Genomic DNA, 60,252 nt, shown 5'->3' on the forward strand with positions numbered 1-60,252 from the left:
CCCAGGGTTTTCAGCTCACTGACTCAGGGGAAGAGAGAGTGTAGGCTCATACACCCTCTCTTAAGTGCTTAAAAGTACAGAAGTGATGCTTATAATCTTGGCCCACGGTTCAGAACCTGTCACATAACCCTACCCAAATCCAAGGGGCTGGGAAAATGAGTGTCATAGAGGTATTCACTGAGCAGTAAATGTCTTGTCACACAATAGATTTCAAAGATATTTTAAGTTTGATGTTGTTGAGGAAGGAGTGGGTCTAACCAGGAATTTCAACCCCACTTATACCACTATCCATGAGAAAATGCAATCTTAACCAGTTATAAACTGCTGTATAACTTTAATAAATACAAAAATAAATACAAAAAGATAAGGAGAAAGCAGCTTCCTTCAAAATAAACTCCTGGAGGAATAACATTAGCGAGGTACCACTGCTGAGATAAAGAGATCGGTTCAGACATCTGAAGCAAGGTATGACGAAGAAGAAAAATAACAGGCAGTAATAAGCCACCAGGCAAGCATTGCAATAATTCCTCGTGGAGCATAAACAATGTAGCACATTTATGAACAGAGAGAAGAAAAATTAACTAGAACTAAGAGGCTGGTGGCTGGGCCACACTTAGCCCTGGTGGAGAAATAGCACCTCCCAGTGATGCCTCCTCGTATATCTCCAATTCCCTCCCAGGCTTCATTGCCTTGGTTGAACTCTCATATGTTTCTGGGCATTTTATGTTGCTTCCAAAAGAACTGGGGAGCCACGATCTTACGTAACCATCTATCACAGATGATTTTTAAGTCACATTTGGAGCTAATCAGTGCCACAAAAAAAGATGCATTGAAACCACATAACATTCCTTCCTGTTGACATAGTCCACGAGGGAGGCAGCAAAACAGGACAGAAGAGGGTAAACAGGTGATGAGGGAGTAAGAAAACATGATTTGTGGAGAACACACACAAGAAAACTGCATATGTCCAAAGCTGATGGCATAAAAGAGTGATCACATGTCCGTGGAATGGGGAGAGGTGTGAAGTTTTGTCTCCTGGTAGTTTACATGAGACATGTAACAAGTCCTTCTTTTTGCAGCCCCTGTACTAGTAGACATTCATGTACACACACACACACACACACACACACACACACACACACACACATACATGCACACACATGGAGTCAGGGCTATGACTAACCAATGGGTTCAGTGAGGAGGTAGGCAGGTGAAAAAACACACAAAAACTAACAGCATCCCCTGACATCAAAGTATGTCATTTTCCTTTCGGACGTAATCTCTCAGAATAGTAACTCAGACGAGGTTACTCTGAGAGCAAGAAAGTGAAACCAAGCAAGCCCCCTGCATAATTTTGTATAGGCGCAGACAAGAGGTCCGTGTGACACCCACAGAATACCTTACTCTCAGTCAAAATGAGTAATGACTCTTGTTTCAATTACAACTTTGTCCTCACTCCAGTCTGCCTTGCCCATAGATAACATGTACGAGACCCCAATCATAGAACTTAGCTGCTTTGTGACACTATCCAATCCAGGGCAAACACCTGCTTCCTTACATCCTCCCCCAAATCACCAGCCAAAGCCCAAATGCTACACCAAGTTCTTTTGAGCATCCTCACACTGAGCTGCCCATTGTTCCTTGTGGAGAGAGTCTCCTTCACCATCATGAATAATGAATCCAACTTGTTAACCAGTAGTGCACTCCTGGTGACCTTGGCTGAAAAGCACTGACACCGGAATGAAACCATTCTAGTTGGAGAGAGATGCTGCTGTATCCCCAGGAGAGAGACTTAAATAAAAAAGAATAACAGTACCAGTGTAAGCAAGGATGCGGAGAACTGGGAACCTCATCCCTGCGGGGAGGGGGGTTGGGAGTTCAGACAGGGAGTGCTGGGGGGTGTAAAATGGTGTGGCTACTTTGGAAAGCAGTTTAACAGTTTCTTTTAAAATTAAATTATACTCATCTACTTATACCCAGTCATTCTACTCCTAGGTACCTAACTGAAAACGCATGTCCTCACAAAGACTTTTGCACAAATGTTCACAGCAGCAGCATTCTTTATACCCCTGGACTGGAAACCATCTAAATGCCCATCAGTACGCAAATTAGCAAAAAGGGGTATATCGGTGCAATGAAATTATACTCAGCAGCCCAAAGAAACAGATGAAGATACAGGCAACAACCTGGGTTAATCTCAAGCCATTATGCAAAGTGAATAAAGCTAGACATGAGAGAGTACATAGTATATTACTTCACTTATGTGGAAATGTCTAGAAAAGACAAAAAACAAAAACAAAAACAGGGAAGCCAAAAGATCTGGAGCTGACTGTCGCTGGGAGTGGAGCAGGGGATCACTGCAAAAGCTCAGGAGGAAATGCTTTAGAGCACATATGTCAAACACAAGGCCCGCGGGCCAAATCCAGCCCGCCAGGCCTTGCAATGTGGCCCGCACCGCGCTGTCATCACTGCACTCCGCTGTCAGTTTATGACATTGTCAGTTTATGACTGTTCAGTAAACCATTCAGCCCGCGATTTAGGCTGGATTTTAGATTTTGGCCCCTTCTCTGATTGAGTTCGACACCCCTACTTTAGAGTGATGAAAAGTGAACTGGTTGTGGTGATGGTTGCCAACTGTACATTACTAAAAACCACTGAACTTACATACTTACAGTGATGAAGTGTGTGTTACATAAACTCTACTTCAATAAAGCTGTAAAAAAAAAAAAAAAAAAAAAAAAAAAAAACCCTGCAAACAATGGTTATGCAGTCAAGAGTGCATTATAAAATCCTTTTAAGACTCATTAGTGACTTCCTCCTTTAACAAATGAACTCTCATTTGTTTGTATTACTGAATTCTGATGTCAGGAAAGGGAAGTGTCTATATACCCATTGGTAAGTGCACTCCTGAGACAGCCCAGCATCCCAGATGTGTGCCTCCAGAGGAGGTGTCAGCTCCATGTTATTTATCAGATAGCTTGTACCTGCATCGGCAGCTCAGCCACAGAATGAGATAGAAAGTTACATGCTCAAGGGAGCATACAGGGCTATATTTTCCTATTTCCTTTTCTCATCAGGTTCTAAAGCAGGTGCTTTCACACTGCCATTCGGGCTCTGAAAGGGGGCTGGGAAACATGAGATAACACACATATATGTTCCAAATGTCCCCGGCATTGGCACGGCAGTGCTGGGCCTGTGGGAAGGAGAGTTTATGCCAGCAGCCTCCTCTGGATCTCAGACAAGGTGTCCAATGCGTTAGAAGGGCCCCTTCGGCCACAGGTGCTCCTAATACCACTTGATGATCACCACCATTTCCCTCAATGAGATTTCCAGGTTTTACATAGAGAAGTCATAGCCTCCAGGCTGTAACAGTGTGAGAAGTGGTGGTGTGCTGGTAAATGTTTAACAAAGAGCTCTCCTGGGGTTGGGAAGGACCTGGTTTGTAGCTTTTGCTGATTGCTGTGGTGTAAATACTGCTGCCATATCAGAGTTCAAGCTACTGACTTGCTGTTACTGAGCATGGAGTTGGGAAGGCAGTCACCGTGGCTCTGGTGAACTACCTAACGGGAGCTGGCTCCAGCACACCTGAGCCTGGGTCAAAGCACAGAATTACAATTTTTTTATTAAACCTTTAATCAAGACCTAGAATGGCAGAGTAAAACATATAAATTTTTTTACTTAATAGTTGAAATAAATTTTAAACATTCAAAATTTAATAAATTGCTAATTTTATAATTTCTCTGCATTTAGGAGTTCTATCTGCAAATTTTCAATAGGGTCATTTACATATATGTGTGTATATATGTGTATATATATACATATATCACAAACATATATATACATATATACACATATTAGTATATATTCATTTATATACATAAATATATATAGAAAGTGTGTGTGTACATAGATACATACCTATATACCTAAATGAGCCCAATGTTTATCTCAGAAGTCCTGAGGCCTAACCCAAGGTTCTTTAGTTGACCCTGCTATCAGACAGAAACTCTGTTGGTAAGGTCCTCACTCAGTTACAATGGATCGACTAGCCAAGGAGTCATCATTTCTCCAAGGGTGGTGCCCAGTTCATGTCCTCAGGAGAAACCATCTGAAGTGGCTCAGAAAGACCTCATCTCAGCTCCTTGTGCCAGGGACACACGTGGGCATGGGCTTGGCCTGCAGCCAAGAGAGGAGTGAATGAGTTGGGACCAAATGGAGCTGTTGCTCATAGCGGCGTCGGGGATTCACACACTGCTCACCTGCTTAGTGGTGAGGGAAGGCTTCCAATATCCAAGACATGTTGAGGACTGGCAAGTCTAAGAGTATAGACAAGTTCTTTTTCAGGAGTGAGTTTCATAAGATGCCCATATCCACTGCCCAAGGTCAAGGATGGATCCCTTTCGTCTAGAATCCCTTTCTTCAGGAATCTTGGGTCTTTTCCTCCAATAGGCATGCATCGTCAATGCACTTTCCATTAGGTTCTGATAATTGGTCAGTGACCAGCAATGAGGGAGTCCATCATTGCAAAATGAAGACAAAAGTGTCAACAGTCGCAAAGTGGACATTTGATAACCTCATAGTTCTGGTTTCAATGTGTGAGCGAAACAACTTGCCATTTATAAAGACCCTTTTCAAATATAAAAACATTTGTAAGCTCGATTTCAATTTTGAGCTTTCCCTATGCTCCATGAAGAAAAGCTCCCATCTTAAAATTACTATTGCCAGAGAGAGTTCACAATGGGGGAAGGGCATATGCTAGTAATTACTAATTTAGCATTTAGATAACATCTGGCACCTGCAACGTGTTTGTCTTTGTCACTCTGCTTTGCTCATATGGCTCACACTCCCTGCAGGTAGGGGTCAATGTGGTTATTTTGGTTTTCTCAGAGAAGCAGGTAAAATACTAACTTGACACTCCTTAGAGAAAGATAGGATAGCAGCAAATAAAGCTAGCAATAAGTGACAACCCTTTCATCCTATAAGAATGCCACTTTTAAGAGTTGTTAATAGAAGTAAATTTCGTCAGCTGTGTTAATAAGAGGATGCTGGTGTTTGTTTTTCTTCTGACTATATAAAAGCCAGATAATCAAAACATGTATCTAAAAATACCACCAAGTGCAAAGATCAAGCCAAGCCACTTCTGTATTTAGTACCTTGGGACATAGCTTTGTTATTTGAAAACAGAGAAATGTACATTTATATGTGTGTTCTCCATTTTGAAGAGATAAGTCTGGAAGGCCACACACATCGTAAACATGAAGTATGTGTCAACTATTTAACACACAGAGCCAGCATCCAGCAAGTGCATCTTCTGCACTGTCGTAAATGTGAAACTAGCCAGTAGCAGGGAGACTTATCTTTGCTGTGCTGAGCCCCTGCCTGTGACATCGTGTGTGTACACTGCCCCCCGCCTGCGGTAGAGGGAAGTGTATGAGCTCTAAGAGAAGTGGCATGCTGGTGAGCACAGACCTTGACTTTGATGGAAAAGGGAAAAGTGTCCCAAGGAAGTGACCTTCGGCTGACACCTACACGGTGAGAAGGTATTAACTGGGAACAAAAGAAAGAGGCACTGGCATGAGGTGGCTACTGTGTGAGTCACTGGAGAAATTGCAATGTCCAGAGTGGAGAGAATGAAGATGCAGAGACAGGAGGTGAGGAAAACTCTGACCTCCAGAATCAGAGAGGCAGGCCTGGGAGCCCATGGCATCCACAGAGACCAGCACTTAGCAGCTTGGGCTCTGGAGCTGAGCCTGACCGCCACTTAGTGGCAGCCACCATTGATGAGCCCTGAGGGACTTCCGTGCCTTGGTTTCCTCACCTATAGTCTGGTATCTGGAGGAGCTGTTGCAAAGCTGATTCAATGTTCTGCTGTATATGACATGCAACTTGATCGTTTTCATTTAACAGCTGTACAGTCCCACTCCTGACATCTTCTTACCACCTGATCTATATTCTGTGGAGCACTGCCCTATAACAGTTGGGAAAGGGCACCCTGATTAAATGACTTTGGGAAACACTGCACATTGGCATAAGAAAGAATCTGAAAGTCCCACAGCTTAAAAGAAAAGTTAGTGTTCTTAACTTAGTGTGTAAGGATATTAATTGACTACCCACCCCAGTGCCACTCCCTTTTTGCCAGAGGCAATGCCATCACTTATTAATAATCTAGGTTCCTACGTCCCCAAGAGTTCCCGGGGAGGGTGTTAAGAAGCACCAGTCAAGACTGATTTTGGTCTCTGGCTTAGCATTTGGAAGGCTCCGCTGAGCAGTTTCAATGTTGTTAATTAAAAAATAAAATATCTCAAAGCTCCCATTTATTCCACACTTCCAAGTATTCCTCATTTCTCAGGACTTTTTCCTGGCCCATACCTATAATTTTCAATGTATCCAGACAGTGACTGTTGGGGGAACAAATCTGTGTCATCAGAACAATAAGACCTTGTTAGCATCGTTTCTTCTGAGCCTCTGTTTCCCCATGGGTAATCCTTGGTGTCAGACTAAGTAATCTGAAAGCCCTTCACACACTAAGATTGTACAATTTTATGTTAAGATCTTTTCACTTTGCCCTGGCTGGTGTGGCTCAGTTGGTTGGGGTGTTGCCCCATACACCAAAAAGGTTGCAGGTTTGATTTCTGAACAAGGCACACACCCAGGTTGGGGGTTCGAGCTGAGGTCAAAGTTTCTCACATCAATGTTTCTCTCTCTCTCTTCTCTCTCTCTCTCTCTCTCTCTCTCTCTCTCTCTCTCTCTCTCTCTCTCTCGCAAAATCAATAAAAATACCCTTAGGTGAGGATTAAATAAATAATGTTTTCAGGTTATCTGATGTGTGTTCTTAGATTGTTGTTGAGATCATCTGATCTCAGGATGAGTGGACATACAACCATCCACAAACGGACAGATCCCCAGCTCTTGTCCTTCCATTATGTTGTCTGTGCTAACCATGATTACTTTTGTAATGTTTTATGTCTCCATTTTTTAAAATCTCATTAAATGCAGCCCAGCTGGAGTTGCTTAGTGATTCAGCATTGACCTATGAACCAGGAGGTCACCGTTTGATTCCTGGTCAGGGCATATGCCTGGGTTGCGGACTTAATGACCAGTGTGGGGCAGGAGGCAGCCAATCAATGATTCTCTCTCATCATTGATGTTTTTTTCTCTCTATTTTTTAAAATTCAAATAGCCTTTTGCAAGCCCCCCTCCAAAAAAATATATAATTAAGTCACAATAATTAATCCTTTAGAATAATTCCAAAAATAGCCCTTCCTGGAATAAAAATTGTTAATAAATCCTTGCATATGAAAAGGCCCTGCATCTTATAAATATTTTATAAGCATTTGTAAGTTTATTTGTTTTTTAAGGATTTATTATTTATTTGTTTAAAAAGTCCTGACCCATAAGCCTATCATGTCCTGGGATTGCAAGACAAATGATGTCTTTCTCCTAATCACATTGTTCTCCATAACTTGGTTCATCTCACTGCGGAAACTCAATTGCTTGGCACCAGGACAGCTGTCCTGCGGCTGATGCTGCCTCCGGGCAGAGTGTCATGCTCACAGCCAGGCTCTGCCGTCTGGCCTGGCATTGCCACTACCCTCAGGTTTCTGCCTGAGACCACCCTCTACTGAGGGCAAGCAACAGGACAAGCTCATTTGGGTTTGCAGTAGTCAGCAAAGGGCCAACCCCTAGCAGCCTGAGATGCCCATTCATTTATCCAGCAGATACACTTTGAGCATCAGTGATGGGTCACATGGAAGGTGAAACCGGAAGCTCCGTTTCCTCTACTCACCAGCTTCAGAGGGCGGTTCAAGCACAGGGCATCGCATCAGTTGCATTGAGTTTCCAGTTTCCATCTGTGTCCCACTGTGACTCCCTATCCTCTCTCCCTTCCTTTCTCAAGGTCTCATTCCATGGGGGTCAGAGTCTTGCATTTCTTCCAGGAAACCCCAAATAGGCAGGCCTGTAGGTGAGCACACCCACCCCTGTAGACCCTCAGACCATGGGCTGTCTCAGCCTCAGATGGAGTCCCTTTCACTAAAAACGCTCTCAGCGACCTCCTAGCCAAGACGCAATCTCTATCACCAAGGAGCTGACAATCAAGTAAAAATAATAATAATAATAACATGTACTTAAAGGATAATATGTACTAAATGCTGCATTTTATTAATTCAATTAAACTAATAATAAAAGTAGCAGCTACCGTTATTGAGTACTTGGTGTGCTCTAAGTGCTTTGGTCATATTAATTAATTTACATGTAAGGACTTATACTTAAAAACTCAAAGTTGTTGCTAAGATCTGCCCTACTTTACAGATGGGAGCATTAACTTGCCCTCCATACAGTTACTGAGAGCAGATGCAGGGGTTTGCACGGAGGAAACCTGCCTCCAGCGCCCACTCTCATAACAACTAGAGCATACCGCCCTCCAGTGGCCACACCAGGAAGCAGAGAGAAGGCTGTCACCCCTGAGGACAGTAACTGGTGTGGTACAGGAATGATGGTCATGTGCTTTAGGAGTGAAAAAGTGGGGGAAATCACATCCAGCTGAGATGATCGGCAGGTTATAAAAGGCAGCGTCAGTTGTACCAAGCCAGGTGTGATAGATAGAAGTGGAGAAATAATTTCAATCCAATTGGGTCACATACAAAGGGCAGGAGACGGCAGAGTTGGCACACAAGGTACCCACAGCTGCCTACACCTGCCCCCCAGTGCAGAGAGCATGCCGTCCACCAGCATGATGCTGGGCTCCTTCCCTTCTCTCCGGGGAACAGGTGCACCAATGGCTGGTGACGAAGGCAGTGGGAAGTTAGGGGTGCATAGTAAGACAGCTCCTCTCTGGCATCTGACAAAGTTTTTACCTATTTCTTGTGTGAAGTAAGTGGTTGTGAATTGGAGTTAAGGCCAGTCCACTTTTCCCAGTGCAGCTATAAACCCAGAGAAACTTTAGAAAATGTAGTCATTGGCCTTAACTATAGTTTCCTAAAATCAGCTGTAAACACTCATGTCATTTTTTCCCCCCAGGGGGCAATATCAAGCTTGAGCAGGAAACACAATTCAGAGTGTGTATGGTTGCCCTCGGGTGCTGTGGGATGCACCTCCATGATGCTTTTAAGTTTTGGCAATGTATTGTAGCCTCTGCTTCCATCCCATCTGACCCATCCCTTTTGGCTCCATCCCAGGACAGGAGGATTGGGGACAAGCCACAGTGATGCCAGCTACTGCTGCCCAATACAACCCCCACCTGCCCATGTTTTAGGTAGCGCAGCAGTGGCCAAGCACATCTTTAAAACCAAATGACTCAATTAAAACCAAATGCAGTGATTATGACTCATTGTGCACATTGCATCAAAACAAAGCAGATTTCTTGTGGGCCCATTTCCCTTACAATCTTCCTCCTGAGTGTCCAGATCAGCATTTCAAAGGTTTGATGAAGCAAATCCAAGTTAAGAAGCTATTTGCTAAAAATTAGAGATAAATATGGAAATCTTCCCAGCAGATTTAAAATACCCCAAACTAGAAACAACTCAAGTGTACATCAGGAGAAAGGATAAATCTATTCTGGTATATTCAGACAACGAAATGTGACAGTGTCTTAGTTCAGGCTGCTATGATGGAATACCACAGCCTGGGTGGCTTACACACTTATTTTTCACAGTTCCTGAGGCTTGAAGTCCAAGATCAAGGCTCTAGCAGATCAGAGTCTGGTAAGGACTCACCTCCTGATTTGTGGATGGCCAACTTCTCTTTGTGTCCTGAAAAGGTGGAGAGAAGAGAGAGAACTTGGTCTCTCCATCCCCATTTCAGGGCACTGATCCCTTTCATGGGGACTCCACCCTTTTGAGTTAATCATCTCCCAAAGGCCCCACCTCCTGATGCCATCATATTGGAGATTAGGATTCAACGTATGAATATTGGGGGGATACAAGCATTCTGTCCGTAGCACACAATGATGAAAAAGAATGAACTGTTGATGTCTGTAACACTATGGATACATTTAAAAGTCCTGGCTAAGTGAAAGAAGCTTTATAGCAAAGAGAAGGACCTGTGGGTCGCCATCTATGTCAAGGTCAAGACCAGGCAAAGCCAGTCTAAAAAAATACAGCACGTCCTCAAATAACATCGTTTTGTTCAATGTCATTTTGTTCTAAATTGATAAAATGCCCTAGGAACTTCACTCTGGTTTCTGTCAATTAGCCTAGGGTAAAACTGGTTTCGTTATCCATCGTTTCCCTGCAGTTCCATGAACATCTATGGCTCTGGGGACTTACTGTACAAGGGGGAATTCCAGGGGATGGAAAGCTCTGTGTCTTGCTCTGGAAAGTGGTTAGTTACAGGGGTGTGTTCAGTATGTGAAAATTCATGGGGCTGTGTAATGACCAGGGAAATAAAAAACGATGATTAAATGAGCTCAGCAAAGATTCAGCAATGTCCCTGTAGGCTTATTGGTAGATGTAGGTATGACACAACCAAAATCATTGTGCCATTTGGGGCAGCTTTTGTGGCCTCGAGCACTGTTTGGAGTCCCACAACATTCAAACACCGAGATCTTGAGACACTGGGGTTAGCAGACCCAATGTTTGGGACTGGCGGGCACTGTGCATCCTGAGGAGAGAATGCAGGCTCAGCAGTGAAGGCTCCGAGGCTTCTGTGCATGCACAAATGTTGCCTGGGAAGTAATGCCTCCCATCAGTGGAGCTCAGCTCCGGCCCCACCTCAAAAAAGCCAAGAGAGCTTTAAAATATTGGCATCCAGGCTAGACTCCACCCAACCAAATCCTAATCTGTGGGCATGGGCCCAGCTGCGATGTGTTAGGAGTGTCCCAGGTGAGTGAAATGAGCAGCCAGGATGGAACTCTGACCACCTGGCTTTCTCATGTAGCTCACATCTTACCTGCAATTCATTTCCATCAACCTGCTCCCGGCCCCTGTGGAGCCCTGAAGCAATGACCCCAGAGGGGTAAGTTTTGTTTGGGTGGAGGGGATGTGGGAAGAAGAACAGCCCTTAGTGTAGGGCCTGCCTCAGAGAGAGGCTGGAAGTGGGGGAGGGCCCCCCACACCCCTACCCTGCCTGCAGCCAGACATCAGCTGCCTGGAGCAGGAAGAACGCCCTTCTGTCCGTGTGCGTGATTTCCGTCACTGCCTTCGGCTCACATCCGTGAGGTGCAGTTGCATAACCCAAGGAGCTGTTCTTAAAGTTCAAAGTCAAGATGGATCTGGCACAGCGGGAAAGTCAGGATAAATTTAGTCAGGATCACAGCTCTCCGGCAGAGGCACGACTCCGACTGGCGGGTGCTGTGCATCCTGACACACAGATTCCTGGGCTGGAGATTCACACCCAAATATCCGACCGCAGCCAAAAACAAGGTAGGCAGCGTCTGGGCCATTTCCACCGCTCCGGGAAGGGGGGCCAGGGCTGTCACTACACACTGTCTTGGGGTTTTCTCTGCTTCTAATGATTCCGGGGCTGGGTAGCTCCCTGGATGGGGCAGCAGGCTGGGCCAGAGTCAGCTCTTGGCAGACCCCCCTCTTGCAAAGCCTCCCTGCCTCTGGGGTCCAGAGAGCACCCCTACTGCTCCAGGGGACCCAGGCCTGGCAGGCCCGCCCAGCATCCTCACAAGGCTCCGATGTGGAGCAGGAGGGAGCACAGCCTGGAGGAGTGGCCAGCCCCCTCCTGCACATCCTCACTCCCTGGGAACCTGGGGTGGGCTGGGGTGGGGTGGGGTGATGTGATGGGTCAGCATGGCTTTGCTCTTCTCCCCCCCCCCCCCATCTCCCATCCCCACAAAGCTCTTTCCACAGGTAGACACATTTGCCCCTCACACTCCTCTTCTCTCAGTCACCCTGGGACCACTCTACTTGGTCGGGTGAGGTTGGGCAAATGATTAATAAAAACCTACTAGTCCTCTAACACTTGACCTAAGAAAAACGATGGGACAGTTAAAAAAATCACACAACTGCTTTACTAGTTGGTCCTTAACCAAATGGCATCCAAAATATTGGCATCCAGTTCTAGTTAATTTTAAATGGAGAGAAATGTTTTATTAAATTCTAAACTAAGATATTTTCTAAGCCTTTTTAAAAGTAAGCCTTTGCTACCTAAACTTTAAGATGCTTAATATATGCATCTCTTCAAACCAGCTGACATGCTAAAATACAAATTAGATAAAATTGGGTTGAAATTATTGATTTTAAAAATTATTCATATTATAATTCCTCTCCCCAGGATCTGTGATTCATTGTGGCAATTAAAAATATAGATTTTATTTATATGAACACTGAGGCAACATAACATTTATATAAATTAGTGAGTAATACCATGTTAAAATTTCTTATATATATATGGAGCAGTATCTTTATTCAAAAAAGAATTCTATAAATCACAGAAAATATTTTACTTGGACTTGTATTTAAATAATGGGGGAAAAAGAACTTTCCACTAACTAGTATTGCATATGTGTACAAAATTTTTAGGTCACTTTTTATTACAGGAAACACCTATTATCTTCCAGGACGTCTGTGTGCCCTCTCCCCACCCCTCTCTGGCCTCTGTTTCTCTGTAGCCTGTGGGATTACATGACTCACCAACCCCCTGCCAACTTTCCAATGGCCCCTTCACACTCCTTGGCTGCATCGCCTTCTCTGAAGTATTTGTCACTGCTGGAAACACTCTCCTCCGGGGACGTGGGACCCTTGTTTCCTTTCTCTCTAGTCCTCCCCATCCCACACAAGAACAGCACATCACACCACATTCCCCATCGCCAATCGCCGGTCTTTGCTTTCACTCATGCCCACAGCTTCCAAGGTTACCAAGACCCTCCTCCACACACACATACACACACACACTAAAAACTATCCAAAGCTGGGGTTGTCATGCAGTACCTGTCATGACTCAGCTCCACCACTGAGGCCGGAACATAACCCTAGACTAGAGTCTAGACTACAGATAAACAAATGAATGTGGACGCGTTCTAATATAACTTCACAGAACTTATAAAACTAGGCAGCGGGCTAGATTTGACCCAGGGGCCATCAATTACTGAGCCATGCCCGAAAATACACCAATGGGTCACAGCAGTTCTCTATGCCTGTTGGAATTCTAGGTGGTTCTGATACTCCTCATATTGTTCTATGTTTTCTAAGTGTGCTAATATGAACATGGACATCGTATTTATGATCAGAAAGAGGACTTAAGCTAATGGCAGCCATTAGTGGCTGGTGCCCTGATCAGCTCTATTGATTGAAGTTTACTCCCCTGTGGAAAGACAGATCCTTGTGGACTGAACGCTGTTTACAAGGAGCCTGGGATCAAGTGGGCCTCACTGGGCTTCTTTGAGGCTCTAACAGAGATTTTTATTCCCTTTCCTTCTTGTCCTTAATCCGTGCAGGCATGAGGTTGCCGGCTCACATACTCACACACACACACACACACACTGATCTTGGGGGAAGTGCATGGAATTCTCTTTTCCAGTACATTTCCCAAATGACCTTCTCACCTCATGGCAGTGTGGAAGTCAAAGAAAATGCTTTTATTTCTTACACTACACTACACACTCAATAGAGATGAAAAACTGAGGCACACTGGAATGCTTTCTCCTCACCACATCAGCTCCAGTCCCCACAGCACAGAATAAAGCACTGGTTTATTTAATGCCCCCGAGATCCCAGGAAAGGGGCCTTGGTGTCAGCAGCTGTGGGTGACACGAGGCAGGAGATGTGCAGGCACCTCCTCTCCCCTGCTGAGACCCCCATTAGCTGAGCAGCATGGGGCTCTAGCTCAGCGGCCCAGGTCCCTGCACCCTGCTCCCTGTGGCCATCAAAATGCCCTGTTCCTTCAGCACAGCACCACCTTGGAGGGGGGGCGGAGGGGGGGCTGCCCACCCAAGCTGGCACTGGATCAGCTTGAAGAAGGGCGAGTGAATGGCCCAGGTGAACAAGGCCATTCACAGCATCGTTCACTGAGGCTGTGCTAGTGTCCCAGGGTCACCTCACAAAACCCCACAAATGTGCCAAGTGCCCAGTGGGGGCCTGGAGCCCGCTGAGCTGGCATATAGATTGGCCCGGCTCTAACAGCGGCCAAGAGGAGGTCCAGCCCAGGTTGTGGAGTCTGTGTGGAGAGCTAAACTCTCCTAAATTCTCTCTAGCCACACCTCTCATCCCCTGAAACCGTAACAGTGAAGAGCCCGCATGTCTTCATTTGTGTCAGAAGGGAAAGGTTAAGTCGGGATGAAAAGGTTAAGTTGGAAGGATTAAAAGTGCTCCTGTCATTTTCTAGGTCAGATTGGCTTTCACTTGGTACCTTGCCAAACAGACATTTCACTGAGAATTGTCTCGGGGGGGGGGGGGGGGGGGGGGGGAGGGGGGGGGCGGTATGTAATTATAAGAAGATAACGTCAACAGCCCCACTGCAAGCCCCTAGGGGTTCTCTGCGGAGTCTAACTAGGTGTTTTCTTGTGTGTGTGCCTGGAAGTAAATGTACACGTGCTGGTGTGCAGCTCCCAGGAGGCCAGTGCCAAGGCGGTGGACAGGGAGGCCCAGGGAGGGGAGTGGTTAGAGGAGAAAGAGAAGGCGAGGAAGCCTGTACCGAGAAGGCCGAGGTCAGAGGAGAAGGTTGCTGTGGTGGTGCCTGCAGAGGGGCTGGCCGTTTACAAAGTGCTTTTGCTCCCCCAGTTCTGGGTGAGGCACTGAGAAAGGTGGCCGTGGCCTTACAGGAGATCCCCATGGCCAATGAGGGAGGGCGATGGGACAGGGCCCGGTCCTCAACCCACAGGCAGCTCCTGTTGCGGCTCCCAGTCTGAGTCCTTCTGTGGAAGAAGGGCGCCCTGGGGGCAGGTCCTGCAGGTCCCTCCCAGCCCGAGGGGATCCTGATGACAGTCTGCCTGCAGGTTCTGCAGGAAGGGTGGAGGTCTGGTTTCACCCATTTGGGTACCCGCCCCCCTCCACGGAGCTGATGGGCACCCCCTGGGGCAGCAGGAGTGGCCCAGACCCCCACCATGTTGTCACTGTTGGGATTTTACAGATAGTTCTTTTTTCCCCCATAGAAAAAAATGCAGCCTTATTTCTCTGTTATTTTTTAAACCTGAGCACAAGTTGTTTCAAATACTAACTTAATTTGCAGCCTACCCCAGAGCCCCCCCACCCCCTCTGGGGAAGGGAACCTTCTGCCCCTTGGTGATGTGCAGGCGTGCAACCCCTGCAGGAAAGCGGGACCTACCAGCCAGGAAGGTTCCCAGGATGAGAAAATCTGCTCGTGAGGCGAGAGCGCCCCCTGGCTTCTCTCGGTTGTACTCCGAGGAGCAGCCAGGACCTCCTGAAGGGGAGTCAAGGGCAGATTTCCAGAACAGTCAGCAGCAGGAAAGGATGGAGGCCTATGCACCTGCCAGGAAGGCAGACTGGGCAGCAGACACACCCACCCAGGAAGTTGAGGTGAAATGAAATGAAACAAAGCAGAACAACAAAACAAATTCTTGGCAATTATCTGGCTTCCTCCTGACTCCAACTTTTCTTCCTCCTATGCTGATTGATTGGCAGGCACTCTGTCAAGACAAACAAACAAACAAACACTCCTCTGGGGTGGGGACAATCAAATAGGCTATGCTTCAGCTAAAAGGACAAAACACCTTTTTTTAAAAGAAATGTTAGAACCATCTAGATTCCAATTTCTCCAAAAAATAAATCTGGAGTCTTGACGACTCTATTTCCTGCTGCTTTTTTCTACACATTTTTTTTTTTTTTAATTCACTGAAGCTTTGCAGTGTATTTGCTCCAGACTTTATCTGGCATGTGATTCCAGAGCTGGGGAAGCAGGTTTCCTCCCTTAAACCTTTGTCCAGCAAGGTCTGGGTGTCCAGCATGGTGCTGAGCCTGTGAGGAAGCCACACATGAACACCCCCCCACACACACATACACAACTCAGAAAGCTCACTGAAGAAATACTTTCTTACCATGATAGATATTATTTTAAAAAATTATTTGGCGTTGAAGAGTCTGGGCACACTAGATAAGAAAAAAACAACCATCTAGACCCCTCCATGTGGCTCTGAGGGGAGACGTAGACAAAGGAGCTAGCCCCAGAAAAGATGGACAGAAAAAAACACACCCCCACCCAAAACACACCCCCGCCAACACTCACCCTGTGCCCTGCGAGGGGTGGGTCACACAGGTGGAGACCTCCTACACTTAGGCAGACACCCTTGCCTGCACCAGACCTGGGCTTCTCAAACTTCACGATGAACTGGAAACTCAGGGCATAAAGAGCGGGAGACCAGCCCCAAACATGTCCCAGCTGCTCTTTGTGCTGCACCCGGGACAGAGTGCAGCAACACTTAGACCCTGACCACGCAGTCACCTCCAGCCAAAGGGCACGTGGATCCCACTCATCAGGGCCTCTGGAGAAGCAGCAGAGGGGGCTGGGAGACCTGGAGGAAGGCAGGCTCTGCCGGCTCTAACTCTAACGTCTCTCCAAGGCGACTTTCCCTGCCCTCATCAACGTTGTTTCATGAAATAGAAGAGAACTGACGAGGCACTGTATGTAAGAGTGGCACGGTTACATGCACATGGCAGCAAAGGAAAACATCCCTGTTTCTGAGTCAGCACAGAAATAGGAAAAATGGTGCATTCTGGCAGTGGCTCTCCGCAGGAGAATCATCAAGGCGTAGAGTTCCCTGGTGACAGTCTGCACCAATGAATTCACATATTCGGAGGAGGTGCCAGGGCAGCCATACCTCCTTGGAGACAAGCCCACAGGTCTTAGAATCACTTTATCAAGAACAATGGTGCAGTGTGGGTTCCCACTAGCCACCCACAGGAAGGAATCAGCACAGACAGTGTGGTGGCTAGGGGCTGTCCTGGGGCCTGAGATCCACGGGTCATTAGTTCCCAGGGCGCAGGAGGAATGCTCCCCAAGGGGAGGGCCTGGAGAGGGCTGAGCCTGTGGAAGCTGCTGGCCAGAGTGTGGGGCCAGGTGGGCTCCAGAACTCCAGCAGTGGCCGCTCAGGGACATGGGTGCTGATGGGAAGCAGACACCTGTAACCCACAGCACGGTTGGGGTCTGTCCAATCCAGTAATGATGAGAGCTGTTATCTCCAGGGTTTTCATTTCACTTTTCGAGTTAATTCATTTTATTGTATTTTACACGAGTATTGGTACATGCACGACTAATAGTATGTTACAAAATAAATAAGTCCTGCTGCCTCTCAATTGAGCATTTGAGAGGCAAGCATTCAGAGGGCAAGCATTCTCCATGGGAGGGACATGTGGCCCACCTACAGGTAGCCACTGCCATCTCCATAACGCGGCCACTGCTGTCTGGGGGTTGGAGGTACAGCCTGGGTTCTCCCCTGCAACCCCAGGCCAGTGCTATCCTGAGGTGAGGACTAAAGGCTGGCTGGATGGCAGTGTAGTGTCCTGGAGCGGCAAGGATGGGGTGCTGGGACAAGCCCAGGGCTGCACAGATGAGGAGGGGCGCACAGGCCTCATTCACGAGGGGAGTTCAAAGATTTCGGGCTGCCAGGAGGCAGCAGCACAGAGGAGCTTCCTTGCTGACAGGGGAGCCAAGGCCAATGGCCAAGAGGAAATGAGAACGGAGGGATGAGGGAGTGTGGACAAAGTGGGAGATAAAAGCAGTCACTGGCGCCGAAACCGGTTTGGCTCAGTGGATAGAGCGTTGGCCTGCGGACTGAAAGGTCCCAGAGTTCGATTCCGGTCAAGGGCATGGACCTTGGTTGCAGGCACATCCCCAGTAAAGGTTGTGCAAGAGGCAGCTGATCGATGATTCTCTCTCATCGATGTTTCTAACTATCCCTCACTCTTCCTCTCTGAAAAAAAAATCAATAAAATAAAAAATAAAATAAAGGCAGCCCCTGTAAAAGAGACAGAGGAAATGTGTCCTGTCTCTGCTCTGACCCTGACTGAATTACCTAGGCCAAGTTTCTTAACTTCCCTGTGTCTCAGTTTACTCACCTGGAGATGGGAACCATACCTGTGCCATGGGACTGGGCAGCCATTAAGCCCTTACCAACGTCGGCCTCATCTCAGTGGTGCCACCCACAAGGTCTTGGCTCAAGTCCCCAGTATTCCTTCCCCTGCCTTACCCTGCAAACAGGCTGTAGGGTAAGGGAGTAGCAGGGGCCAAAACCCAGGATTGGGGTCTTGCCAGGACCATCAATTTAGAGACAGCAAGTGCGAGTCTTTACCACGAGGGGCTGCAGGTTTGTGAAGCATGGGCCATGTAGCTGGAGGAGGCAGCCGGGGGACAGGGAGGACAGAACAGGAAGCCTAACAGTCTTATGTGGGTGAGGAATGAGGGAAAGCGACCAGATGCTGAGGTTAGTGCACTGGAAACAATCACAGCACACTTTTCAGGTCGACTTGATGAGGGCCAGCATCTTATAAACACTGACCATGAAACTCCAGTCCAACAGTAACTCGCCCATTTCCTGAGCCCAGTGGGGCTACCATCCATGCACACGCATCAGCACAGGTCACTGCCTCCAGCCCCCGCACTTTCTCGGGCACACTGACATTTCCTGCGACCTTGCGGAATGCAGTGCTGTGAGGAGGGGCCTCAGGGGTCTCCAGCAGCACCTGCTCAGAGCACCCCCAGAAACCTTCTCTGGAAGGACCGACTGAATGTGCTGTGCTCCCGGGACACCTGCCTTCACCACACGGTCAATCGCTCTGGACACACAAAGGGGCCGTGTAGCCTGAGACAAGTAGTTGTCACTCACTGGTTTGTTAGGATTTTGATAAACTTCCTTTTGAAGGCTACGCATTTTACGTTTCAAAATACATTGTCACTTGACAGCTTAAAATGTGTCATATGTTTAAGTAATATAAATGAAGAAACATTTCATTGGGGAGTCTAAGTACATAGTATCCCAGTATCAGCGTCAGAAATCGCAGACATAGTATCACTTGAATGGTTTGACTGAGCCTGCATCAGCACAGCATGAAAGCAGACTCTTCCAATTCCGATTTTTTCATCCATAATTTGGAACCTCAACTAAGTTCTGAATTTGCTGAACCAATGGATGAAATCATTTTCCATTGCCTAAATTTAGAAAAATCTCAAAATGTGAAACTGTAGAAAGCACCTTTCCCCTTGAAAGTTCACACTCAAACAAACACTACATGGTTTCCAAAGTTTATTAAAAATCAAAGAATAGAAAAACTTTACATAAAAATATGTCCATTTAGCTTCATATTGTTGTCTGCACACAAAAAAAATTGAAACATGATATCCTTTGTGACCACAGTGGTAGCCAGGCCAATTCATTTGTTCACCATGACGGGGTGGAGCATGGCACCTGTGTGTGAATCGAGCTTTAAAATGGGCACCCTCGGGACACTGGCCGTCGTCCCCGCAGTGGTGTCCTTAGTGTATAGGGTTACAGTCAATATTGCTAATATGTAGAGATTAGTACAGACCTACATATCAGTTTTATAAATATCTCTTTATCAATAGGTTTACAATTTAAATATCTTTAAATATTCTGATATCTTTCGATCATTAAGAACTGTAGACAAAATGTGCTACTCTATTCTGGAATGCCTCCTAGGGAAGCTGCAGTCACAGCTGGCAGCTCTCAATGATAATATGGGCCAGTCCTGCTTAAAACCAAACAGACGTAGACATTTTAAAGCTTGTCCTTGCTGGGTGTCCATCACATTCATTTATCACTCTACATATCAATCAGGTGTCATGGTAATACGTTTCTTGTCTCAACATACTCCACTAGTGGACTCCAAAGGCCAACCTCCCTTTAGTGTTCAGCAGGGTCAATACCCCACGTTAGAAATGGGAAGTCAGACCTATGAGATGCAGATAACTCCCAGGACAACTGTGTTGCTCCAAAAACTCAGGGTTAGGCAGGATGAATATTCTTGTTCAAAAAAAGGTAACAAAGACAGTGGTTGTCATGGCAGAATACACTTGCATAGTATACCTGTACGCTTCTCAAGTCGGGCGCCAGCCCTCCCAGCCCCACTGGGCTGTGCTCTCCTGCAATGCATTAGGAATAATCCCCACAGCGCGCTGAGCAGCTGAAGCACTTTTCCTATGTTTGCTGAGCAGCTGAAGTACTTTTCCTATATTTGCTCTTAACAGAACGAATGCATACTGCTACACAGATTCCTCAATGGAATCAACATAATTCCTTTCTCCACATTCCTAAACTGGGCACCATTGTCCATCATGATCCTCACCAGCCCCATCATTACAGGCTGTTATTACTAAAGCTGACTGAAGCATGTAGTTCACATTCTTTTTTTTTCTTTCTTTCTTTTTTTTTTTTGATTTTATAATGTGACCACCTCTTCTCCCCTTAGAAAGTTATACTTCTGGCACTTTAAATGCTGGATTTGTTGTCTAGTTTAAAAGAACCAAAAACCAAAACGTTAAAACTCCATGGTCAGAGTGAGACAATAGGCAGGCTGGACGGCAGAACCGGCAGGCAGCTGGTCAGGGGCCAAACCCCTTCAGAAAACTAGGGGGCAACTTGGCTCCTTCACCACAAATTGAGAGGCTTCCCCTCTGACCCAAAGAATAAACATAAAAATAAAGCCAAGCCCCTCACTCATGGTGTTTGCAACGGTGCTCACCAGACAACCAGCCGACTCTATGAACCCAACTTAGAAAAGAAACTTGGGAAAGGACCTAAGCTTGTTTAAAAAAATTCCCTCTTCCCTTAAATATAACTTATGTGAAAATAGGAAATTAAATAAAAAATATCTGAGTTATTGCACAAATGATAAGTTTTCAATATTTACATAGAAAAACAGTTCTGAAACTTGAAACAAAACATGAGGGCAGTAAAACAATGTGACCTCCATCCATCTGCCGAGGAAGAGCCGAGTCAGGGTTGATCTCTGTGGCTCTGACAAACGTAAAATGAAAACACCCAACCTCAAAGGAACAGACCCGGCTGAGAAACAAACGCCCAAGCCGACTTCACCCTCTGCAGCTCCAGGTCCAGACCTGCTTCTGGAAGGATCCTGGGAAGGCAGAAAACAGCGTCCACGTGGATAAGGCTTCACAGATGAGCACAAGGAGCTGTTCTTTAAGATGGACGTGACCACCACACAAGGAACATGCAGAGTGATCAGCGGCGGGCATTTGAGAGGCCCGGCTGATGTGCTGGATGCTGGTCTCAGTTCCTGCCAGGCGCCGAGGCCACCCGGATCAGTCTCAGAAGGGTGGTGGCCAGGAGGTGCCACCAGGAGCTATTATCTGCTGAGACTGACAGGCAGGCTGTCCCTCGTGTGCGAGTGTTTTTTCCTCCTCCAGCTGGTGCGGTTATACTGGTGGTGTCCTCGGTTGCCCACAGGGGGTCGCACACCTCCACTGCCCACAGAGCTGTAGCTGCCACCTTGGCTGTGGTTGTGAGAGCCTTTCATGGCCAGCTTCATGCCACTGTGCTGCTGAAGAGATAAAGAGAAACAACACAATGAAGGGTGGCTTGGGAACAAGAGACACCACTGCCATGGGAGACTTGCCCATCTCAGCTCCTGCAAGCCTAAGCAACAAAAGATCTGGCTGGAGTGATGGGGGACAGTGATAAATGTAGCAAATACAGCCCATGAGGGCCCAAGAGAACATTGGCCTCAGACACTATACCCTGTTTCTACTGGAAGATGCCGGTCACAGTTCTTTCAAACACCTGGGCACTTCACGAGCACAGGAACTTCACAATGGATTGTTTTCTTATTACTCAACAGTTTCTAATGTGTGGGATTTGTACTTGGATGAACCACAGGGAAATGGAGAAGGGCAATGGCAGGGACCCAGGGCCTAGAAAGCAAATGAACTTTGGGCCCTGCCAGCCCACCTCGCCCTCTTGCATGGTGCCAGGCAAAGCACTGGCGAGGGAGTGATGCTATGGGAATAAAAAGCACTACAAGGAGCCGCATCAATATCTGTTATAGATTCTATTCACTTCTTGGAAACCAAAGTTTTTAGCACATAAATTAATAGATACATGGGAAAAACAAAATATTCTTCACTTCAAATCTTATTTCAAACTTCAATTTTATACTAAAAATTTCACTAGACAAATTAAGAGAAATATATTTGGAAAGGAATTAAGCTATAAATTGTAAAATAATTTCTTAACACTTTTAAAGTTTTATTTGTTATAAGGGAAAGCAAACATGAAGCTGAATGATCAGAAAACAAATTCCCTTTTAAAAAGTCTCTAGAGCCCTGGCCAGTTTGGCTCAGTGGATCAAATGTCCGCCTGCGGACTGAAGGGCCCAGGATTCGATCCCGGTCAAGGACACGTCTGAGTTAAAAGCTCAAACCCCAGGAGATCTCTTTCCCTTTCCATCCGCTCTCTGAAATCAATAAAAATACATTTTAAACACACACACACACACACACACACACACACACACACACACACTTTAAAGTCTCTGGAATCCTCTCTTTGGCAGAGGCAACAATTAAGTGCCACTTATCATGAACCTGCTGTGGTAGGTGCCAGGGAACTGGACCGGACAGGAAACCTACCTTATGATACAGATGAGGGCTGGAGAGCGGGTTAGGAGACGCGGATGGAATGGCCGGGGAAGACATGTGGTGCACGGCCTTCAGTGCGGAAGTTCCTTCAACACCAACTTGTCTGCAAGGAATGGGGGCTACGCCCAGGGTCGGCGGAGGTATAGTAAACCTGGTCTAGGGAAAGAACCACCAGAGACAACCATTAGGCGCAGAGCCAATGCAGGTCAACCATTCCAGGTCCAGGGCCTGATTTGTGTTTGACTAGAACCTCCCAAGATTTTGTTCTAAATCAAAAACATTTATGTTCTGAAACAGCAATCACAGTATGAAGTAGACCTAGCAACCCAAGTCAGAACGTTTCAATATTTATTAAGACCAAATTACAATTCAAAAACCACAGCTGTCAGATTAACTGCCTGTTGAATCTCTGGAAACAGCCGGCGCCGAGGCAGGCAGCCTCTGCCCCTCCTCCGTAGTTGAGAACTGCTCCTATTTCTGCATCACCGTTTCGTCACAGCACAGAGTGCTGGCGTGAAGCCCTCTCCTCAGACTTTCCAAAACTGCACTACTCACATCTTACAGTCCTTTACCCCACAGACCTCAAGGGTGACGGCATGTATCTATGTCACTTTCCACTCAATTATAACCACGTTGGAGAAACTGGCTTTACTCTTTTAAGTAAATTAATGTGATGGGTTTTATACATATACATATTCAACTGATATATAATTGGGAACAAAATTTAGTATTTTGGATATTGTCTTTCAGACTTCTAATTTTGTCTAAATTTAAGAGAGAGAGAACATATTCTAATAGCCAAAGTCCTATAAATACTGCCTGTGTGAAAACAATGTGAAAAAGCCAAAGTGTCTATTGGTAAGAGTGTAAACTCTGTGATTCTCAGAGGAAACAGGGACAAGTGTCCATTTCTGCCTGAGGAAAGCATCATTCCTTCTCTCTGATACAACCCCAGAACAGTGGTCTCATGCTGGGTATCAATGTAAAGAATGACAGGAGTTATATTCTATGGGACCCACAAATGAGGATAATTTCCTATGAGACAGAAATGTACCTTCCAAAGACCTTTAAAGTTCTTTTCCTAAATCAAAGTGTCACCACTCCTACACAGTTCCCAAGGACCCATCACAGGATGGGCACCAGTGGCCACATACCTGAGTGTTAGTTGTCATGACCAATGTTCTGGAAGTAGTGGACTGAGGCTTGCCACTTGGCATGGGCAAGGCGGTGGGCAAGCTGGCCAGTAGGGGAGTGGGTGCTTGCAGACTGAACTGGTAAATGCTGGGTGTTGTGCAGGGCGGGGTGTCAGAATCCTGTGAGCAAAAAGAACAGGGAGGGCTGTACAGAGGTGACTACTTAAGGTCCCGAAAGAAATGCATGCAGCATACTTGCTATGCAAGGTTGCTAGAATCCATCCGTTACTGCTGCTCAACAGGCAGCCCAAAGCTGCTCACATTTGCTTCATTTCAAAACTGAAGGAAAATGTAAAGGAAATACAGAAAGAATGCCTAGACTTAATCGTTTTATTTCCAAGTAAGTTGTTAAAAAACTATTCAAGGAAGTCCACTGTAATTCTACCGTCAGTGGCATTATTGTTCACAAGGGGCCACTGAAACTGAGGCTCACAGCAGAGTGGGACTACTCACTGCAGACCTACGGTGGTCTCACATACACAAAGGGAGTAATAAAAACTCCCTGCTATAGATGTTTTCCACAGACACAGACCTCCCAGCTGACACACTCACAATGTCACTTCCAGAAAGTGAAGACACGGAAGACGCAGAAGATCCCGAGGAGAGAAGCTGAGGGCAGGGCAGAGACAAGGTCAGGTGCTGGCTGTAGGGTGGCTCCGGGTCTCGGCACTGGGGCTGCTCCCCATCACATGCGTTTATTCGCTCTTTTATCTTAATTCTATTGTCTGTGGAAGGAAAACACAGCCTAGATGAGACATTTTCTAGGAGTGCAGACATGTGGCCTGATGGGACAGCCACCAGCCTCTGATGTGACTGAGTCTTAAAATGATGCTAATGAGGCTGACAAATTGAATTTCTAATTTTATTTAATTTTAAAAATTATATTCTAGTTATTAGAAAACATTTAAATATATTTGAAATAACTTGCTATGTAAAGAGTTTTCAACTACACATTTTATGAAATCTAAATACAGATAAATATTTCTGGTGGAAATTTAACATGCTAATTGGGATGTGCTATAAGTATAAATACACACTGGATTTCAGATCTTGTATGAAAGAAGGTCCCAAAATATCTCAATAATTTTTATATTGATTACATTTTGAAATGTTAATATTTGAACACTAAATTGAATAAATCATATTATCAAAATTAATTTCACCTGTCTTACATTTTTAAGGCAGTTACTAGAAACTTTTAATATTCCATGTGGCACACATTTCTTCTGCATAGTGCTGGCCTGTGTTATAGTTTTAAATTAAACTCTTAAAGAAAAACTAGGTATTTTTCTTAGTGTGAACAACGTCCCAGGGAGGAACAAAGAGATACTCCTGCATGAGTGGTCAGAAGGTGAAAGGTGACTGACAATTTCTCACCAAGGTCGGGAGCTGGGTGGACCTTGCTGCCCCATTTCTCCTTGATCCACCGCCGATAGTCAATCACTTCCTGAGTTACCTTGACGATTCTTCCTAAAGTACTATAAAAGGACAAGGAAGTACATTAACATAGCACAACAGGACCGTGAAGCTGTGAACTGGCTACTTAATAAAATGATTTTTAAAAATACATGACTTCTGATGTTTGAGCCTAAATGTACTTTGAGATCAGAGTAGAGTAAAAGTGGATTCACTTATGTAGAAGTTCTTGAACCTAACTGATCTGAAAAAGACTATTTAAATCCAATGTCTAAGTAGGGAAGTACACCCTCCCTCCTGCCATGATCACGAAGGTGTGAAATTCCCACTTCCCCTGCACCGTGAGAATGGGGAGATAGTACATCTACCACAGGGCCCCAAAGTGCTGACTGAGGCCACAAAACCCATGAAGGTCTACCACCACCAGCGTGGGGCCTCCAAACCTATGTATCCCATAACTCGCCCAAGGAACAGAATCAATGGCACTTTCAACTACCACTTGTGACAATCACACCATTCTTCTTTCCATCCCCTGCTCTCACTTCCCTTTTTCTGTCCCCCAATGCCACCACTCCACCACAACAGCATAATCTGCAGATATAATTTTTTTTCTCACTAGAAATAAGTGTATATTATGTATTCCAGAATGGAGAATGATGGATACTTGTGCCTAAGAGATAAGGGGTGGAGCATGGAGACTGAGATACATATTCCTGTAGAGTTGACTACCCAACATTTTGAAGACTGCCTCAAGAAAAAGCATCATGTTCCAAAGTTTTAAAAGCCAAGAATCACCTCCTCAAAACAAAATATTCTAGGGGAGAAAAAACACTAACTCCTCAAATAAGAAAATTTCAACTCTTATCCTTGGATGAGTCAAGTAGAGCCATCCTCAGTTCCTAAAAGGTCTTCCTTTACTGATATTTTCAAATTTTACTAAAATTTGATGGCACATACATTAGAAAACTTCATGGAAACAAATGACAGAGGCTCATAAGGGTGTGAGGACCATGCCCCTCAGCTGTGAACCCAACAAAGGTGTCTAATGACTTCTGTTACCTTTCCGAATCTCTGTTTGGATAGGACCTCGCAAGCGGTGACACAGCATGACTGAGTACAATGTACGCGTAATCAAAAACCTGTTTCACCTGCATGGCCCCATAGGAGCTCCGGCCAACATCATTTCCTGAAACAGAAAGGCAGCTGTAAAACTCTACCAAACATTTGAGCCATAATCGACGTTTTTTATTTTTTCATATAACGTTATTCTCAATCAGGCCCTCACCACTCAAACATATCCAGACCCCAAGAGCTAAGCCAGATCAGACACCTGCAAACACACCTTAATCACCATATGGCATCCCACGTTGTTCTCGAGCTGAGGGGCCTGATCTGCATCATCAGATCAGAGTCTACCTCCATGAACAGAGGAGATGTCACTCAGAGACAGAGTGAGTTTATGAAAAAGTCAAGTAACTCCCCAGGAGGCAAAAAACACAAGCGAGCCAAAGTAGCAACCTGAGTCAGGCTGCCATCCCAATGACTGAGAGCACACTGACTATAGCAGGCAGTTAACCTGAGGCCTGCAGAGCAAATCCTCTTGGATAGAATGTTCCGGGTCTGAACTCTGGGTGTTGGGCAGTAAATCAAATAAAGCTGCCACTGAAGTCACAAGCAAGTCATAGTCAAGGGGCTTAACCTTAACTTTAATTTACATGAAATTTCTTCACAAGTCAGGTAAGGATTTTTTTTTAGAAGCGGTATTTTGAGTATTGGAATATCTTCTTTTCACACTTAATTATGTAATAGTAGAGGCCCACTGCATGAATTCCATTCACTGGGGGGAGAAGAGGGAGTGGAAGGGATTCCCTCAGCCCAGCCTACGCCCTCTCGCAGTCTGCCCTCTCGCAGTCCGGAAGCTTCAGGGAATGTCTGACTGCTGAGGAGGCAGGAGAGGCTCCCACCACCACTGTGCTCACGGCTGTCAGCCATGCTTGTGGCTGAGCAGAGCTCCCGCTCTGGGAGCGCACTGACCACCAGGAGGAAGCTCCTGCATTAAGCATCTGCCCCCCTTGTGGTCAGTGCACGTCACAGCAACTGGTCATTCCAGATCATCCTGCCCTTAAGATCAATTTGCATATTACCCTTTTATTATATACGATTATTATATAGGATTATTATATGGGATAACCTAGTGATAGAGTGGAGGTTTTATTTTTCAAGTACATTTTAGCAAACACTGAAGACAATGTTTAACTTATTCTGTGTTTAACTTATAAACATGGACAGATGATGAAAACTGCTACACCATGCTGCCGGGAAAATCACTATTGAAAAGACATGGCATAAATCACGGCATTTATGAACAACAGAAGAGTCAGTATGTTTTCTTTAAAAAAAAATTTTAGAAATAAATTTCGTACCCCAAAAGCCATAAAACAAAAAACATTAAATATGAGGATATTAAAAATATATATAGAAGCTAAACAATAAAAAATACCAAATCCAAAGAATGTATATGCATAACCATGGACACAAACAGTAATGAGGTAAAGGCCTGGAGAGGGCAGGTGTGGGGTGGAGGGGGTCAATGGGGGGAAAAGAAGGACATATGTAACATTTTCAACAATAAAGATAAATCCAGGTGCAAATGACAAACTGGGATAAAAGTACAGCATGTACAACAAAGAAAGGCTTCCCTAATTTACAGTGTCTCACAAAATCGGTAAGGGAACAGTCCAGCAGACACATGACAAAGCACATGAACTCACACAAAAGACATACAAAGGGGCAGTGTACCTGGAGCTGACATCTCCACCACCTTTTCTGTCACCTGTCCGTCACTGACTTTATCACCAACAGTAAGAACAGTGTCTCACCTAATAGATGCTCAATAAACATTTGTGGAATTGATAAATAACAATGTGCTTAACCTCACTATCATTAAAGAAATGTAAATTAAATGAAAATTTATTTTATCAGATTGGCAAAAACTTAAAAGACTGTCACAAAGGTTGGGAATATGAGCACCCTTAAAAACAATAAAAGGAATAAAACTGGAAAACTGGAGACCTGCTTCAGGTTCTTCAAGGTGGCTAGCAATCCTTGTTACAGAACAGACCCTACACAAATAAAAAGGGGGATCTTGGATACACTGTTAAGTAAAAAGCAAGTTGCAAATCTGCTTGTATTATATTATGCCATTTAATTGATAAGGCTGTAATATATATAAAAAAGCAAAATGGGAGAAATATATACCAAAATGGGAGGGGAGAATGGCATACTTTGCTTTTTCTCTACCACATACTTCTGGGAATTAAATGGTTTATGATAAATATGTAATTTTATAATAAAATATTAAACTTTTCTTAATTTTCACCACCTACATATTTCTAGTTGACTACAGAATGTAAATAAAATTGAAACTTTGCAATAAGTAATTAGAAGTGTTAAATAAGGAATTATAGATTGTCACTATTAACTGTTAGGATAGCAGGAGTCCTAATGAACTGCCCTTGGCTTCCAGAGCCTGAGGATACACCACCACTACCATCACCACCACCACCACCACCACACCAGTGCACCAGGGTAGGAATGCCCCCACATCGCTTGGGGCAAGTTCAGAGCAAAGTGTCATTACCAGGCAGCAAGGGGTCCTCAATGCACAGCATCGAAGGTCTATACCCGCTGGTCATGGCTTTCATGATCTCTTCTTTGGCAATATAGGCACCTCCTTCTTTTATTCTAATACCAGTTTTCAAGTAATTAAAATTTCTTCCATAGAGTTCAAAAAATTCTACAAGAAGCATTCCAAGGTTTTCATCAGCTCTCCGGGCATCAATTCTTGGGTGCAACTGTAAAAGCAATGGATTCAAGTTATTCCTAAAGAAGACTGCATGTGATGAAATCTGCTATCTAGTGATCTCTTCTAGGACAGCCCTCAGCAGCACCCACTCACCCACAGGCATTGGGACGCTCAGAGCAGTTGCAAAAGTCAATAACAGAGCCTAGTCAATAAAGAGAATTCAAAAGAAATAAAACCTTCTACCTGAATGTTTTTATTATATATACTTCAATTCTTTGAAAACTGGTAATCTATACAGCAACTCCCTACAAACACAGACATCTGATTAACCACAAGTTCCCAATCACTAATGAGCGAGCCATATTCTGCACAATTTAGCATCATCTAAATCTGCAATTTTCAACCGGTGTGCCACAGAATTTTTAAAACATGCAATACCTGACTGTTCAGTCAGGGGCACTGACCTCTTCTCACTTAGAGCAGGGGTGGGGAACCTTTTTACTGCCAACGGCCATTTGGGTATTTATAACAGCATTTGCAGGCCATACAAAATTATCAACCTAAAAATTAGTCTGTTGTATTTGGTCAAACATTTAATTAACTCACCCCAATACCTTGGCAGGGCCATAACAAATGTTTTCTCAGGCCTTATATAGCCTGCAGGCCTATGTTCCCCATCCCTGCCTTAGATTGTCAAATGAAAAAAAAAAAAAAATTACAACAGCCAACACAACAATAGTCATGCTATGTGAATAAATCAAAATTATACCTATCTTTTTTTGTCAGATTGGCAAAAAATATAACATTTTTTTGGTGTGCTGCAGAATTTTAGTAACTAGTTTATGTGTACCATGAGATGAAAAAAAGTTGAAAACTGCTAGTCTAGATAGTGGAAGTGATTTTACAGATTCTAATCTTAATTTCGTTGTTCCAAAATACAACCAAAAGGGGGCAATATTAAACAGTATCATAAAAAACCAGAATGCGAAAGAATTAATATTAACTGTGTATAGTAATTTAGTATTGTATCATAATATTTATAGCAAACTTGTCATAGAGATTAGCATCAGCTCAGTTCAGCACCACAATTTCTTTAAGTGGGTAATGGACTTTTTTGAACCTAAGTCGCTGTCTACTGACACCTTCCTGAGTAATTGATTTACGAGACTCAAATCTGAGCAATGCAGACCTATCCTGCCCATAAGAAAAACCACGAGCCACATATGGCTATTTATATTTAAACTAGAGGCCAGGTACACAACATTCAAGCACTGGGTGGGGGGTGGAAGGGTCCCTCATCCTGGCCTGTGCCTTTTTTTTCAAAGTCCAGGAGCCCTCAGGGGATATCCAACTGCCGGCTTAGGCTGCTTAGGGGGAGCAGGCCTAAGCCGGCAGTTGGATATCATTAGTGCTGCTCTGGAGGCAGGAGAGGCTCCCACCACCGCAGCTGCACTCGCCAGCCACGAGCCCAGCTTCTGGCTGAGCAGTGCTCCCCTGTGGGAGCACACTGACCATCAGGGGGCAGCTCATGCATTGAGCATCTGCCTCCTGGTGGTCATTGCACGTCATAGCAACCAGTCGTTCCACTGTTCAGTTGATTTGTACATTACCCTTTTATTATATAGGATAAACTAAGACGGATTAAAAATTCCATTTGTCAGTCTTGCTAGCGATATGGCCAATGCTCAGTAGGCATCTGGCCCATGCTGGACGGTAAAGGCAGAAAACACTGCCAACTGCATAGAATTACACTGGACAGCACACAAAAGTAAAAATCCTGATAGATGCACAATTTACAAGACAGAGCTCCATAAGGAATCCTAAAAGTATTTTTAGGGTTCGTAACTGACTTCTGAAGATATGCATACTCCAAAGGCACAAGTGTAGCATTCTTATTTTTCCTTACCTTACTCTCTTTCTTATTCCTTGCCTTCTAGTCACAATAAAATACCTGAAAATTACCCAGGGTGAGGCTGAGTTTTCTTATCTCAGTTACCCATGAAATGACCTCAGGTGCTACAATACAGTTTTGAGGCAGGAAGGGCAAGGCACTAAAGAATGTGGAGATGACAAAGACAATCCCACCCATGCTAGGCAGGGCTTCTAGGTCACAGGAGAGCTTCGAGGATCCCATGGGGTAATTCGACAAAAGGCTCTTAGCCAAGGGCAATAAAAGTAAGAAGTTGTCATTATTACAAGGCTACTAAAATAGTTCATATAAGAATACATGACAAACAAAGTAAGCTAAGAAGAGATTGTTATGTTACTTCAAAATCATGTCCAAAAACTAGGGAAGAGTGGCTATCAGGGCATCATTGTGGAGGCGAGAGTGACCGTTAAGTCAATGGGATTAAAATTGTAGAAAAATTCCATTTTCCCTATTTCTATCTGCAGACCCAAAGAAGCCAAAGTAACCGAAGGCAGTGCAACCAGGAGTTGTACTGACTACTAGCAATTTTCCTGATGAGAAAATGACCAAATTCTGGACATAAAACCCTCACTAAGCACAAATACAAATACAAAATTAATAATAAACCTGGAGAAAATGTGTTGTGTAGCTAAAATAAATAGGCAAGTCTTTGTAAAGCACAGAACCAAGAAAATATAAATAAAATGTTTCAATTAACTTAAGAGACTACTTTGTATATAGTGTATCAATACATCACAGCATTTAAGCCTTAGGTAGGTCTTCTACTGAAAATGTTCCCAGGGTACTGAACAAAATATTGAAGTTCTGTCAATATATAATTCAAAACAAAATATTGAAGTTATGTTAATCTGGGGGGAGGGGGAGCCTCTTTTTAATATTTTTTACCATGTACGATATCAAACTTTTCTCTGAGATAGTTTTCAGTATAAATCATAGTGAAGCACAAGAAAAATGTTTTTATTATATATCAAGGTATGAAATTTTTCTAAATGTATAGGTATTTCCTTGAGTTTAGACTGATATACAATTAAGTGACAACCAGATAAGCCCTCCCTCTTCTAACAGTTAAATCAGCTACAAAATCAGCTATAAAGAACAGTAGGAAAGAAGTATTCATCAAAATAGGGCTTTATTATGAAAATTTGAAGTGAATCTCTTCTAAACCAAAACAAAGTAGTGGAGGGAGAAGAGGACAGCTGGTACCCACACGGCAACTGGTCAGAACACCCACTGAGGAAGAACCTAGTCCCACTGCAAAGAAGCCCACTCACCTGTAGAAAGCTAATGGCCATTAAAATTAGGCTATATGAGCTAATTCCACCGGTAAAAACTTCATTCAGGTCCCTCTGCAGAAGGAACTGTTTCAATACTAAAATCAAGTAAGGCAGCAATGAATATTTCTGTAAATTCCAAAAGAGAAATATTTACTGGTTAGTTTATATACCTTGAAGACTTCTTACATAGCAAATTTTACATAGTAGACAAGGAAGCTTCCTCAATCCTCCTGCCCCTTGGAAAGCTCTAGATTAATCATCCTCAAAGGGCTCATTACCATCCCACAGGGGAGCTCCTCCCAAGTTACAAGGTGGGGAACCTTGCACAAAGAAAAACTCAGGGGATGAATGAATACATTCCTTCAAATCCTTCCCAGGGCTTGCTGCCAGGAAGAGGGCTGTGCAGGTGAAGGGAGAGATGTGACAGTGATCAAGGAAAGGTCCTAGAACCGATGCAAGAACCTCCAACACTTGGAGGCAACCAGAGGAAAACAGAGGATGTTGGAGAGGGGAAAGCTCATGAGGCAGGGGACAACAACAGGATGAGTGGTCAGACCTCCCAAGGGGAGAGCAGGGTGAAGGTAACAAAGAAATGCAGAGAGGCGGGAGAAGGGGTGGGAGACAGAGGAAACTTCTGTTGTTTTCATGTCTGCTGCAGTAGAAATGAGCCTCCAGACAAGACTTGATGTAAAGGAAAAGGGAAACAGAAAGAGTAAGGTCCCTGAAACTGTGGGAAGAGGCAGTACCCAGACTACAGGCAATTAAAACTACATAGCTGTTTTCCAGATTTGCTTCAGTTGAGGATAAATAACTCAATTGTACAAGCTCTGTTATTATGGACAATCAGTTTAAAGTTAACATTTATAAGAGAAACAATATCCAGCATATCATCTAAGTCCCTGATTTTTATTGTGTTAACTTGCTAATGGCAGTACCTTCATATAATTCTTGATGAACTCTGCTGCCCGGACCCCAGTCTCCATGTTGAAGCTGATGTCAACTTTAACTTCAGTCTCCTGGTCTGTAAGTTTTATTATTGGTACCTGCAAAAGTTTAATTTGAAAAAGTGTGCTTTAATATGCAACATTCTCTACAGTCGGGCATCAAAATGTTCCCAAAGTTGTACAGAGAGGCTTTTAAAAAATTATTCACAAAATGGGTTTAGAGATCATAAACCCAAGATTTTAAAGATGAGAAGAAAAGGGACTTTGCTAGAGTTAATCTTTAGTCCCTGGATCCCAAGAACCCATCCTCCCCAACCCCAGCAACGCCTCTGCCCAGGTCTGCTGGCATGACTCAGCACCTTGCCAGTAATCGAGCATCAATCACGGTCACTATCTGCTTCTGCCAACGAGATGGGGCAAAGGGGAACAGGTGCTGAGGAAAGGAGAAATAGGAGTGGGAAGGCCCAGGCTCCACACACCTGCCTACCACAAGGAGAGGCCAGCTAAGTCCCAGTTCCACCACAAGTGCCTGATTATTGAGAGGAACTCCTGTCCCCAAATTATGTTTGCTAGAATTTCTGAAAACATTCAAGAGAACTTGAAAGCCAATTTTAGAATTATAATTTGTACTGATGTTGTTTCTCCAAACAATTCTATCTGTTTCAAACTTTAAAACAAACTTAAAAAACAAAACAAAAAAAAACTCCCCCACTAAAAATCAGAGAATAAAAAACCATTTTGGAAATACTTATCAATAGAAATTATCACCAAAAGGCACTCCAAACTGGCCTTAAGACAGGCCCGTGTGGCTCTATGACTGAAGGTCAACCTACGAATCAGGAGGTCATGGTTGGATTCTTGGTCAGGACACATGTCTTGGTTATAGGCTTGATCCCCAGTAGGAGATGTGCAGGAGGCAGCTAATCAATGATTCTCTCTCATCATTGATGTTTAATCTCTCTTTCCCTCTCCCTTCCTCTTGAAATCAATAAAAAAAAATTTTTTAAAACTGGCCTCATAAAAGATGTCCAAACAACCATTAAAATCACCCCCACCCCTAAAATTGTGTTTTTCCAAAAGAAAAGGCAATGTTTTATTCATTCAGCCTCTAAGGACTAAAAAGGCTGAATTCCCTTCACCAAAACAAATGGGATCTAGTTAAAGGTTTAAAATGTCCAGAAGTCAATACAGACACAGGCTTTCAGTGCATAACCTGATCTAAAATGCTCACTTAGGGCCAACTGCTAAGGACACCTGGTGACAGTGGACCTCTGGCAGCAGAGGAAAAGGATGTTGGAACCCACCCTGGACTAATTACCTAAACTCTCCGTGCCGCAGTTTCCTCACCTGTCAAATGTGGGGGGAAAAAGTAGCTCCTGCCAATGAAAATGCCTTGGAGGATTAACTGAGATAATGCCTGTAAGTGGTTTAAAAAAAAACTGGCCGAAGCCGGTTTGGCTCAGTGGATAGAGCCTCGGTCTGCGGACTGAAAGGTCCCAGGTTCAATTCCGGTCAAGGGCATGTACATTGGTTGCGGGCACATCTCCAGTTGGGGGTGTGCAAGAGGCAGCTGGTTGATGTTTCTCTCTCATCAATGTTTCTAGCTCTCTATCTCTCTCCCTTCCTCTCTGTAAAAAATCAATAAAATATATATATTTTTTTAAAAATGGCCTGAGCTTACCCATGGTGCTAGAAGGTAGATGGGCAAATGGCTCCACTACATGAGCAAGATATAGCTTAATTTCTAACAATTTTTTTAAAACTAAAAGGACCTAGTCTGGCTTCGTACAGGTTGAAACAATTTAAAAATGAAATATTATCACACAACAGGCAAGTAATTTACAGCTCCTGCACTGTTTCTATCTTGGACTTAGCGAAACCTTGACAAGTATGCTTCAAAATCAGGCTCATCTTTCAACTCCTCCCAAGATAAGATGTTTTTCATAAATGTGTACTTTTAGAATGAAACAGGTTAAGTATTTCTTTCTGAAGTATAAGTTATCAAACAGTAATCTTTTTCTATGTAATAAAAGCCATGGTTTAATTATTCAATTACTCCAGAAAGGACAGCAGCTAAATGTGTCTCATTTCAGGTACTAACATCCTTTCCTCACAAACCCTAAGAGAAGTCGACAGTCTTGTTTCTTAGTGCCAGGAACAGTCGGATGCTCTCACAACTTGTGATTCAGATTGTTACTGAACCATTTCTCAGCTGGTGACAACTAGGATGCACATTTACATCAAAAGTAGAGAAGTCTTCAGAACCTAATCAATACCGGCTGCAGACAACCCCAGCTAATAGCCGGCATCGGAGCAGGCCTCCACTTACCGTAGCTTTGTCCAGAACCTTGATGGAGCCCGGCTCAGCCACGTTGTGCTTCCTCAGGGCCTGCTCCAACAGCTGGAGAGGAGGACGCTCCCATTTTCCAAAGACCACTAAGTCTATGTCACTGAGCAAAAGGAAAATGGCCATAAACTACTGCTCACCTCACCATGTGGTAACACAGACATCTGGGGTAGGCTGGTGCACATGGCCTGCACTCCCATTTCCCTCAAGGCTGTACATAGCCGCATTACCAATATCCCTCTAAGGGAGAGTAAATGTAGCTTCTTATGAAGTAGTATTTGAAACATAAAGACTGAAAACAAAAAGGATGACAGAATATCCCAACATCACAAGGTAATAAGGGACTGAAATAAAGTGTCTGTCCCTCTGAGGTTTCTAGGCCCTTACTCTGTGCTGTCTACACTGGGTCACTCATGCTGACCCAGGACTCCTTGAAACTATTCAGTTCCCCACTGGCCCTGCCAACGCCAATCCCAAACCCTGAGATTACAGCCTCTTTAGTCTCCAAATGCTAAAAGGCCAGTAACAAAAGAATAGACTTTAAATGAAACAATGTACATAAACTGATTTGGATATTAAAAGAGTCATTGATAGGGAAACACTGAAGAATGACTTTAGCATGTAAACTTGTTCGACAATTTTCTGTCAAATAAACAGCTTAACGAAGTATTGTTTACTGTAATTAAAAATTTGCTTGAATCTTCATTAAAATGTAAGATCAATTTTTCAACATATCCAAAAATATAAGCAGAATGTTTTCTATTGCATTTTCTTCCCCTGACCCTCTTACTCATCTTAATTGTCTAGTGTCCAGCACTTTCGTACCCCATCAAATTAAATACAAGAAAAAATAAAAAGCAATCAATTACCATAATAGTAAATTAAATTTTATTTCCTGCTATGTCTCCTCTGTGCTCTATAGTCTTTTCCTTTATCTCGTACTTCTAGCCTTAGATTTGAAGAAACCTCGTATGAGCCCTGAAAACAGACAGAGACAGCACCATCCCCCTGCTCCCAGTAAACATAAACACTAACCCAGCACTCACCTAGTTGGAAGATAGAGACCAGTACTAAAGCTGCCAAATATCTGGACCTGAAAGAAAGAATGATTGTCTTGGAATTGGTGACAAGTCAGTCATCCTTCGATTACTTCTCACTGTAAGGCCTCCCTCCCACTACTTCCGGGTAAAATGTAAATCGCCCTGCACGTTGGGAGGACCCAAAAACAACCCAATGAGATCTAGTTAAACTTTAAGTTAAAGACCTTCCCCAACTCAAAATTAAGAACAAAATAATTATTGGCCTTGCCCACACCTACCAAAGCCAAGGAGTTTTTAGAGCCTGGTTCAAACTCTCCAAAAACTTTCAAACCCACAGCTGGGACACAGAGGCAAGGAACTATGCTAGGGCACTAAAGTTAAAGCCAAGGATATTGTAATAAGTCACTTTAAAAGTGGAGAAGAATTGAGTTGCTGCCTGGCTCACTGGGAGCTCACATGCTCTTCAGCTACCAGCTCATCTCTATCACTGTGGGCCACCAGTCATGGTCCCTGGTCACTAGTAGGAGAGGCTGACCAATTAGGACAGAAGCCTGTGGGTGGACCATCATAACTTGGTCAGATGACATGTTCATGCTGCCTGTGCTAAGCACTAGAAATGTCAGTGGCCCTCAACTCAATGGACTCTAGTTCATTTACTGTGAAAGTGGTAGGTGAGGAAGTACTTTCAATTTTCACAAAAATGAACTTATGCTACGATGAGTGTTGGGGAAGGGGTAAATTTCTAACCTTAAGGTGAATTTAAAAGAAAAATAATCGCCCCATTCCAAAAAAACTTCCGTTAGGCCAGTGGTCCTCACACTTGAACATGTCAGGACCTCCAGGAAGGCATGTTAAACACAGACCCCTGGCCCTCCTCAAGGTGTCTGACTCAGCAGGTGCCATTGCTAACAAGCTCTCAGGTGAGATGCTGCTGCCTGGCCCAGGACCACACCTGGAGAATCCATGCCTTGGGGCAAAAAGGGAGACATAGGTGTTCACAGACAGGACTGACACGTTATAATGTTATAATGTTGGGTGCCATGTTGACTTGTATGCGACAAAGAAGTACAAAGACTATACGCACATCAGCTGTTGGCCAAAGATCTTTAACCACAGTTTCAATCCGTTTCACCACCTCTCTTCTCATGGCTGCTTCTTCAGGACAAGGGGACATGAAGTTATAGAAGTCGATTATTTCCTCATGAAGTCTAGTAAACAAAAGAGAAAACATACTAAAGTTACAATTAAACTTAACCATGTACACTCTGGCATTAGATCTGCGTGACACTATATTTCTGGTTACTTACAAACCAGTTTCTCTCCTCTGAACACTCTGTGATGTTCCAATTACACAGTATTGTATAGCACCACAGATTAACATGAATGAATTTTGTCAATACCATATACCAAAACTTTTGACTGGCACTTTAAGACTTATTCAAAATGAAATTCATTTCAGTGATCTTACATTAAGGAACAGAATTCCATTTATGAAAGATGAAAGATAATTCCGGTTGATGTGTCACTGTGTTTATTTTTTTAAAAACACAGTCACCCCAGTTCTGATGTGCTCTGAGGTCCATTGGGCACCTTTGGTGCCCATGCTATGCATGGATGGTCTGAGACAGGCCAAAGCGAGACAGGGTCACAAAAGACAAAAAAGACACACGTGCTTAGGAGGCCTGAGGGTTGTCTTAGCAGGCTCTGCCCTCCCACTGTTGACAACATGCTAGATCCAGTGTCCAGTGCTTCCCAACCTGTTGCAGAAACACTGTCCCTGGAGGTAGAACAACCCTATTTATCTCAACACTCCTAATGTGTTCTCTCCTTATGACTCAGAGGCAAGGAAGTCCAAATACAAGTGGGAAGAAGTATGGCCTGCCCTTTTTTCCTAATAAAAGTCTTCAGGAGAGAGGAGTGAGTTCCGAAAGCTACTTTATATCTCACCTCTGCCTGAAAAGTCACTTATGTCACTGTCAGCTATGGGCAAAAAGCCAGTCCTGTGGGGTAGTAACAGTTTGTGGAGTTAAGTTTTAGAGCCAAAAGACCTGCTCTGCAAAGAAATCCTTTTGTAGGAAGGAAAGATGGTCATTCCCCATTTCCTTTAGATTAATTGAAGATGGGGGTTGGAGTGGGAGACAGGAGATGGTCCAATCCTAAAAATTATAACAAATCAGATTCACCTGCTTCCAAGTTTGTTTAGAAAACAAAAGACAAAACAAAATTATCTCAATAATCCTATATAATAAAGAGGTAATATGCAAATTGACCATCACGTCCTCACAAGATGGCTGTCTATGACCAGATCTGCAGGGGGGCTAGTGAGGGACCAAACAACTGAACAGCAGGCTGCATGGGGCAACCAGGCCAGCAGGGAGTGGGGAGGAGAGGGGGAGGCAGTTAGGGGCGACCAGGCCAGCAGAGGGGTGCAGTTGAGGGCAACCAGGCCAACAGGGTGGGCAGTGAGGGGTGATCAGGCCGACCCACAGAGGCAGAGGTAGTGAGGAGCAATCAGGCTGGCATGAAGAGGCAGTGAGCGTGACCAGGCAGGCAGGCAGGTGAGCGATTAGGACCCAGCAGTCCAGAATTGTGAGAGGGATGTCGACTGCCTGTTTAGGCCATTCCGCAGGATTTGGCCTAAACAGGCAGTCGGACATCCCCTTGAGGGGTCCCAGATTGGAGAGGGTGCAGGCTGGGCTGAGGGGAATCCCTCCCGCCCTGTGCACAAATTTTGTGCACCAGGTCTCTAGTAATATAATAATAATGTCAGCTGAAAAGCTAACAAAATAGTCCACATAACAGCAAGCAATACTTCTCAACAGGATCTTTAATGTCAAGTTACAAAGGTAAAGAGCACCATATCATCTTACATGTTATCTTACATAGGCTCTTGCTTAGTCAACTTCACCTTTCTTACCTGAAGTACTGCCTCCCTACTCCCAAAATTCATTTGGAGTGGCCATTCCTGACACTCGGCAGCAGGTCTGAAGACTATTCAAGGCCACTAAAAGCAGAGGAAATAAATCCTCTAGTAGGAAATAAATCCTCAACACCCTTGTTAGGCCATCAATCTCAGGCCATCACTGGAATCTAATTTTGTTCACCATGTTTAATTTTGTTTTTTAATCAAAAAAAGCAAACTTCACCGAAGCATGCTGCCAGTTCAGCCAGCAAGGATAAGTCTTTTTAATAAAAACAAAATGGCAAAGTCATGTAACACTAAAATGCACTACATTTTCCAAAATATAATTGAAGTCCAAGATAGTGAGGATAAAGTTTCTATTGTATTATTTTAAGTTACTGAGCACCAACCACATCTCTTCCAGCAGCTTGGAAGACACATTAAAGTCTGAAGGTGTGACCTAAAATTTCTTACCACTTGGCAATGTTGTTAGCATCACTAGATGTGTCTGGTTAGCAGGTTAGTGGCCACACCATGTTAGTAGGACATCATTGTGAAGAGCTGTTAGTAGGACATCATTGTGAAGAGCTGCCTGGGCGAAGCCCTGGGCTCTTCATGAGAGCATCCTGTGCTGGGGGACGAGCTGCCACCCTGGATGAGAAGTTAATGCACTTGAAGCACTAAGGGCACATGCTCTCCTACACCTCTTAGTTCTGGTCTGATAACAACAGTAGTATAGAAATTTAGAGACAAAAAATAAAGGTATGAGCCTAGAATAATTAAGCAATTGGCCCAGAGTCATGGAAGAAGAATACCAAAGCTAATATGCTAAGATTATATCCACACCCCACAAATACAGTAAATCATCTTGTCAAGAGGCATTCCAAATGCAGGTCTGCACTTGCTGAGTAGAACGTCCTATCACTCTTTTCTTAAGTTGTATGTATCTGAAATGACAACATAAGACAGTCCCTTCTCAGCTTCCCAGTTACCCTGCCCTCAGCACCCTGGATGTATCAGGAAAAGGAAAGGCATGAAGGGAACCTGTGCGGCCTGTCTGCAGACACTGCCAATCCGCACGACAGTGTCCGTTTTCTCACGTCTGTTGATTGGCTCATGACGTAAGAGAGGTTGTCTAGCACTCCTTCCTTCCCATACTTTAGGATAAATTAATGTTGGGGGCGCAGCATGCCCACATTTCCAGAGCAAGAAGGTGCCAAGTGGGACACACAGACCTCCTGACTGCAGTGGCATCTTCCACCAGTAAATACACTGATAATACACCTATCTGAAGTAGGTATTAACTTGGGTCTCAAAGTCTGCAACTGTTCTAACAAACATTACATAGTAAGAGTATTCTGACTTTGCCTTCTGGGAATGAAGGGATACTGCTGGCAAACTGACTGGACTGGAAGCCTCTCACTGGCCATGCCCTGTTAGCCCTTTGTTGAGGCAAGCAGGGACTTAAAGGCACTCAGACTCCTGGAACCACCAGAGGACTGCGTGGCTCTGCACTGTGATTACACCTTCGGCACCGAAAGACAAAGCAAGGTCTAAAAACCATCATAACCTCTGGACCTACTGGAAAAGCTACAGCAGCTGCCTTCTCTGCTGGTGTCCAGGTAGAAACCTCTAAGAGAGGAAGCACCAAGGAGAGGCAGGGGATTAGGCAGTGGGATAGGACCCAGAAGAACTGTGGCTTCGCAGCAATCAACAGAAGCCACAGGACAGTGAGGCAGCACCCTCTCCCTGGCCAAACCCAGCACACACTGTTCCCCTACGCCCTACATTCTTCGGGGTCAAGTATCAATGGACTGGAATCTGTCTCCACCTAGGATGGAACCTACCAACTTCCAGAAACAGAAAGGGCTCACTCACCTCTTCACTGCCTGATCTCCATTACCAGAACAGTGTTTGCTTATGGCAAGCATTCAATAAATATGTGTGGAATTAATCATATCAAGTTTTTATAAATATTTGGCTATGACCTTGTCATTTAAAATCTACATTCCCTACAAAAAGACATCAAAAATCATCCTTCCAAGAAGTAATATTTTACCCCTGTAGTGGCTACCCTAGATTTAACAGAACCCATTTAAAACGACCAAGTGTCCTTTTAGAAATGTAAACAGTGGCTAAATAAAAGCATTTGGATTACTTTATTCAATACAAACATTACAAATAGTTTTCATCACTTTAAGAAACTGCATATATGGGTAGAGACAAAACACTTTCACTATTAGGTACTATCAGCCTCAAATCCAAACACCAGGTCATTTTTTAAAATCTATTACTTCCCATATCCACACACTCAATTCTTTAGTTTCACAGAATTAAGTCCACAAAAAGTTTTTATCATTTCTCCTCAAAAACCAAAATGAGGAAGTTCACTCTTCCCACATATCAAAACCTCAAAGGCATTTCGCAGCTAAGATAGCTACAGAAAAACCACACTAAATCTCCTAACCCAAAGACAATTTAGTCATTGTTATCTCTTACAGCTCAATGTCAGTCCACTAGAATTCAGTCTTCAAATCTTCTTTGTAGCTGTGGCCATTATAGAAAAATTTCTAAAATTAGTCTGAGGTGGTACCTCAAAACCCGCAGGAAACTACAAACATCTATCAGGGGGCCCTGGACCTGTTCCACGCCTGCTTCAGTGGCAGAAGCTGCTGGCTGCCTGCCTGGTGTGCTAAGAGGACACATGGACCATCCTCTTCGGCAGCTCCAGGCAGAAGCTACTAGGAGATTTCTCGAAAAGTTTCCAAAGGGGAATCGTTCCCACAGCCCTTTTACTTTCCCCTTTCTCAATACTGAACATTGACCTGTGGCCGGGCTCCAGAAACACAATCCCCATGAAACTACTGGTGAACACACTTCTGAAGTATTATTTTCTAGGGTACTTTTTAAAAAATATATATATATTTTATTTATTTTTTACAGAGAGGAAGGGAGAGGGATAGAGAGCTAGAAACATCGATTTGAGAGAATCATTGCCTCTTGCACACCCCTACCAGGGATGTGCCCGCAACCAAGGTACATGCCCTTGACCAGAATCGAACCCAGGACCTTTCAGTCTGCAGGCCAACACTCTATCCATTGAGCCAAACCAGTTTTGGCTTCTAGGGTACTTTTAAACTAAACATTATCATCTACAATGGTTCTCTTATAAGAGTACAGACCCATTCAAAAGGTAGTGACTGACTTCTCAATTTTTAGTATATATCCTAAATTAATTTCTGTTCTTAGTACCAAATATAAGATCAGCAATGTTTTGGTATCTATCTTAGTATCTGGTATATGGTTGCAGTAAATATTTATAAAAGCCACCTCAAAGAGCTGTTTTAAAGAGCACAAGAAGAATTACCTGGTTAGAGAACCAAACTACCTCATTTCACAGCTACCGATGAAAACAGATGACCATTTCAGGAGATAATTTTTTTATTTTAGAAGCTCAGCTGGCAGGGTTCAAAGTTCTCAACTGTGTCTAAATTTGAATCAAAGCCAGGGAGGGCTGGCTAGCTCTGAAGGGGTGTAGGGAGGGGGAACAGCCCTATTCCTCCCTGTTTCTGTGACTTCCCCAGCCCTCTCAATCTATAAGAATCTATAAGTGGTTTAAAGACTTGGTATCCAGCCCTAGACAGGGCTGGCTCCTCCCTGACCCTACCTTCTAGCTCCTCCACCCTTCTCAATCTATAAGTGGTTTAAAGATGACCTCTTTGTGCTTACCAAGAAGGACAACAACATGTGTTTAAAATAAAAGTATGGAAACAAAGGGGGCAAAGGAAACACTCCACAATCTGTTAGGAATGCCAATCTGCTCTTTGAGGTAAAGGAGGGATGGGTTTGCCTGCTGCCCTAGATTGCAAATCCCATGGTTACTTCTGAGCACAACTATGGTCAGAGTTCAGATATTTATTTATCGTTTTGTTAAGGAAAGAGAGAAGCCAGATGAATGAGCGTACCATCCTCTGGTGTACTTACAAGAAGTTTCAGCACCTAAACCCAGTAAATACTGTTAAACTGTCCAATCTTCCCACCTCACAGAACTCTCCACATTGGTCCCCAAAATCCCTGTCCCCAGTGCTAACCACTGTCATTCTATTAACCATGTGTGGTAGTTTACCTTTAACATCCCCCATGAACCTGGTCAATTCCAAATGCTTGAGAAAAACCAGGCTTTTCCATTATGATATAAAATGCAATAGAAACTGTCTTTAACTGTTACTCTCTCCCTCTCTCCAATTCTTCTTAAAAACTTTAAAAAGCCAGTGATATCACATTAAAAATAACAGAACGAAATATGCTCAAGTGTTAGCAGGAAAATCATGGGTAATTTCTTTTCTGTATTTTCCAGATTTCTTCAATAAGTACATTATTGCTTTTATAATAACAACCAAAACAAAGTATTACCACTTCAGTTTACTGACAGACTTTACCTCCAAAGGCCAAAGGGCAGATGTCAGTGTGCTTAGGTCTTCTCAAAGAATCTGGCCTTCGTAGGGGTGTCGAACTCAATCAGAGAAGGGGCCAAAATCTAAAATCCAGCCTAAATCGCGGGCCAAATGGTTTACTGAACAGTCATAAAGTGACAATGTCATAAACTGACAGCGGAGTGCAGTGATGACAGCGTGGTGCGGGCCACATTGCAAGGCCTGGCGGGCTGGATTTGGCCCGCGGGCCTTGTGTTTGACACATGTGCTTTAGAGTAAGGACAAACCAGTGAGAACTTTCCTTTCTGGCTCTGTTGCAGCCCACAGTGAGTGAGGCCTGGCATCCTGAAGGTCTGGGAACTACTCCTATGACTGCTCAGCTCTGAGGCCACGAGGCTAATAGGCCTGCTCAGTGCTATGGCTCTGGTTCTAGTGCCACTCTCAGTCTGTTTAGGAAGCTACCCCTCACTGCAACATACACATCCCCCCTCAAAAAAAAGACAGGGCTCCTGAAGAAACTGCCCCACAATCACAGTGAAACCTCTGCTGATATGGAAGACCATACCCAGAGGAGATGTGTGTGAGCAAGGGAAGGGGAGGGAGGTTTCTCTCCAGAATCCCACCTCTTTGGTTTTGTCACACCACTATAACTAACAGGCTTTCTCACCAAAGAGGCCAGCTCTCACCAAAGGCATTGCTGCCAGAGGCCTGAGCTGGGGAGAATTCTGAGGCTGCATTCACTTAGAAGAAAACTTAAAATTCATTAGTGATACTATCATATCAATATTCTTAATATTAGATGAGATTTACCACCTGCTTACTTGGTCCAGGCGCTGCTTGACACACTTCACCAAGTATGAGCCTGTTAACCACCATTTAATTACCACCCCATTACAGAAGGCAGGGAGGTTAAACGAACTGCCGGAGCAGCACGTCTGGAGCTGGACAGCACCTCTACAGCAGGTGTCTCTCTGCTGCTCAAAGTACTCTCTAAAGCCTCCCTGTCTGCTTCCTGAAGACATCTGGGATCTCCAAATCCCATTCTACCTCCACTATGTTAAACTGCTTCTTCTCCACCATCTACTGGCCTGGCCTTTACCATTTAGTAGCAACATCAGACATGCACAGCCTCTCCCCAGAAAGCCCATGCAGGGAACACACCTGGTAGAGAACTTGACAATCACCTCCACATCACCAAGATTGAAAAAAGCACTCGGTAAAGCCTGACCATGTCCAGTTCTATACACCTGTGGATATACACACACAGTAGGCATTCCCAAAGTGGGATTCAGACTTGCTTCAGATTTCTCCACAACATTCAAAGCCGACACTGAGGCAGAGAAACCTGTCACTCAGGCACACTGCAGGCTTCAGAGACTATGGCACCAATTAGCTCCTCTAAAAAGTTGGCCAATCAACACACAACAAAAAGATGACAACAAATGCAAGGGCTGGAGCCAGATGGCTTACCAGAGCACAATGAGTCCTCTTCCCCATCCAAAGGGCTTTTACTCCTTCCGATCTTACTCTAAAACCTACCTTAAAAGACTCTTTTGACTCTTTAACAATTTTGCAAGCTTCAATTCATTCCAAGCCTTACCCTGTGACAATTCTCACAGGTTCCCATTCTTTGGGCATTAGTCTCAGTTCTATATTCTTATTTCTATCCTTCATGTTTGTACTTAGATTAGTACATCAGTCTCTTGTGAGTGAGTCTTTGATAGAGCCACAAACTCTTTAGACAGATTCATTTTCTGCTTTTTTTCCATGAGGTAACTTATAACAATACTTTTGAATTTCTTTACATTTCACAGACCATGCAAGGTTATCTGTCCTTTTTAATATTTTCAGGCATGATTTCAGAGTTGTCCTTCAATTCTTAAAAATCTGTTTGCTTAAATTTAGAGAAGATGCCCATAACAGAAATACTATTTAGGGTGCTGCACCATGGCTCCCACCAATTCATCAGGTTCTTGCTTCGCTCTTAACTCAAGTGTGCCAATTCCTGCCTGGCAGAGGCAATGGTGAGTGCATGGGCTTTCTCATCAACCAGGCCTCCATTCCTTCTGGTTTCTGGCTACACCTCACTCAAGACACATCTACTGAGGCTTAATCTGTCTCTCTTTAAAATTAGTTATTGCTAGAAGAATAGGGAGAATGCAGGTTCCACACAATGCAGCACCTGACACCAAGGAGGAGGTTGGCAAATGCTCGCTGGTCCTGCTTTTGGTCTTTCAATTGTCTTCATGTACAACAGCAACCCAGCAAATGTTCCTTTTTGGTAGGATACAATATCAGAATAATCCAGATGGTGGGAGTCCTGCTCCCTCTGTCTCAACTTCCCTCCAGGCCAGTTCTGATATGCCCCGGGAAGCAAGAGGTTCTAGTGAATTACAGTGTAGGACTGGCTTCCTGCCCTGAAATCCTCCTGCAATGCCAATGCTCTGTCTTCATTTTGCATTTGACTGTCAAGAGTCCTCACAAGAGGAGCTAACCCACACCTACTTTAAATCTGACTCTACAAACACATTTAAATCAGGTGTGCAGGACACATTAGTTGCTAGTCTTCATCACCCCCATCTTGGGGATGTCTGCTTCACTTAGCACTGCTTGGAGCTCCCTGACTTTAGCACTGGACTGGCATTTTCAAGTGCAGCACTTTTTGCCAAATCACATTAGCCTGTCTAGGCTTTGGTTTTCTGTCTAAAGCAGGAGTAACATTACCCATTTCATAAGTCTGCTCAAAGAACTCGAGGACTCAGGCAGAGCCAAGCCCCAGGAGCCCCACACACTGTGCACTGCTGCTGAGGACCAGGTAGTGTCTGTCAGATAATATCATTAACCCAGAGTGCAAAAGTACCTATCACCTGCATCCTTGGACTAGGCATGCCAAGCCGTAAAAGTTGTGCCAGGTCGCATTCTACTGTGAACCTATTTTTATCCTTTATGTGTTATTGAGCCAGCAGCCCTTTGAAAAGATTTACTCTAGAAACTCAGAAACACAATTTCTAGAGATTTCTAGTGGTGAGTTGCTGGTTAGCACTGCTTTTGCTGTTGTCTGAGTTTCAATTTATTTAGGCAACAGTTCTAGAATCAAACACTGTGTTTTGAATAAAGAGTCTAAAATTACTCCAGTTTGATGCTGTCCAAACATAAAGCTATTTTAATTTAAGTTAAATACAATTAAAATTCAGTTCCTCAGTTGCATTGGTCACATTTCAAGTGCTCAATGACTACCATATTGGACCACACAAAACTAGAGCTCTCCCATCTTCACAGACCATCTTCCAGACAGTGCTGCTCTAGCTTCTGTCTAACATTTCCTATCCCTTACTTTAGTTTTCTCCACTGTACACAGAACATATTAGAACTGCAAATGGCTCAAAGAACACAACATGCACTTCTATTGGGTCGGCAACTAAGTAATTGCGGGTTTCACACATATATGGCTTCAGTTGAATTTTTAGGTTTGCAGACATAGTACAAATGTAAAACACATTTTGTATTTGATAGTTGGCTATTCAGCTGTTAATCAGTAAAAAAAGTTTTTTGATCTGTTTTGTAGTTTTTATTTGGCGTTCGTTGAAAAATGGAAAATCAAAAGGAACATTTTCGTCATATTTTGCTTTTTTATTTCCGCAAGGGAAAAACGCATCACAAGCTCATAAAAAGTTATGTGCTGTTTATGGTGACGAAGCCTTAAAAGAACGGCAGTGTCAAAATTGGTTTGCCAAATTTCGTTCTGGTAATTTTTCACTCAAAGATGAAAGATGCTCTGGTCGTCCAGTTGAAGTTGATGACGCCCTAATCAAAGCAATAATCAATTCGGACTGTCACAGTACAACACGTGAGATTGCAGAGAAGCTTCATGTATCACATACATGCATTGAAAATCACTTAAAACAACTTGGCTATGTTCAAAAACTCGATACATGGGTTCCTCACGAACTGAAAGAATCACAGTTAACGCAACGCATTAGCAGCTGCGATTTGCTAAAGAAACGTAATGAAAATGATCCATTTTTAAAACGACTGATAACTAGCGATGAAAAATGGGTTGTTTACAACAATATCAAGCGGAAAAGATCGTGGAGCAGGCCAGGTGAACCAACTCAAACAACATCAAAAGCTGATATTCATCAAAAGAAGGTTTTGTTATCAGTTTGGTGGGATTACAAAGGAATTGTCTACTTTGAACTCTTACCACCCAACCGAACGATCAATTCTGATGTCTACATTGAACAACTAACGAAATTAAACAATGCAGTTGAAGAAAAGTGGCCCGAAATGACAAATCGAAAAGGTGTTGTATTCCATCATGACAATGCAAGGCCACACACATCTTTGGTCACTCGGCAAAAATTAATGGAGCTTGGTTGGGATGTTTTGCCATATCCACCATATAGTCCAGACCTTGCACCATCTGATTACTTTTTGTTTCGATCTTTACAAAACTCCTTGAATGGTAAAAATTTCAATAATGATGATGATGTCAAATCGTACCTGATTCAGTTTTTTGCTAATAAAAAACAGAAGTTTTTTGAACGTGGGATTATGATGCTGCCTGAAAGATGGCAAAAGGTCATTGATCAAAATGGGCAATACATTAAAGAATAAAGTTATTTAGTTCCATGAAAAAATTGTCTTTGATTTTCTTTAAAAAATCCGCAATTACTTAGCTGCCGACCCAATACCATGTGCACTGAACAAGAAACCCATAAACAATTTCACACAAGTTACATACAGCAACACACACATACCTGATAAAACACTTCAGGAGGAGTACCCTTAAAATTCTTACTTACAAACTAGAGAACACATTAGATTTTTAAAAATAGAAAAGTATATCTTGACTCAAAAGGAGAAAGTATTTACAAGTTTCATGTTGGCCTTCAGCTGTGTGCACAGCTTTTCCTGAAGACTCAGAACTTTCAGTCTTTAATAGTTTATCCAAGAGAAATGTTTTGGCCTGAGAGGGAAAGTTGTCCATATTTTCAAAACCAAGCAAAAGGTTTTTTCTATCCAGCTGGCAACATGAAGTACCTAACTTTTGGTTTCAATTTCCTCGGTGAAGAAAGAAGAAAGGGAAAGCAGAAGCTTTTCTAATCCCTCATGTGACAAGTCACACACATAGCACTTCCAAATCTTATCAATATAATATGCCCTATGAGGAAGATGCCCTAGGCCCTGCTTCACAGATGGGGGAACTGAGGCTCAGAAGTCAGAACCCAAGATGAAGCTAGCCAAAACCAGACTTGTCAGCCAGGCTACTCAACGGCATGATGCAGGCTAACCTAGCAAGCACAAGGCCACAGGCATTCTTCCCAATGCTGGGAAACAAATGCCTACCAAAGGGTTCAAAGCAAAAAAATAAAATTTGATTTTTCATTGTCCTTCTAGCCCTGCATCTAGCTATTCCTTCAAATCCACAGGATTCCAGAGACATTACCATAGTCTGAAATCTCTTTCAAACGTGGAAAGATACAAACGGCCTATATTCACATGTTATCACTTAGGAAATTAACTCCCATCTTAATCCACAGAAGAACCTAAGTAGTTGTGCAGAGCAGATGATTTGATGCTAATCAAAGACATTCCCTGTCTATGGGAACCACTACACTGTTCCCATATAGTCCACCTGTCAATGGACTAGGGATAAATCTCTGCAGACCCACCTGGCCCAGTCCCAGGTTCAGTCCTAGCCTCCTCCTCTTTGTCACCAGCAAAAAGAACACATGCCTCTAAAGCCCAGGACACACATAAACTGGACACAAGACACATACCAGGTAGTCAAGTTTTTAACTTCTGATGTTAGGTATTACTTTTATAATAATAAAGACAGACCAATTAAAATTAAATGGGGCCTGGCTGATGTGGCTCAGTGATTGAGCATTGACCTATGAACTAGAAGGTCACAGTTTGATTCCCAGTCCAACACATGCCCTTGTTTTGGGCTCAATCCATATTAGGGGCATGCAGGAGGCAGTCAATCAATGATTCTGATCATTGGCGTTTCTCTCTCTTTCTCTGAAATACACATTCAAAAAAAACACTAAATGAGGCCCTGGCCAATGTGGAGTGGGTTCGATCCCCAGATGAGGCACTCACATCGATGTTCTGTCTCTCCCCCTCTTTCCCTTTTTCCTCCCTCCCTTCCTCCAAGATCAATTTTAAAAATTAAAAAAAACTAAATGGGGATGACTGAATGGGGATGACTGAATATTTTAATATTCAAAAAATTATATTGAATATAAATATTCAATATAATTTTTTGAATATTTTCTGTTTTATATTCCACATCAGAAGGATAAAACTGCCTTAACCACACACTCTCTCTTTAGAAAGACAGGTCAATAAACCCCAATAGATCTAAATATTCTGCATTTAAATAACTTCAGGAATGGCAATCAAGTCTTTAGAAATTCTAAGACAAACAACAACAATTTGGTTTATTTAAACTATGTATATTTGCCACCCCTGACCTGCTATTTTAAGATGGCAGATCCTCCTTTTCTTCTTCCATCTATTCATCCGAAACTTATTCACAGGTAGTGGATAACATGTGCTTGACTCTGAAAAGGCAGGCTGAGACACAGCCCCGCATCCCCTGAGGGACCTCAGGAAAGCGGTAGTCAGTATTTTAAGAGCAGCAGTAACTCCACAGGAAGGGACCATGGCAAAACCATGTGGTAGTATTCTTTATTCTCCTCCTAAAGAAAGCACAGGGCTCTGAACGGGGCTCTCAGAAAGCCTCACTCCCATTGCCCTGGGCTAAAAAACAGGTGGTACGGGGTCTTCTGCAAAGATGGACTGTATGTACTTAGAACTAGATTACAGAGATGACTTGGGCACTGGCTGGTTTGGCTCAGCCTGCAGATTGAAGGATTCCAGGTTCAATTCTGGTCAAGGGCACATCCCTGGGTTTTGGGCTTGGTCCCCAGTTGGGGGATGTGTGGGACGCAGCAATCGGTGATTCTCTTCCATTCTTGATGTTTCTATCTCCCTTTCCCTCTCCCTCCCTCTCTGAAATCAATAAAGATATATATATATATATATATATATATATATATGTGTGTGTGTGTGTGTGTGTGTGTGTGTGTGTGTGTGTGTATTTTTTTCTTTTTCTTTTAAAGAGAAAGATGACTTGGGTTAGTCACCAACCACCCTTTCTCCCAGCATAGGAATGACCAATGCACAATACCTCGTGAACAGGACTTCTTAACCACTAATTTTAATGTGCTTATTTTAAATGGCTTTAATGCAAACTTTTCTTAGATAACATATTTTAAGAATAGTCCACATGAGAGAGGCACGGAAAAGCACTTATAGCAATGGTCACTCTAGTTATCTGAGTTCAATGGTGACAACCAAGCCAGAGGACAAAACCAGCAATTTGAAAGAGTAATCCTTATGAGGTGGAGTCCAGTCAAGGGACAAGAGTGTTGGAAAACTACCACCTCCTCATCACCTATTTTCCGACAGTAGGGGAAATCTACCTATAGGAGAACACCAGCATGTGGCAAGCAGCCCCAGAAAATTCTATGCCTTAATCTTTGGAACCTGTGACTATGATGATGTCATCATGACTCATGTGCCATGCCTTTAAGATAGAGAGAAGGTTCCTGGGTAGGCCTGACCCAATTACATGAGCCCTTAATGCAGAGGGCTTCCTCCAGCTGGAGAAGACATGGTCAGGCAGTCAGAGAGCTGTTGCTAGTTTTAAGAGGAAGGGCCCACAAGCCAACGAATGTAGATGGCCTAAAGTAGCTTAGAGAGGCCCCCAGCTGGCAGCCAGCAAGGAATGAGGGATATCTGTCCTAACACAAGTACAAGGAACTGAATTCTTCCAATAACAGGAATGAGTTTGCAAAAGGACTCTGAGCTCCAGCTGAGAACACAGCAGCCAAAATCCTGACTTCAATCCAACCATCCCTGACTTCCTACCCACAGAAACTGAGACAAGAAAGGAGTATTGTTTTAAGGCACTGAATTTGTGGCCATTTGTTACACAGCCACAGAAAACTAGTGTAGCATGAAAATCTTAGAGTAAGGCACTTAATTTGTAGTGCAAATCCAAATTGTCAGGGGAGATTTACCCTGACCGTATTACTTAGGAGGCACATTTGCACTGAGAGCAGGTCTCTTGGACTTCTGTCTCCATCATTGTCATCTCCTACCTGCCCTAACTCAGGTGCCACGCTCACTCAGCAGCCTCCTGAGAGGAGAAAATACAACAAGCTGACTAGAGCCTTCTAGATAGGCGACTTCAGTCACACTGGCTAGTGGCAATTTCTCGGTAATACTGTGACTTATACAATTTCCTGTGAATCTAATTAGTATGATTCAGTCATCCCTCTCCTGCTAGCCTGATTCTGGCTGCATCATCAAAATCAAGCCCTCTTTTACTTCACAACTGAAAAACCAGATCTTAAACTATAAGGACCTAACCAAGACGCAGAAGGTCCTCACTTTCCAGGGATAACTGTTCTCTCTCCTCCCATAGGTGACTTTCAGAAATCCATTTATAATGGGGACCAAAATTTCTTATTAGTGATCAAAAGAAGCTCTGAAACTTTACTTTGAAATTAAAATTATGAAAAACTAATTTTTAACTTAAAATATTTACTTAAAAATTACTTACAAAAGCATTAAGTCACATCCATGTCTTTTTTCTAGGAAGCAACTGTTGTGACACCAAGACGGGCTCCATTTTACCCTACTCTGACTGACTTCTAGGGGCTGAGAATTAAGGCCATTTTTTTGCAGAAATAGTCAAGCCTCTAAATTCCTAAAGGACACTCCCCAACCTGTTTGATATTCCAATCCTCCTTTTCCAGAGCATCTATCCTGCCCTAACCCTCCTCTTCTTCCACTGAGCAGCCCCTTCCCCAAGTGTTGGCTGTCCTATCTTCATCCAATCTCCTTTATCAGTAACCAGGCATCACTTCCCTCAATTTTATCACAGCCAGCCTCTTGTGCTAGATTTTCAATTTCACTTTGCAGAGAGACTGGCTGTGGTACAATGGGTAGGAATGAGTGATGCTATTATTAGATAGGAAGGAGTATTGGAGCTCATTTCATAAATGATCAGCACAGCAGCAAATATTTGCTAAGTGTGATCATTCTTGCTTCCCCCTACCACCTTATACTTTTGGGGTCTCAGAGGATGAACACTCAGAAAACAAGGCCCACGTGTGCCACCTCACATTTTGAGGCAGATCTTGCAATCTCTCTCCCCTGCATCCTGTGATGTTTATAGGAAGAGATTGGAGTGAAAGAAGAACAACTATAGTGATGATGGCTATGGTCTGAGGTGGGCCCTAATGGGCTTTCACCTGTGCCCTCCCACATGGTAGCCCCAAGGATGTGCTGGGCAGGTCACACTGGCTCTACTTTAGATAGTGCCAAGTCAGGCTGGAGCAACAGAGAGAGAAGGGGTCCTGGCTGCTCTTCCAAGCTCTGATTCCCTCAGGAGAACAGAGGAAAGAGAACACACATGAAATTAGAAAAGAACCCATGCCCAGGGCCCTGAGTGGTGTGGCTGACCATGTCCTATTAATGGCATCTACCAATTTCTCATAAAGTTCACACAAAGAACAAAATTTTCTTTAGAGGAATGGAAGATGTCAAAAATTAAATATCGTCAAGGGACCTACAGAGAAAATACTGCATATGACTGCTGCACACTGCAAGCATGCCTGAGAGGACAACCTTTGAAAGGCCAAGCCCCAACTAAAGCCTTGTCAGAGACCAGTCCTGCCAGGGTCTGCCAAAGGGCTGGAGGACTTCTCTTGTATTATGCTCTTCTTTGGACTTCAAAGGGCACCAGTAAGGCTGTGGCAAAGTATATGAGGTCTACACTCCCCCCTTCAGTTGTGCAGGACTTTTCTTTACCTATAAACTGATGAGGTTTCCAAAGCTATTGAAAACTAAATAGCAAAGCACTTGTAGATCAGAAGGTTAGAGGTCAGGAGTTGAGGGCATGAAAGCAGCAACCAGAGGCCAGGATGCACAGACCCAGGAACCTATCCACACACCTGTCCACATCTCGATGTCAGAAGCCCAGGTAGAGAATATATCTCATACTGACCATTTTGTTCCCAAAAGTGTGCAAGTTCAACCAAAAGATGGAATAAGAACTAGAGCCAATGGCAGCTCCAAAACAAGCATTTTACCTTCACTACTCCGAAAATTCTTTCATTAACCCCTCTCCTCTTACCTGCTTTTTCATCATCTTAGTCAAGGATGAAAGCAGAATGGCAAGCTCACAAAGGCAGGTCACCAGACAAGGTTTCCAAGGGCAGAAACCTCCTTTCCAGAAAAGAACAAACAGTGCAGGTTGCCACATGGACTACCAGGCAAAGGCCAGGGTTCAGTTGATGCTACTCAAACTTCCACCGCACCAGGCAACTGCTTATCATCTCTGAGGACTGCAGACACTGTCTTTCCAGAAACACCTGTCCTAGGCATAGGTAAGTCTGAGCAGCTTCATCAACAAGGTTTTTTTCTATTGGCCAGAACAGGGACTCTCTTATCTCAACTCTTTCCCTTTCTAAGCCACAAGTGAAAGAGTTTTTGGGGGCCTCCCCATCGTTCTGGGTAAGCTGGCAGCCAGGGGCAAGTTCCAGACAGAGCTATTTCTTGATATCAAAAGGTTAGTTCCTTTAAGCCCAAAGGGTCCCATGTTAATGATCATGAGAGTTGCCTACTTCCTTTAATCATAGGCACCAGTCAACCACTACTCTGAGTGTACTATTCCTCCTCCTTATCCCCTCTGAAAGGTTAGTCTGATAGATTGGGAGTAGCAAACCACCTTTCCATGAACATGGTAGACAATCCCAGCAGGCTCTCCTCCAGGCAGAGATAACAGGAAGCAGATACACTGAGGTCAGTACTGGGGTTGAGGTACATGCCTCTCCCTACTTCCCCCCACCCCTAAGGCAGGCAAGGAAATGTGGCCAATAAGAGAGTGGGCAGGGGGGAAGCATTAACTTGAGCATTACTGCCCCTTAGATATAATGTCATCCATCAAGGAAGCGCTCCCACCACCTCTAGGTGAGTTAAAACACAGAGCTCCTGGTTGCTTCAGTGCCCACTCTTAGTTCTATACCACATGGCCTGTGAGCTGAGTTCTAACAGGCAAACTCGGAGGTGTGGCAGGGTGGGAATCCTCACAGAGGGGAAGCCAACCAAGCCAGCCCCCAGGCAGGGCCCAGAGCAGCAGTGCCTTGTGGCCTGCTGAAAGCTTAAGGCATTAGTCTTTAACATAAGGGATACAGGGGAGGTGCCATCACAGAATTACAAGGGGGTGGGATGAAACTTAGCAGGATATCACCCCAGTGGCAGTACTGGGAGAGGCCCCAGAGATGGGACAAGACAACCACGTGGCACTACTTGAGCAATCTCCACTAGAAGTAACAATAGTTCTGTGGAAGGATAAGGAAGATGAGGTACAGAGAGATAGGTCAGGCCAATGATGAAACAATGTATACCAGAGAGTGATGGGCATGAGATCTGCATACCTGGACAAACAGTGCTCATGTGTGCTAGGCAGTCACTCTCAAGAGGGCTAGGCTCCAGGGTCAGGATCATGAGATTGTGCCAAACACCCACCCAGACCCTAACAAAGTGACTGGCATATGGTGGGCTCATTCATTAGAAAAGCAATAGCAAGGGACTTTCTGAGGCTTACTAGATAGAAACCTAAGGGTGAGGAAGCAGTCAGTATTCAGAGCCCAAGTGGTTTGCACAAGGCATGATACTGCCATTGCTAGAAGCTCATGAAGGGCAGAAACAGGAATCCCAGCTGTCTGGGTCCAAAAATGCTCTATAGTAAAGATCACCTATCTTCCCATTTCCTAGTACTAAGACACAGAGCCAACTCCCGTTACATACAGGTTTGGAAACCTGAAGATTTCCCAAAGAGCCCTTAGATACAATGTCATACATCAAGAGAGCACTTCCACCACCTCTTTTCAACAAGCTGTACAAGTGAAAACTGAAAGGAGAGAGGGAAAGGGTCCTACTTTGGATCCAAAGTGCATTCTCAGGCTTCAGGTAATTAAGTAATTTTAACCCAAACCAGATGAAACAAGTTGTAGAACATGCAGCTTTAACATGTATCACAGATACTTTAAAGTAGGATCAATTTATTCTCACTTTCATGAGAATAAACAGACCTATAAGAAAGTTCCTTTAATAAGTAATCCCAATACTTAGCCAATTATGAAATCAGTAAGACTCTAATGCTTGTGGTAATTCTGACACCTGGGAAATCCTTAGGTATCTTTTAAATGAGCATGCAATTGTGCAAGGAAAGTTTATGATTTAAATCTTGAAATACTGAAATAAAACCTATGTGCAAATGTTATTTCTAGATGCTTAGAAAAGCAAAGAAAATCACAGGGACTGGATAAGTAACAGTGGTACCTGAGCAGGCTCACCTAGGACAGCTCCATCCAACCACACACGTTTTTTATCTGACCTAGCCATCTGTAATTGCACTAAACTTAAGTAGAACTTCTAAGTCCCTAGTCTAGCCTGTTGTGGAAACATTTAAAATAAAGGTGGCATCTTCCAAAAAGTTAGGTATGTGCAATAAACGTTTTTCTTTGAGCGCTACTGGTTTTTTATAAATGCAGTTGATGCTTTTTATGTTAATTTCAGCACAAAATTAAATTAAATCACAACATACGAGCCCTCTCAAATTGTTTTACTACCCCAAAAAAGGTCATCTTTTAGAAGGACTTTGCAAAAAAAAAAAAATTAACAATCTTTACCTTCAATTTGATTCAAGTTCCTGGCAATACTACATCCTGCAACTTAGCTTACATAAAACGCCATACCTACCTGCATCTCGCTTTGACAAAAGGTCTTTCCCTAAGCATTCTGGGGGAAGGAAAGGGGGAAAAGTATCTGATCCCCCTTCCCTGTCTCAAGAGGCAAAAACAGCACACATCTACACAAGTCGAATTGATCGCTCGTTTATAAAAGGAGCTTCACATTTCTTTAGAAATGAAGATTTACTCAAGGCTTTGCAAATATGCAAACACAACTAAGCAATAACCAGAGCCTTAAGATGAACATTTAAAAATAAATAAATAAATAAATGAGAACCTTCTAGCACAGTCGGACCTTGGCCTCCAACACCCACCCCTGAAATAAAACCAGAGCCCAGACGGAGAGATGTCTGAGCGCCCGTAGCACCCACCGCAGGGTCGCTGGCTGGCCAGGCCTGGTGCCCACCCCCCTAACCCCTCCGGTCCCCTGCCCCTGCCCCTGCCCCTCCCCCGCCCCGCGCGCCCGCCGCCGCCCGCACACTCACCCCTGGATGCCTGGGCTGTACGCCCGGCTCTTCCACGGGGTGCCGGGCCGCGGCGCCTGGGGGTCCGGGCCGCCCCCTCCGCTCAGCGCGGCCGCGCGGCTGCCTGACAGCAGGTAGTTGAGACCGTAGGTGCTGGCCTTGTTCTCGCGTTTCCGGCGGCCCGGGTGGAACTGGTGCTGCGGAGGGGAGCCGGCGGGCGCGGGGCCGCGCGCCCCGGGGTGCCCGTTGGCCGCGCCGGGGGCGCTGGGCGGGCCGTCGGCGAAGTGGAAGAAGGCATCGCCGCGGCCGCCGCCCGCCCGGCCCACCGAGGCGCTGCTCGAGGACGACGACGAGCAGCCCGGGCTCTCGGTGCCCGACTCGGCGTTGGACGAGGAAGAGGACGAGGACGAGAGCGACGGCGACTTGTGCAGGCGCCGAGCACCCTCCGCCGCGGGCCCGAGCGCCGTCAGCAGCGCCGGGGGCAGCGCGGCGGGGCCGGCCGCGGGCGGCGGGGGCGACGCGGCGGGCAGCACGGGCCCGGCCAGGCCGCCGCCGCCGCCGCCCAGCCCGGCCGCCCCCGCCGAGGCTGCCGGGTCCAGCGCGGGCGAATTGAGGCAGAAGTAAGACGCGAAGCCCGAGCCGCCGCGGCCCACGCCCTGCGAGGTCTCCCAGATCTGCATCCACAGGGCATTGGCCGGCCCCTTCTGCTCCGGCTGGATCCAGGCCACGCGCGGATCCATCCACGCACCGCCCCGCGGGCCCGCGCGCCCTCCCGCCCCGCCGCCGCGGCCCCGCCCCCGCCGCGCCCCGAGCCCGGCCGCGCCGTGCACGGACCGACGGACGGGCTGCGGGTGGACAGACGGGCGGGCGGACGAGCCTGCGCTGCGGCTCCGGCCGGGTCGCGGCGGCGGCGGCGGCGGCGGCGGCGGCGGCGGCGGCGGCGGGTCGCGGGGTCCCGGAGCGGCGCGGGCCGACCCGAGCAGGCCGCGGGTTGGCACGGGCCTGTCGGGCTCCTTCAGGCGGCGCGGGGCGGGCGCGAGGGCCGCGAGGGCGGCGGCGGCGGCGGCGGCGTTCCACAGGAGCCGCGGGGAGAGGCCATGGGACAGGGGCGGGCGGCCGGGCAGAGGGGGCGGGCCCAGGCGCCGCGGCCCGGGACCCGAGCAAGGGCCGCCGCCGTGCGCCGGGCCCTCAGTCACGCTCGCGCCGCTGGCTCCGTGCTCCTGCAGCGGCGGCGGCGGCGGCGAAAAGACACTCTCCGCGGCGACAGGGTGCGGGGGAAAGGAGGGGGCGCCGCCGCCTCCGCTCCAATGAGGGGCGGAGAGGGAGCGGGGCGGGGGCGGGGCGGGCCGGGAGGAAGCACGGCCGTTCACGGCGGGGCCGGGGCGCCAGTGCGCACGCGCGGCCAATTTTAAATCCTCAGTAGACACCGCCGCCTTGGTTACGGCGCCTGCGCCGGGCGCTCCTCCGCGCGGGTGGGGAGCGCTGGAGTCGGAAGGATACGCGACTGGGAGGGGCTGACTCCTGGGTGGCGGCGGAGGCGGCCTGGGCCCTTCCAGCCTACCCTGGGCAGCGGCGAGAAGGAAAGTAACGGGGAGTTCGCGGCGCCGTTCTTGGTCCGGCTGCTTCCGCCAGTCCCACCTTCAGCCTCTGTGCGGGGGCGGGGGCGGAGGCGTGGAGACGGGCGCGCTGGGGCGAGGGTCCCTGTCAGCCAGCGGGCCGCGCTGCGCGTGCGCAACGGCGAGAGGTCGTCGCCGCCGCCGCCGCCGCCGCGGGATGGAAGTGTCTGAGCAGCCCGGTGGGCGGACGCATCGCGCTATGCAGTCCGCCCTCCTTATATAAAGGCCGGAGCAGCCTAACCGCGCTGCTCGGAGGGGGGGGGGGGGAGACCTAACCGCGCTGCTGGGGGGGGGGGGGGACAAAAATGCCCAGGTCCCCTACCATCCATCTTCAGGGCTCCTTGTGCAGCCGGTTACGCTACAGCCACTCGTGTCTCTACCCGCCCACGTGCTCCCCTGCGGCCTGGGCGGTGCTGTGCCAGAGCAGGAGGATGGGGGAAAAAGGGGAGCTTGGCAATACCCTTCTCTAAGGGTCACCTCACCGGGGTTTTTTTTGTTTGTTTTGTTTTTTACCTGTTTCCTTTTATTAATAGTTTTGTGTGCAGCAAACGAGGTTCAGTCTTCCAAGTCGGCTCACTGGTGCGGTTTCCGGAAGCAAACTTGGCCGCGCTACCCAGCTGCCCGCCCATGGGAGAAACACTCCGTGTACTTGTGTGTAAGGCCTCGTGGCCTTGATTATTCAAGCTGGCATCGAGTTGGCAGGACTTGCTAGAGAGTCGCCCAGCTGTCGGCTGTTTGACTTCCCAGTGTTCAGAGGATGCTATGAGCCCGGTTTAACAATGGTGTTTGGAAGGCAAGGCTAAGAGCACATTCTGTGACATCCAAAGCAAAGGGCCAGTGTCATATAAACCTGCAGTGCCATGCAAGCCCACTCCACTGGCCCCACCCTACTCCCAGGCCTCCCGCCCTTCCTGGTCTAAGCCCAATGACTGCACTCCTCGCTGGCAGCTTCAAGGAACATAAGCCAGGGCTCCCACAGCAGCACCAGGGCACCACTGCTTTTTAACATAACCTGAGCAAGGTCTTTTTAAGAGCATTATATTTTAAACTAGAGGTCTGTGCATGAAATTTAGTGCACTGGGGGGTGGGGGTGGAGATGTTGGGGAGGGGGGGATATTCAGCCCAGCCTGTGCCCTCTCGAATTCTGGGACCCCTGGCTCCTTACCTGACTTGAGACTCCCCAGCCACCCCTGGGGCACTCGAAAGCCATGAGTGGGGCTTCTGTGGGAGCGCACTGACCATCAGAGGGCAGCTCCTGCATTGGGCATCTGCCCCCTGGTGGTCATTGCACATCATAACAACCCGTCCTTCTGCTGTCTGGTGAATTTGCATATTAGGGTTTTATTTTACAGGACTAGTGGCCCTGTGCATTAAAAGGGGATTGGAGGAAATATTTTAATATTGCTATTTGCCCTTTCTCTGTAATAGAAGTGTCAGAAATGAAAGAAAATTAGTAACATGTATATGAAAATCCTGCCGTCAAGAGTCTGTGGTGCACCACAGGATCCAGAACCAAATCCCCACCCACCCATGGTGCCTC

The 60,252-nt window shown here is 45.1% G+C and overlaps 1 protein-coding gene across 2 annotated transcripts; it reads right to left on the minus strand.

The window, feature by feature from the left end:
• Nucleotides 1-20,271: 20,271 nt before the first annotated feature.
• On the minus strand, nucleotides 20,272-58,701 carry TENT4A (terminal nucleotidyltransferase 4A). Of its 2 annotated transcripts, none has more exons than XM_084880976.1 (13): nucleotides 57,118-58,701; nucleotides 37,543-37,666; nucleotides 36,465-36,511; nucleotides 35,401-35,521; nucleotides 33,063-33,170; nucleotides 32,125-32,253; nucleotides 28,759-28,972; nucleotides 26,178-26,304; nucleotides 25,080-25,180; nucleotides 24,255-24,427; nucleotides 23,664-23,822; nucleotides 22,501-22,665; nucleotides 20,272-21,410 (listed from the first exon to the last, which is right to left on the minus strand). In XM_084880976.1, exons 1-13 carry the CDS (start codon nucleotides 57,834-57,836, stop codon nucleotides 21,219-21,221), a joined length of 2,379 nt encoding a protein of 792 aa, XP_084737102.1. In that variant the 5' UTR covers nucleotides 57,837-58,701; the 3' UTR covers nucleotides 20,272-21,218. The 2 variants fall into 2 exon arrangements, with proteins under 2 accessions (XP_084737102.1, XP_084737101.1); XM_084880975.1 differs by having other exon boundaries at nucleotides 20,272-21,413; nucleotides 57,118-58,699.
• Between the last annotated feature and the right edge of the window lie 1,551 nt (nucleotides 58,702-60,252).

This window comes from Pipistrellus hanaki (genome assembly GCF_964339955.1).
Source record: "Pipistrellus hanaki genome assembly, chromosome: 4".
Classification (NCBI taxonomy): Eukaryota; Metazoa; Chordata; class Mammalia; order Chiroptera; family Vespertilionidae; genus Pipistrellus; species Pipistrellus hanaki.

What these genes read in the sequence shown, in the direction of transcription:
- TENT4A (XM_084880975.1), bottom strand. Translation starts at nt 57,836, where the DNA reads ATGGATCCGCGCGTGGCCTGGATCCAGCCGGAGCAGAAGGGGCCGGCC. An exon ending in TACAGCCCAGGCATCCAGGG is followed by an intron (nt 37,667 to 57,117) that starts GTGAGTGTGCGG and finishes TTTGTTTACTAG; the next exon opens with ACTTCATGAGGAAATAATCG. An exon ending in ATCTTTGGCCAACAGCTGAT is followed by an intron (nt 36,512 to 37,542) that starts GTGCGTATAGTC and finishes TCTTTCTTTCAG; the next exon opens with GTCCAGATATTTGGCAGCTT.